The 72,089-nt window shown below is 40.4% G+C and overlaps 1 protein-coding gene across 2 annotated transcripts; it reads left to right on the top strand.

The window, feature by feature from the left end:
* The first annotated feature begins 34,351 nt into the window (after nucleotides 1-34,351).
* TMEM47 (transmembrane protein 47) lies at nucleotides 34,352-70,037 on the top strand. 2 transcript variants are annotated; one of them, XM_044442108.1, is made up of 4 exons: nucleotides 34,352-34,747; nucleotides 61,754-61,894; nucleotides 65,215-65,366; nucleotides 69,371-69,587. In XM_044442108.1, the coding sequence occupies exons 1-4, from the start codon at nucleotides 34,522-34,524 to the stop codon at nucleotides 69,431-69,433; spliced, it is 582 nt and encodes a 193-aa protein (XP_044298043.1). In that variant the 5' UTR covers nucleotides 34,352-34,521; the 3' UTR covers nucleotides 69,434-69,587. The 2 variants fall into 2 exon arrangements, with proteins under 2 accessions (XP_044298043.1, XP_044298044.1); XM_044442109.1 differs by lacking the exon at nucleotides 65,215-65,366 and having other exon boundaries at nucleotides 34,369-34,747; nucleotides 69,371-70,037.
* Nucleotides 70,038-72,089: the final 2,052 nt, after the last annotated feature.

Below are 72,089 nucleotides of genomic sequence, written 5' to 3'. Positions count from 1 at the left end.
GGGGCTTATAAACAAGTAATAACACCTTGAACATGGCTTGGTCGCTAACTGGAAACCAGTGTTAATTGGAAACCAGCTAATTGGAAACGAGAGCTGTCAGTACAGAAATCATGAGATTTCAGAACCATTCTCAAGGGTAGTTCCACATAAAATGTGTTATAATGGTCCAACCTTGAGGTTACCAGTGGCCAGGTTATCCCTGTTCATGAATGTTTGTTGCTGTTGTATTAGGATTAGCTAGTACCAGCTGGGTCTTGAGTGACAGTGCTGGATCCAAGATCATGCCCAGGCTACATATCTTTCCCCGTAGCAGGAATACAACAAAATCTGGTACCGGTAAATTACCCAGCATCCACCTAAGGAGCCATACCAGGATTCTGTGTGGGTCAGTTACCCTCATCCAGCTCACCACCTCACAGAAGCACTAGTTCAAGCCATGGATGGGCACATCTGACTGAGATGCAATGGAAAAATAGAACCAGGTGAAATGACACCTTGTCCCCATCTCCTAAAGAGCAATCACTTCCTATCAATGTGAAAAATCACATTAAATTAATTAAATTAATAAAAAATTGTTGCAGTTGGTCTTTGCTAGTTTTTAAAAAACCGAATATTCATATCACAAAATTAGCATCAGGTGTTCTTGTGTTTCTTTTCTCCACCATGCTGTTGTAAATCATACCCCCAAACATAGGAAAGCAATTGTTATTTAGATATACTCATGAAAATTTGTGCTTCTTTTAAAAAGCCCTCCATTTTCAATTATGTGAACATTGTAGTAATTAGCGAAATGGTTCCCTTTTCATTTTAAATGAAAGGGGAAGCCAGTGACTGAAAACTCCATGGGAACTTTTGTTTTTCCATCCATGCCTGCAAGGAGCTGCTGGATCAGGGCATGGCTTGGCAAAAAGGGAGGGGGGGGGATAATTTACATCTGTGCACAAAAATAAAATTGTCAGATAAATGACATGCTGAAATGAACAACTCCCTCATTTTCAGCATGATCAGCATAAGAAGTAGGCTTTGGAGAGGCTAAGGGCAACCGAGCATGCCAAGTTTCTGTCTGACATACTGAAGCAGAGTAAACGGCAGTCTTTCCTGAAGAGGTCTGCTTTTCAGACAGCGTTTTTAATTCTTCTTTCCCATACTTAGTTATGTTAATAGGGTCTATAATTATCAACTATGGGAAAGATTGATTAGTGCAATTAGTTACTGAAAGGTAATTTTCATCACCAAATACTATATGGTTTCCTTTCCTCCACTTGATTTGTACGCTTCCACTTGGTTACAGGGCAGATACAGTTTTGTCGCGAAATGCTGTTCTAGAACAAAATGCCTACCTAAATATAGTAATCGTTATGCATATATGTGCAATAATCTGTGTGCGTATTTATATGTGTAATTTAAAGGAGCTTTATGACTTCATCAGTCACCCCTATGCTAATCAGGAAAAATGCTTTAGGTATGATTAATAACAACTAATTTGCATCTGCAATTAAAAGTGTGACTTCTTATTTTTATCTATGGATTATTCTCTCAATGTTTGAATGATTTTGAATAATAATTACCTTTTAAAATCCAATTGGATTTCCATGAGGATTTTTTGTGTGCATGTCTGTGTATGCATGTGTGAATGCACATGCATGTGCGCACACGCACAGGCACTAATCCAAAGGAAGGTTGCACTAAGACAAAGGGGAGATTTCATGTGCATGCTAACGCGGTCCAACATAGCCGCATGATCCCTTGGTGGAGTCAGAATGTTAAGGGACTATATCACAGTGCTAAAAATCTGAAGAAGAGCAGCAGCGGTGGTGGCGCCAGTCAAAGGAGGGAAGATCTAAGAAGTGCCTTTTCTTGATCAGATGAAGATCCATGTCTAACAAAATCCAACAAGAATAATTTCACAAGAAAAGAGAGTGATATCTTTCCCTGTTATTTTTCCCAGTGGGATAGAAAAGGGCTTAGCATAATGTATCAAAGTTGTCAGGGAGACCCAGTTCAGACCTTGTGGTTCCTCAGGGTTTGTTTCAACATGGCTAGTCATGAATAAGGCGAAGTGAGCAAGCTGCCATGCTGGCTGCTGGCCCGCTGCCCACTCTTGCTGAGGTAAACAAACTTGCAGCAAGAAATTATGGATTGTTGGACATGAAACAACTCATAGTCATATTTCAACAACAAACTTAATTGTGACAGCCAAACCAGGTTATAGACTGAAAGTTGGACCTATATCTGGGACCCTTGGGAGCAAGTCCCTCCTTTGCCATGACTAAAATCTTTCTACATTGCAAAGTTCGAACAACTGTGACATGCCACATTAACTTTTCACAAGAGTAAACCTGATATAGGCTCTAATGTGCTTTGAAAACTGAAAGCATTGACCCTCTGCTCCATTCTCTGATTGTTTCATCTGGATTATTGTAAGGTGTTCAAGGGAAGGCATGCATAAATTGCAGCTTCAGCGGCAAGCATCTCTTTGAGTGTTTCGATCAGGCTAGTCTTTGAAAATTAATGGTTGAACATCTGGTGCAGTTATATCACTCTATCAGCAGTTGGCAGATAGAGATCTGTGATGGATGGGCCAGAAATCAATCTTCATAATTCATTCATGCAAAAATATTTATTTATGCTACTTTTCTTAGGTTTACAAAAAATATGAAACACTTTAAATTTACAATTGAATGTTAACTATAATAACCAGGATTAAAACTGAAGTGCAACAGCAGCAGCAACAGGATTCCAATGTCCTCCAGAAGAAGTAACTTTTACAGTCCTTCTGGAAAGCTATGAATAAAGTGGTTTCCCAGAGTTCCCTGTGGAAGTCATCCTGAGCTGTTGGGCATTTACATGTAGACAAATGTCGTTTGGATACTGTCCCTCATATAACAAGGATATGAAGAGCAGTAGAAGCTTGGATGGTGTATCTACTGGAAGGAAGCAAAGGTCATCTCTAAAATATATATTAGTCCCAGGTCATGCATGGCTAAAGATAAGTACCTTGAACTGGATCTATAAGTTTGTCCAGGGAGCTTGTGCAGTCATGAAAAACTTGTTAAGTATGTTCTTGCCCTCACCCCCTTACTTTTCATGTAAAGGTGAAAGCTTCACCAGTAACTACATTTAAATTATCTGCAAGAATAGCCTCATATAAAGTGCACTACAGTCATCAGTCCCCAATGTTCAAAAGAAAACTGTAGTGACCATTCTCTGTTCCAAGGAGGATGGGACCTGTGAAAAACAAACTGCTGGTGAAAGGTACTCTTTATTAATATCATTGCCTCTTTGTACAGGAACAATCTAGGATTCAGGGGAACACCAAAGCTCTGAACATCCACTGCCATTGGTTTGCCACTGTATTATGAAAGCATACATGCAAGCACAAACATTTAGCAGTGTTGCCAGTCATACATGAGGGGATACGGGGATGACCCATATTTGGATGACCAAATTCTACATTCTTTAACATTGTTCAAAAGATCAGTCAATTCCTTCATAGCTGCCTAGCAGAACCAGCAGTCTGATTATACTGAAATCATCATTTCAACAGATGCACAGAAGTCTTAAAATGTGATCAAGTATATATGTGAAACAGGGAGTCTTTACTTTTGTTTTAATCGTAAGCAATTTTTCAAAACAGAATTTTAAACTTTTGTAGGTTTACTTGGTGTCAGGACTAGCCTTGCTCTTTGGTGGGTTCTTTGATTGTGCAGACCAATTTGTTTTGATCTCATGCTAATGCTTCAGGGAAGTCTGAAACAACGTAAAACTTTACTTGGACTTAACTTTCAGTCTGAACTAAAAATTGTGCAAATAGAATTTGTCTGTGTGTGGCAGCCTATCTAAACCACAAATTGTACAGCTCAGTCCTTGCAGCAAAGAAAGGCTACAAGGCTTGAATTAAGTCTCCAAGTGATGTGTGCATTGGCTCTGAATGTTGTGTGGGTTGCAACCAAGTTCAGTCTACCTTTTGCAACAACAAAATAATTACAGTTCAAACCTCAATGCATTAAACCCGGAGTAAGTCACTCCGGGTTTAATGATATGCTTAAAATTCTGGCCTTAGTATTATGGAACAAATCACATTACTTGCTGTTAATTATTTGTTGAGATATTAGGTACGCAGCTCTGCATATGAAAAAGACTAGGAATGCATACTAAAAAAAGGGGGGGTTGTTGCAATTATAGTTCCTTGCAGTCAAAAATTTATTAGCAGGTCTCATTTTCTTGGGATATTTTGTGCTTCAGGAAAAGAAGAGCCTGAAAATAATTTTTGGATAGAGCAATACATCCACCAGTTTGGAGCTCCACCTTATAAACCAACCAGGAAATTTATTTATTTATTTATTTATAACATTTCTATACTGTTTGTACCTGAAGCTCTCTGGGTGGTTTACAATAGTAATCATAGAATCATACACTCAAGTCACCCATCCAGATTTTAATCTATGGCAGAATATCTTAAATAAGAGTTATTCATCTCTCATATATGAGTATTGCTTTTCCTTTACCTAATTGCTTCTCTAATTAAAGATTTTTAAAAATCTTTTTACTGAAATCTCAGAATGTTCACTTATTCCTAATTGTATGTCCATTCCTAAAGTAAACTAGTCAACTCACTTAACTTATTCTTTAAAAGCAAATATTTGCAGGCATCTCAGGTCAAGGACTGACTTCATAATTACTGTCTTTCACATTGTGGAGCAATGGCACGTGAAAAGTACACTTTGTGCTAATGTTCAACAATACTAAAAATAAAAAGGCAATATTGCCATTATGGATCAGTACACACTCTTACTTCCTTACCAAGTGGAGGACATTCTTAGTCATGGTCCTTGCGATTCCTTACCTAGAGATACTGAGAACTGCACACATGAAATTGACCAATGAGCTATTGGTCCACATATAATCTGCTCACTTCAAGCTTTTCTTTCTTAATTGATCCTGCATGGAAAGGGGTATCTATGCACAAAGATACCCATTGTGCATCAGAAGCAGTCTCAAACAGTATGGAGTCCAACCCACAACCTCATCCCCTATCCATGTGCACCACCAAGGGATCCTTGAATATTTGATAGAAAAGTAGGTATAAATGTTGGTGATCAACTGAAAAAGGTAGTATTACTGGTGAGGGCTGTATGGACTTCATGGCTCATCTCCTCCCAGTGGTTCCTGAGGAAACCACAAGCATTTTTAAAGGATTTTCAGCTTAAGATTGCTCAAACTTATCCTGCAACAGCAGGTATAACAAGCTATAGACAGTAAGGACACAACCCTATGCATATTTAAACAGATAAGACCTTCCAGCCACCCATATTACTGGGCAGCGTAGGAACTTTCTATCTGAATATGCATAGGATTGTATGCTATGGGCACAGTGCTCTTTTGCCCTCTTTGATGCACTTAAGCTCCCAAACTTGGAGGCTTACATGCATTGTATCCTCCAAACAGGGTATGGTGGCAGCCATCTCCATGCTGACATTCCTCGTGGCCCAATTTTTATCGAGTTGGCCATTTTCAGTGTAAATCCTTGGACCCAGCCTCTTGTATACCCCCTTTTTCTCCCCTCCAAGGTATCTTTACAACCTCAAAAAGCCAGCTGGCATGGTTCTTTCCCCAACAGGAGCAAGAAGCATAGGAGGGAGGCTTCAGAGTTCCTGTTCAGAGATCACAGGATTGCTGAGCTGGGGTTCCAATAATCCTATTGCTACCCAGGCAACACTGGGAGGTCATAGGACTGCAGTCTAAGTCAGTAATGCCACACACATTCACCTGAAGTAATTCATATTGAACATGGCAGCAATTGTTTCTGAGTGAACATGTTTAAGATGCATTATCAATCACTTACCCTTTAAGGACACCATGGGCCTTGTCCAGCATTGTACTGTTTCTGTCCCCATTCTGAAACTGCATTTTGGGTGGCCCTTGACTTGAAAAGTAGATTGAAATGTGACTATGTAAATGTCACAGTTGCCAACTGGTTTATGACTATAACATCACTGAGAGCTATACAACTCTCCTTTTCAAGGACTTTGCAATTTTATGACACTAACACCCTTGCCCACCTTGCACCGAAAGGACTTGTACAGACTTTTGTCTGCCCATACTTGACCACCTTGGCCACTAAAGACAAGTGCAAGCTTTGAATAGGACTTCTGCTTAATATTAACAGGCAAATTTTTATTCAGACTGAGGCAGCAACCTTGGAGAGTTGCATTATATGTGAATCTGGTCTCTACAACTTCTGGCCTACAGTTTATCACAATGAGACTGCAAATGGTGAGATCTAGTTTCTCCCAAAGGGCAGCAGGGAAAAATCATATGACCAGCAGTCTGACTGGCTGAAGCAGTCCTACATTGATCCAGAAATGAAGTTCTCCATTCCATTTGAGATTTTAAGCAATCTGCTAGCATGTTATATCTGATGACATTAATAACTTGTGTGCTTGTTATTTTACTTTTGTTGATCCTGCAAAGCCAGATTTTCATTTTTTATGAATCTTTATGAAATGAAGCTTGAAATATTTGACCTATTCCAAGCACTGTCAATGAAACTTGAAAACTTAATAAAAATCTATTGGCATTCAATGGACTTTCTGAATTTTGTGCCAAGCATGTGAATTTATCTGCTTGGAAACATTCTAGATATCTACAATTAACTGAGAACTTCCAAACATTGATAGAGGAATGATAACACATGTGTATGCATGTACACCCATGGAAGACAGAAGAAATAGAGGAGATTCACTGACTTAGTTTGCCTGTCATTTTTAGAGGTAAAACCACACTTGTAATACAACTGATAAATACAGTGACACTGATTGCCCTTTTTATATTATGTCCATCTCTAACCTTAAGAAATGAAGATTTGGTCTGCTTTAAAAATCTGTAATACACACTGAGGCAGAAAATAGAATCTAGATGGCCTCCTCTAGTCTGGAGATGGTCAAAATTTCATTGAAAAAAGAAATGCTTGAAACAGAACAACAAACTACAAACAACAAAGTTAGATTCCAAAGTGGAATCAAGAATTGAATTGTTCCTTACAGTAGGCAGGCAAAAGGAACACACTTCATTCAACAATGAGTTCAACACCCTCCTAAGTATCCCCATCAGAATTTTGGGGATGACCGAAAGGCTGTTGCCTGGTTGATACAGAATATAATCTCAGTTCTATAGATAAACCTATGACATGTTAAGTGTATGCAGAAACAGACAGCTATTTACTTTCCAGTCCTTCGAAATTAGAAGGGAAGGCTCAAGTGATGTAGCTTACCATGCTGGAAGAAAAGAACAATTTATGTTGCTGTCATTCTGGTACATGATCCTAGTTAAGAGCTCTTCCAGTCATGAACCTTCTGAATCCTAGGCAGCCATGTATGTTTGCATAGTTCTTATTTATACACAGTTACATTTGATATTTTCTGGAATAACAGTGTAGCACCAACGCACTGGCATTTGGATCAATAATGCTTTGGATCTGTAAATTTTCTAAGCACCTGCTATAGCAGGAAAGGCAACTTATGTGCTTTGAGATGTTATAGTTCCCATCATCCCACGCCATTGGCTATACTAGTTGGGAGGATGAGACTTGTAGGCTAAAACATTTGGAGGGCCAGGGGTTGCCTATCTGGCCTTATAAATCTTGCAACACTAGCCTAATCACCCTGCAATGTTGCTGGGTTAGGTTTCTTTCCTTGTCCTTTGGAGCACAGCTGTGACTAGACTTGGGATGAATCCAAGCAGAATCCATTCATAGACATCCTCTCATGCTCAGCCCACACTCTTCAAAGTGAATTGAACTGAATGGAAGTCCATGAAGGATTGCGGAATGAAAGCTGCACAATAGTGAACCATCTCCCATGCAGGTGCTAGTAGCACAAGGACTGCTGCAGGTGGCACAGAAGAGGGACCCTGTTAGATTACATGGGCCTCCTGCCCTGGACAACCCCATGTGACCAACCTTCTTCCAAATCAGGCACAGCAGCCCAACTGGCTGCTGCACATGGCGCAGAAGGGAGCCATTGCTAGCAGTCACAAGGGCTTCATTCCAGGTGAATCCTGCACAACCACCTGTAGCAACCCTGCTCTTTGTCATGTGTATCAGCCATTCCGATTGTTGCACCTGCTGCAGAAGAGAGGTGCTGCTTGTGCAGCACATGGGGCTTGATTCCTGGTAAGTGCTCTATGCATGATGGGCATATTCAACAAGAACCAAACTCAGGACTGTTGCAAAATGGACCACAGTCCAAGGGAGATGAGTCCTTGGAATCTCACAGATTCCCACCACAGAATGGATTCTTCACACATCCCTACTGTGACTCCCTATTACTGATGTTTAGGGGAAAGGGGAAGGAAAGGGGGACCGGAAATAGTCTGTTTAGTGAAACAGCAAAAGTCTACTCGCTGCTGCTGGGAACCCATTTGCTGCTGCTCAATAGTATTACAAAGGTTTGTAAGGGACATTCTTCCAATTTTGCAGGATCAGGGTGTTGCTTAAGATGTTACAACTCAGTTATTGCACCAACACCCATCAAATTAGTTCTAAAGCCTCACTGTTTTCAGAGCGACATGCAGTTCTATCCCATGTGTTCCCATTCAGTAGGGTTTATGCTTAAGTGTACATGCAGACTCTTCATTTTGCTGCTAGAGAGATGTGTACATCTGTATGTGAGACAGCATCACACACAGTGTCCAATAGCCTAGTTTTAAGTAATTTTAGATGAAATCAATTGCTTGTGTGCTCTTCTTAGAAAAATTATTGATGCATTTCTAAAACGAGGGAGCAGAAAACACAAATCCTCCACTAAACAATGGGGTTTAACCTTCTTTTCTTTTTGAAGTCCTGACTGCTTTATTAAATCTTTCCTATTCTGTCCTTTAGATGGAATACCTCAACTGCAATTCTATTCCCTGTTAGCATCAACGGGGAAGAAAAAGCTGACCCAGCACTTGCCTTCTTCCTAATTCTGAGCAATATATGGGGTGTAGGTGTCCAACATCATGGCTTCAAGGTTGCCTATGATCGTCAATGGCTAGTAGTCCTGACGGCTGTATGCTTTATCCAGTATCAAAGCCAGTTTCTGGATAACATGAGTGGAAACATGAGTTTTTATTTTCCATTGGAAGCTGCATGGTTACAGTGTCAACAGAGTGCTGGATCACGTGAGTCTTGCTCTGATTCAGCGTGGCTCTTGAGGTTGCACTCATCTATATAGAGCGCCTACTCCTGCTCCTGAAAATACATTTGCTCATTGTCTTATTATAATCTATGCTGCCATAGTCTTCTGATGTGGCATAAAAGAGCTGATTGCCCTGGCCTGATACACTTTCGTGTGCCAGCATGTTGGAAGCCTCCATATCCCAAGTCTCTGTACTCAGACATGTTGCTGCCTACCAGACTTGAATGCCTACTATCAATTGTTTGTTTCTTAATATATCCTGCTAGGTTAATGCTGTCATGTCATCGCTTTATATACAGAACTGCTGTCCTGTTGTACTAACATTCCCAGTGGTCTTTCCAGAAGATAAAGGATGTAAAGGGATATCCAAAGTGAAGAGAGCTAAAAGGGGGGTTAAGAAAGAACAGGAGATTAGAAGAACTGTTAGAGGTTAATGCAACTCACTGCCTAAAGAGATTTCTTGTCAGATAATCTTCAAGAAAGCCATAACTTTGGGAAATAAGCATAGCACAGATTTGCTGGACAACATAGATGCTCTAGTGTGCTAGTTGTGGGTGGGTGGGGGGCATTTATGGCAGTAAAGATATTCAATATAATACAAAATGTTTTGGATTTCATGCCAATAAGCAATTTCTAGCTGTCTTGGTTCAGGGCATTAGAGATTAATACATCTAATATAATTTGCATATAAGCAAGCCATTTTTCAACATGCACACAAAATTGCACCATCTGATTTATCTTGGATCTTGCAAGGTTACTGCAGTCATGTAAGACTCCTGTGCCTTAGAATGGAATTGAGGAGATGGGTAAGCTTTGCTTAACAGAAAGAAATACCTTCTGCAGGTCTATCTGGTGCATGCACATTACATTTTAGATGTCAAAATGTCTCTATGTAGGCAGAGCTATTAATCTTTGTTGGAGCATGTATTTATGCTGAGACAGAGAAGTGTTGACTGTAAAAAGGATGAGAATAAATTTTGCTTCAATAAAATAATTTCTGGTAGTCCATTTTGGTCCTTCCGTGTATTTGATCCTTTTCTGTGCACCCATAGCTGCTAATATATGACATGTATTATTTATTCCTTTTTTATTGCATCAATAAAATATTTGAGCTGGGAACAATCAAAAGATGGAAACACTTGCTTTTGTTCCAAAATATAGAATTAAACCCTTTAAAATAAGATTGTGCCAATAAAATCATAGCTGGTTTCTCAGGGAAGCCTTGTTTAGGGCTGATCCCGGAAACTGCTTAGCATGTGGTCTATCAATGGGCAGCCTTCCTCAACCTGGTGGCCTTCAGAGGCATTTGGACCAAAACTCCCAGAATTGCCATACAGAAGGGCCATTGTCTAATCTGATGCCTCAAAGAGGTACAGTCCTTGAGGCAAAATGAATGGCTTTGTCTATCCATTGCCAAACCTGAACACTGAAGTCCATTGTGTGTGCTCACATACCTGAATGTGTGTATATGCGAGTATCCCTGGGGCAAAGTGCAGCGTCTGGAGCCAGTAACTTAGAGTATATAATCCGAGACATAAACGTGTAAATCACCTTCTCTCTCTCTCTCCATGGGTATGTGACTGAGCATGTGTTCTGGAGGAAGCTCAGGGTCCTCAGCTCACTGTTGAAAGTGGTAGTTTATTTGGTCCTAATACCCTGCATCAAATCTCGCAACAGAGAGAGCCTGCAGTATCTCACTCTCACAGTTATCACCTGTCAAATTGGAGGTCAGACTTGTCCTTTGAAAAGCTCAGAAGCAGTAAGACAGGATGCAGCCACGGTGCCTCCATTGGTCCCTTTTGGGAAGCCTTCTTTGATGAAGAAAGGAAGAGATGAATGTGTATTAAAGAGCAGGCAGAATGGTGACGCTGGAGGGACACTGTCAGCCTATGCTCTCACTCTTTTTTATTTATTGGTTTAGTTGCTTATTTCTTTTGTCATTGTGTTTGTAATTTATTTGCTTTTATGTCCAGTTGTAATCAAGATTTCCCTTTTGTCTCTTTAATGGCCAGTTGCCCTAAGAGCCCTTGTTTTGTTCTTGGTGTTTTATTTTTGTCTTGATGGGGTGCGTAGGTGTGTGCAAAAGCAGGCTGGTGCTCTCTGAGTGTGTTGAACTATAGCTCCCATCATCCCCAGATGTTTTGGCCATGGCCATCCTGCATGGAGAAAAAGAAGCTTTAGTCCAACACTTCTAAGGACGCTAGGCTGGAAAGGCTATTTGAAAAGGCTACTTTGACAGGAGCCAAGTTTGGTACAAAGAGGGGGAAACAAATGCATTTCACATGAGTGAACCATGAAGACATCAGCTGATTACTTCTTTTCAATAATGCGTGATGTTTCTACTTAAGGTTTGCCTGGGCTCTTTATTTGCCTTCTTGCCTCGCTAACTTTAAACTTTTCCGATTGATGAGATGAGATGACCTCTTTCTGTTCATGAACCTAATGTGAGTCCAATCCAGATGCTTCTTTCTTGGTGAATCCCCTCGTACCCATTTTTATCAGCATAATTTGTGATTCCTTTGCTGTGGCCATATAAATTGTATCACTCAGCCTTTATGGTTTTTTGCACTCTGGAGTTACAACTTTCATTAGTGCATGATCTGGACATACGGAAGATGAGCTGACACACTGGTTCCCTTGTGTCTTCAACTGTCCTATTATCTCTTATTAATTCTTCTATAAGTTCTCTTACTTGCAGCATTCAGGAAGAGTGCTGAATGGCTGTTATAAAAATTTCAGCCACTTCCCCTTGTTACCAGCATGTCCTATTAAAGGTTGCTCTTAAATCTGACCCATCTAATATGATGTCTCGCTATAATGTCGCCAGCAAAAGCCTTCTCATCAGATTGGGTATAATCTCACTGTTTCATTTGAGTGAAAACGGTCAAATATGAGCAGCGCTATTACTTTTAACACATGGTTGTAGTGTTAATCTAGTGTTGGGAATCTGGAATTGTTTGCATCTTTGAAGAGTTTTGCCTCCTGTCATATGCATATAAAAACTTCTCAGAGGACTTGTGATAATGCGAAAAAGTATTGGATTAAAATACATAGATGGATGGAGGAAATATTACAAAAACCCTTTGCTTTTAAACCTGAAGTTTTCTTGTTAGGCATCATACCGGAAGACATTAACAGACAGGAAATGTATTTGATGTTACACCTAATCACAGCGGCGAGGATTGCATTTGCTCAATATATGAAAACTGAGGAGCTACCCACCGATGGATTGATTGTAAGAAAGATCTTGGATTGCACAGAAATGGATAGATTGACTTTATCATTGAAGGAGAAACAGGACACTGACTTCCATCAAACTTGGGATTCTTTCTATAGCTGGCTGGAGAAACGGGACTTGGCGTAAACTTAGAGATGTTTTCAAATTATTATAAACTGATTTGAATTTGACTATAGAATGTTAAAAAAACATGTAGTAGGGGGTTGACCCAGTAAATCCGATGTATGTGATGTTTGATGTTTTTTAGTATTAGTTTAAAATTTTAATAAAATTAAAAAAAAAACTTCTCAGAATACACGAGCCACAAAGCTGCTCTGAAACTCTGATGCTGAAATAGAACCACTTGTGCACTTTTGGATCTTTTGTGGTCATTGACAGCCTCATGAGCTTTCCCTAGTGTTATAACCCAGCTTCCATTCTTATTTCTCTCACCAGTTCTCTCACAGCACATTCTACACTATTATTCATTCCAGTGCTGGAGGTTTCAAGTTCAGTTTCATAAGAGCACAACACACAAAAGTTTTGAAAGAAAATATAACCACTGGCCACACTTTGCAATAACTGAAGTGATAGCATTGCATACTCCAATTGCTTTCAAACTTCCTTCCTTCAGGCAACATTTTTCCCACTGATTTGTCTGCCAATAACACCTATGCACCACAAAGGAATGCATGTTCTGGCGTGCATCTATTTTATTTTATTTTATTTTATTTTATTATCATGGAAAATTATGTTTCCCTTGATTATCCAGGCTGCAAGAGAGCAGTCTTTCTAGATTTCTTACAACTGCTTTTCGAACAATACTTTATACAGTTAGCTGGGTAAGTCTCTTTCAAGTGGCAGTATGCCTGTCTTCATTTATAAGTCCTTTATGCCACTTCTACAACATTTTGGGGTTTTAAAAAAATGAATATTAACATTTTGGTACCTTCTTTGAGCTGGGAACTGTATCACAGACTCAGAGAAGCGAAGAAACTTAAAAACAACTGCATTCCAATGTTTGCATTGATAGGAGAACTCAGAACTAGTTTGACTCATTTAAAAATGTTGATTGAACAAAGTCCTTCAACATCCCAAATATTTCAGCTAGCTTGTTTCTGTTTCCCGCTGAAGGAAGATGTGATTAAGAGCTAATTGGGTGCACAGCTAAGGGGCATGTGGGGGTGGCCACACCATGCATTTCTTATTTAATTAATAGAAATAAATGCCCATTAATTTAATTAGAAATGTTTGGTATGCCCATTGATATCTAGAGTAAATTAAGTGAAGATCATTATTTTCTCTTCTGTTTCTTAGTATAACTTTATTAAGAGTATGGCGATCTTGCAACATTCAGAGAGGTTTATATGACATGCACTCTTTGACAGACAACAGCATTAACCAGTATAGGCTTGAAAGTTCCAGACCTTACTATGAGCTATGCCCATAATGGACTGGAAATTGGTGCAGCCACAATATATTCTGAGTTGAACCAACTGAGTTTCTCAAGGGTTGTCACACCTCACATGTAAAGCTTTATGGCAGGTGTGAGCACAAGTTTACTTTTGCATGAGTCTCATTTTGTGAGAGCACAAAATAGCTTTCATCAGTGGTGATGCCACTCACAAAATGGCTACCATGATGAGCATGGATGGTCAGAAAACCATTTTTTCCCCTAGAAGGCAAACTGGTCGGGCTAAAAGCAAAGTAATGTACCCAACAACAAATGCAAGAAACCCACAGTATTCTGCACACACTCTTATAAGGTTCAGAGTTTACCTGGCCAGAAATGGCATATGAGATTGAGTGACATGCTTGAAAATGAAAACGGCAATGCAGACCAATGCTTTGCTTTGCAGCATGCCTCAGAAAGGAGAGGGGAGGGGAGGGGGAAATCTTTTAAAATAAAATAAACATCGGGGTGGCAGGGAGTCTGGTATGTGCCCAGAGACATGTCTGTAAACACAGTGGCCTACATGCTCCACACTGGAGACCTCAGCATTACAGAGATCTAAACAGAATGTATTATGTGGATAGCATCTATGTATGCACCATATATGGCATTTGTAGATAACATGCATGGGAACCTGTGCCCAGCCTGGCAAACTCTGGCCAGCTTAGGCTGATGTGCCAGCTGGAATAGAGGTGGGTGAGTTTCCCTTAGCTCACATGAACTGGATCTGAAAAAAATCTCAACCAATCTAGCAACTCTTCAAATCAAGCTCCAGCAAAAGGAAGGAGTCATTGTGCTGTGACTTTGAAAAGCTATAGCATTTTAAAAGCCTCTGATTCTGCAATTTTCTACAAGGTATCAGTGGCTTTTCCACAAGTCCTGCCAAGAAGCAGTCAACAGTTGTGCTAAACTTCCAGCAGTATCTCATCAAATTAACCTTTTGCAGAGGCCTTTTATGATTTAGGCTAGCTGTGTTTCTACTCTTCAGTATCTGTGTTGCAGCAGCAATTTTGGAAATACTTTAAAAAATTGAATACATTTTGGTTTATTTCAGCTTAGGAAAAGAGGAGTACACAAATCTGCCATGTCAAACTTTGATTCACATGATCTCACTAATATGACCATAGGATCATTCTGAGCCAATACAGAAATGCTACTTTATTTGACCCGCTAACTTTTCAGTCAGAGTAAACCATGCTATTGTTTTTAATTATGCAAAGCTAGACCATGTTTATATGCTTGGGAGAGATAATATATATATATGATCCACCCAAAGTAAAAACATGGCATAAATCTGTCCTGTTTGGCTAAATTATGCTTTACACATTGAAATTACACATCTCTATGGGAGGGAGGGGAGAATTCTTAGGCAAATAAAAAACCTTTAAAATGTTTTATTAGAAATGGACAAAAGCAGTTTTTCTTGAATGTTAATGAAACTTTCCATTTGTCTTTTGGTGGTATACATTCCAAAGATTAGCTGAGTGACTATTACTGTCATAAAGCTTATAACAGTTTGAAGAACAGGAACGAACATTGACTGGGAAGCCAGAAAAAATATGCTTATGCACATGTGTGTAATTCTGTTAGTTTTTAAAGATCAGATGGTTGAACATTATAATACTATCAAAAAGAAAAAAAAATCTTTCCTAAGCTAACTGGAAAGAACAGGGAAAAGGAAGGAAGGAAGGAATGGAGGAAGGGAGGGAGGGAGGGTATCTCTCTCAAACATGCCTTGTGTCCTTGATAAGAGGACACGTATTAAAAGCATTATGGTGCATAATTTACAATGAAGTTTGTGAAAGTACTCTTACAGCACAAGCTATGCATGTTAGAATCTAGACAGCCATAGGATTGCTCAGGGTCCCAGCTCCAATCTTGGAAACATTATGTGATGATGGGGAAAACCTGAGTTTGCCCTTGCAGCCAGTGTGAGCTGTAGCTTTAAAGAAGACTTATAGAAAAAGTAAGCAGCACAGGGACCATCCAAATTGACTCTTGCTGAGCTCAGCTGGCCATGAATCAAGTAAGTGGTATTAATGGTTCATCTCATGCCATGTGATCAGATGAATATCACAAGGTATAAAGATACGTTCAGAAAATTATATCTCCCTTTCTGGAATGGTAACTGTAATTTTGAACAAGCAATCCACAGCCTATCCTGAGGACCCCATAAAAAATCCTAAAGTTCTGATTAATCTAAATGAACTATTTATGTGAAATATTGTCAGCAAGTTTCAAATACATAGGTTATATATGGAGCAATATCAATTTTAATAACATTTAACCATTTTTACAGTGAAAAATTGCAAGGCTTGCAACTTCTTTTATGTCATGCTGAATCTAAATTTCACTTGTCCTGTCTGTTTCTAACATGGAGCCGTTCAATAACAAAGGCTCCTTATTTACTTTGTAGGACAATAATGGATTGATCTGCTTTTGCACTTTGGCCATCCTCCTATTTCTTTCTGTTAGAGTGGTGGGATCCCATGTTTTTGATTATTTTAGATACATCAATGGAACATTTACATGTGTTTGTCTTTTCAGAAGGTATTGCTGATACACTTGGTCCTGCCAACACTTGGTCTGCTTGGATATACTGCATCCAGATGAGGACTATATATGCAGCTACCATGATTGGAGCCAAGTGGAATGTTTCTAAACAAGTGCATTGTCTAATAACCAAATTGACCAGAGTCAAAGGTGGGGCTAGGAAAAATGAGTGTGTACATCATGTGTAATTTAACTCAGTGGGAAAAACATGATCTCTCTTGTCTTGTCTGCAGTCTCAAAAGCAAAAACATGATCATGAAGACTGTTGCCAGGTTGTATGATTTCATACTGCATGTGGACTATCAAATGCTTGAATGTTCTTTCATGTTAAAAACAAACAGCCCCCATCCGCCTAGTCCAGACTAGCTTGACAAATAAAGTCTAGGCTAGAAAGTTCTTCCTGATTGGCATGTTGGTTTTATTGCTTGGAGAATGGCAAGCATGTTAATGTCCAGTCCCCACCTGCACTTTCAAGTGGTATAGCCAAGTAACAGGCATATCCTGTCAAATGAAACTGCTGATTGAGCTACAAGTACTGTTTGTTGAGCTTCAAAGTACTTTGTCTCCATTAGCTGTGGAATTTGCTTTGAGGAAAAACATTGGAGGAGGATCACCATCTAGAAGGCAAGCAAAAACTACTGAGGAAATGAAATTATTACTTCTGGAAAAACAAGAAATAAATGTAAGAGCTCAAACAACCTAGAATGATTGCCAGAGGCAAGTTTTAATTCATTCACAGTAGCAAGGGTGTGGATATGATACTACTGTGCCCAATTCATCTCTTAAGGCACCTTTAAAACAGTTTGCATATTAGTGCGGCTTCACTGATGTGAAGGTTGTAATCCCATGATGTAAAAATAAACATTAATATTACTCATCTGACCAAGTTTTCCTTTATTCACTTCCCATGCTTCTGTCTACCGGTGCTTTTCAAGGCCATTCTGCATGGTGACGGCATGACGGAAGGCTATTCAGAGTTTGTGTTTTGGTCAATTGACTCACTTGCTTTCTCCCATTTGGATAATCCCAAATGACAAGGACAGTCCATGAGCCATCAATGGACAAACACCAATTCTCCTGGGACAGAGGGCAGATCTTGCTGACCACAAAGATGCAGATAATGAGGTTTTCAAATGGCTTTGGATGCCCAGAATGAGAAGGCTATCAGCTGGGAAATATCAGCATCACACCACAGGGAGACCTCAGTCTGTAAATGCTGGATAAGACATCCGATGTCCTGTTATCCAGTATTTAATTGTTCTTTGAGGTGACCGGTGTAAGGGTCCTCGCCCAACAAGGCACATTCACCCACATTTGCACACTGCAGTGCTCATCTGTTCCCCACTGAACTTGATAAATGCATGTGGACATTTACCCAGACCAAATAGTTGACAGCAAGAAAGCACAATTTGTTCTGGATTGGGAACAAAATGATTTCTCACCTTTCCAAATACATAAATAAAAACTTACCTAAATAAAACCTTGTTTCCTCTGCTTGCTACTTTCAGGAAGATTTGCAACAGGACAGAGCAACAAATACACAATTTCTTCCATAACCAAACAAATGTCAAAACAAACAGATTACCACAGAGACGTCTGTTTCTTGTGTGCGTCTGCATATGCTACCCAGTTCCAGGGTCAAAAATGAGCAGGAAAGATGCTGATGCTAACAACTGAATATAAACGTGTTGTAGCTTGTAGAAATAAAAACTCTTGTGGACTTTCTGTTATTCTCTCTTTCTTGATCTCCCTCCACCCCCTCCCTCCGTGTGTGTGTGTGTGTGTGTGTGTGTGTGTGTAAGAGAGAGAGAGAGAGAGAGAGAGACCAATGATGATGGAAAGAAGGTCATTGTCTTTCACTGGGGTTGAGAATTAAAGGAAATATTTTATTCCCTGTGGTTTCAGCAGTCATTAGGATAGAGCACAGTTGTGATGGGGGGCATCTTTGATGTTTTCTCAGTGTTCCTCCATTTCTTTCATAGGCAGACCCACTGGGTCCAAGGACTATGAGTAGAATGAAGGATTTTCATGATTTCCCCCTTCATCACATACATTTTTCTTTTATTTGGTGGCTGCTGTAACCTCTGAAAGCTACACTTCTAAAAAGTGCTCAGTCACACTGCTGGCATTTTCTTCTTTCCATTGGATAATAGGGGTTTTCTTGTACATGCTATGCCATACTGAGACTGCAGTTAATGAACTTCAGATTCTTTGACAGCCCTGTGCTGCTGCTCTATAAAATAGCAGTCCATTTAAAATAACAGGGGATGGGGCTCTCGAACTTACTAAAAGGAATATTTCACAGTTCCACCTCTCTGTCTGCTAAAGAGCAACGAAAATCAACACGACATTCAATCTGGATTGGAGACAGAGTGATTTCTCACTTCTCCCTATTCTTAAAACAAACATACAAAAGCAAAGAACACCCCCAAACTGAAGTAAAAACCTTCCCTTCCCTTCCCTTCCCTTCCCTTCCCTTCCCTTTCCCAGCACTGCTTGCTATAATATGCAAGCATTTGTAAGAAGACCAACCACCAAATGCTAGATTGTTTTTTTCCCTATAACTTATTGGATGCCATTCAGATATAGGTTTCTGGGATTACACTGTGATGTTGAGGACATCACTGACCATGCAAAAAGGAGACACATGCAACTTTAAAGTTGATCCAAGTTGTTGTGGCACAAGCTTTGGTGGACTAGAGTGCTCTCAGTAGACATGGCAATGTCCTCCTCCACAGACAAAGTCTGCCAGGAAAATACACTTGGTTCACATTCTCCAGCAGCATGTCCAAAAGAATGCACATTGCTGTGCTACAATTTTTCATAATAAATATAACAGCAGTTGGGGGAGGGGTTAAGAATTGACAATTGATGGGCAAGTACCTCACCCACTCCCCACCTATTATCCTGATATACATCTCTTCTACAGCCACTTTTCTCCCTGTGGGATTCAGATCACACTAGGCTCCAATATGTGCATTTGCCCAGCACAGGTACCTATCTCCTGGCAGCTCTTAGTTGTTGGATGCACAGGTGTGGAAAGGGAAAATTGCTTGCCGTGTTATACCAAGTTGGGTGTCACACGATTATGCTGCATCAGGCAGTAAAGGCATGACCAGGTCTTGGAGCTGCAAAGGTTCTTCTACACACTGCATAAGGGTATAAGAGGATTCTTCCATCATTACATCCCTTTTTATTGTACACTACAGAAAGTCTTTCCTTTCCAGCTGCCATTCAGTGATCATCATTACAAGTGCTTTTTCAGAGGGAATATTCTGATAGGGTTCAGAGGGATTCTGATAGGGTTCAGAGGGATTTGGTGTTAGTTTTCTCAGAATACAACACATATGCCTGTGTATGTCAGAAGCTTGATTGATGGGGGGTGCAGAGGAAATGCCAAAAGCACTGAAAACAGTAGGAGTGTGCTCAATAAGAATGAGTGATGCCTCCCCCTGAGATCGCTAGATGGAGAAGAAACACACGTAGGAGTAGATCTTTTATTCCTTTCATATGTTGAATTACAAGGGTTTGTCCATAAAATGAGTCTGTGTAATAGCTTAGGGATGAGTGAGAATTTCCTTTCAGTTGGTTTTGATAAGAATTTGACACAATTGGGATTTTTTTTCATATTCAGAATAGAAAGAACTTGAGATTACAAAAATGAATGGGGTAGAAACCAAATAGACAGATTTGTCCTTTCAGGCTAAAGACTTTGACATCTTGGCTTTGGTTTGGAATTCCTGTGCATTTGAGGAAGGTTGTGATCCTGAATTCAGTTGCCAACTCATCTGACATATTCCCCATTTTTAATAGTCACATGGCAAATAGGTACAACTTGGTCCTGGTCATGTAGTGATTTGGTTGATTCATGCAGGCTAATATTTCACTTCAGTTTGTTTTTATAAGAATTTACCAAAATTGGCAAATTTCTTTATATTCAAGAGAGGAACAACCTATTATTTTAAAAAGAATGAAATGTGGGAGGAAGCAAAACTGATAGAGTCATCTATCCCTAATTTCCATAGATGAGATTGGAGGTCTTGGGTTTCTGTTTATGTCTTGTGAGACTGTACCTTCCAATAAACACATTTTAATGAAGTACCATTTTCTCCCCAGATGGCACTAATTAAAATCATCATCAGACTAGAAGGGTTTGAATGCATTATCCTTACAGGCATAAGAGTAACTTCAAGTAAGCTTGCTGATTCTTAAACGCTGTGTCATATTGACCGCTGGCACAAATGAATTCAAGGTCCCAGATACAAGCTACCCCCTCCCCTTCTACAACAACATAACACAGAATCTTTTCTGCACTCACAGCAGCAACATCAAATCCTTCAGTAACAAATGGATTCCTGTTCTTGCTTGCTTCCAGGCACACATGAAGTCGGAAACTACAAGCAAAAATATACACTCTGTCTGCATTACAAACACTAACAGTTCAAGGAAAAGATTCTGGGACTCAATGTGAATAGAATTCTAACAGGCACAGAGGAGCAAAATGAAGTCAGTTGCTCAAGTGCACTGGCTTGGAGGGTTCCTGGTGACTCGCTTGACTGCACTGGGTAATATTATGCCAGCAGATAATGAAGAGTTCTCATAATCACAGCCTTCTTCTCTTTGCTCCAGGATAAAGACATAAACATTTGCTGCCCATCATCACTGTTTCTAAGATAACCATCATTTGTACAACATGTAACATCTCAATCAATTGCTGCCTTCCCCTGTGCTGTTTGCTACCCTCTTGTCTCCATTTGGCAGGGGCCAGAAAAGAATCCTTCATGCTTTGGATTCAACTGAAGCAGCTCCTGTGTATGTCCCCATGGAAGTTCAGCGGTAACTGAGGATTGCAAATACCTGACATTACCTATGCAGATCAGGAAAGGTCAAAGCTAAAATCACCAAAAGGATTTGATTGAAGGAAGGGCTCAGCACTCCAAACCTGCTTTTAGTACTAGGCTAGGATTTTGAATTGATTCATTTGCATTGCTTTCTTCTGTGAAGGATAATCACCTGGACTCTGTGGATACATCTGCTTCAGAAATTACTGCTCTTAATCTGTACTACTATATGAAAACTACAGGGCCAATAGGAACATTGCTTGAGATCCATATCTGGTAGCAACTTTTTTCCACATTTTTGCTCTACAGTAGGTGTAGGGGGCCTGATCCAGGCTGGACCCAAAGTGGGGGGAAGGCAGAACTCATAATGGCCTGTGCCTACTCTAAAGTTAACATGATGAAGAAAGATAGTTTTTTGATACAGATTTAAGGTAATGCCTGTTTTGGTCCACAGAACAGGATGTACACTACACAGATGGGAAATTAATGTGCTGGTTATATTCCATTTTATGTCAGCTCAATGTTTAAAGGGATGCACAATACAAGATTGGGCCCATATTATTCTCAGCTCAGCTAGGGAAGGTTTATTACTATGGTTATAACCCTCTCTAGAATAACCAGGGGAAGCATTAAACCTTTATGGTGCATTATCTTTGTAGTCTGGGATTATTGTTTATCACTGGGCCCAGGTATATACTTTATCATTTTATAATTCCATTCTCATTTTCTAATTATATTTTCATGTTCTAATTAATAATTATCACCAGGTGAAAGGAATGCCAAGATTAGCCTAACAGTTTGGGAGGCTTATGGATAAATGTCTTCTACATACTAATTGAAATTCTACCCAGCCTTAAGAACCCATACCCTTATTTCTCTTCCTTTCAACCTTCTATTTTAATATCAGCACAGGATAAATGGATGTTGACGATTAAAAACAAAAACAAAAACCATGAATATCACCCCCTAAAGTTATAAAGCCTAAAAGAAGGCTAAAAACCATACTTTCACTCTCAAGTGCAACTCTCCAACCTGAAATCCATGAAGCTACCCTGGCATTCTTGGTTTGCTATGGGAACCCAAGTGGCTCAGCGCTTTTAGTATTGAGCAGCTTCCTCATTTCCTTTTCATTATTATTCTGTGGTTTTGCTGTACCCCACATTCTGCTTTAATTCAGAGAATATCTCACAACAGCTTCTGGACTATGCATGGGATTGGCAACTGCTCTGGGTCATGTGTTCCCCTTATCCGCCCACCCATCACAGTGCATGGCCTAGAGGATTAGGAAACCTCTCTCAGCCTATTTCAGAGATGCTCAGGGATGGAGTGGGATTGTCTCATCCCGGTAGCGAGTGGCTCAAAGGTATGGAGGTGTAGCAGCAAAGGGGTGGAACCAAAAAACAAGCAATATATGTCGTGAAGATCTTGTATGGAGATTATCAGGCGAGGAAGAGATGTGTTCCTGCCAAAGAAATCTTATTGCCCTGACCTTCTGAAGTGTAAATGGCTGGCAGCTAGAAGAGCAGGAGCTGGTGGGGTAGATGGAGGGGCATCCCACCATACACCCTTCAAAAGATCTTTTGTTTCCCTCTGGACCTGGAGGTGCTTCACTGTTTTCCCTGACTAGTAGCCGAGACCATCACTCTAAGGAGTCCTGCTATATACATAATATGACAGCAGGAGTATGCTTCTTGTTTTATTTTAGATGGTGCACTACGAAGTCCATCTGCCTGACAGTTGTGGTGCTGAGTGGGTTGTTATGCTTTTTCAAGCTGTTGCTATATTTTCCCTGCTTCTTTCTCCTTCCTCTCTGTATCACAGACCCCTTTCCCTCCCCTCTCTCAAATAAACTTGCATTTTATGTCAGTGTGGTTTGTGGGTGAGTGGTGGGCTAAATCTGGTGTCTAGACCACAGGGCAGAGTCAGGGACCAGAGTGGGGACTGGCTCAAGGAAAGAGTGCTGGAGAGGACATCCTCTAGCCCTCTATTACACTATGAACAGTGCTAGCATAGCATAGCCTCAAGCTCGTATTGTCAGTAGCTAAGCCTTAGAGAAGGCCTTTCAGTCTTTTAGAACGTGTAACAAACTGCACAAAGACTGGTGAGTGGGGGGAAAGCATTTGGGGAAAGGGGCAGGCCAGATGTGACCATCTGGGGAATCACTGAAGGCTAGATTGGGACCATGGAGGATCAGATTGGGATCCCAGGAGGGCCGGCTCTGTCCCTTCTCCATCCCTGGCAAGCTATCAGGACACTGGTTAACACATTGCCAGAAAAAAGAAAGAAACTTGAAGCAATCACGTGACTCAGCTGATGTGAGTTAGGAGCACTTGAACACATATGCATGCATTTTAAAGTAAAATGCAAAAAAGGAATTATTACTGGGGTTGTATGATTGTACTAGGATTCTCTTTTACATTATGATTGCAATAATATAAAAGACGGAGATACTGCATGAATTAAATAATTGCACAGGAAGGGCTCTTCATGTAATTCCACGAACAAGGTTCCTCTTCAAATATTTTTAATCAATGCATATATGCAATGGTTAGTCCTCTTCCAACCCATGGGAGATGAAAAGGCATGGATTGAAAACATACACAGCAATTGGAACTGAATCTGAATTTTCTTTAACCAAAAAAGGATTAATGTGGGATTGCTAATGCTAGTTCACAAACATGCTTAGCAGGTAACTTGGAATGATACATTTTAGAGAGAAAGACAGACAAGATTTTTCTCGAATATCCCTACTACCACATTTGGCTTGGATATGAGACACCCAAATTCAAATCTTTGTATAGCTATAAAGCTCAGTTACTGACTTTGGATAAATCCCTGCCTAAGAGGATTACTGTGAAGCCAAGATACCATTTGAGATTGTCCTTACAAGTGTTACAAACAATGCAAAGATTTTATACGGGTCTCTGTTGTTTCAGCCGAAGAAACAACCTGTTCTCCTCCTTAGCATATCAACCTTCAAGGTTCACAGGCTGTCATACAGACAGGCTGCTAGTGCCCAGGCTCCTGTCTAATAGGATAGCATGGCTCCACTGCTATATTCATTACTGAGGGACCACATGAGAAAAGCCCTGCTAGATCAAACCACAGACTGATCTCTTCACCCAGTGGCCAGTCAGTTGCATATGGGAAGCCCAGGTTATGATATCCATTTTCTCCACCCCTCGCCTTTTCTAAGATAAATGACCCCATGTATCATCACCTGGCTCTGTACCTTTTCCATCTCTGCAGTGCTATGTTTTAGGTAAAATGATACTGAAAGAGACAACAGCAGGAAGGTACTCAATGTCTGTGAATTTTTAGCTCTAGTGCTGGTGTGGGTTTGAGGCAAAGTCACTCCATTTAGGAACATCACCTTGAACATCATCCCCCTTCTTAAGGATTGGAATAAATATTAAATGCTCAATATAAATATTGAACATTTCCTGTCCATGGCCCATTACTTTTTCCCCTATATTTGTTGCATATTCACATTAGTATTTGGACCAATTCAATCTCTGCAGTTCGTAATAGTTCCACCAACACTTTAACTATTCTGGGTACTTTATTTTTTCTAAGTGTTTTCAGAGCAACTTTCACTTTGCTTTCTAGTATTATAGGTGCTTCCTCACTGGATTCCACTTTGAAAATGCATGTCATCTTTTTAGCTCTTTTATATAGTTCTTATGTATATTGTTTCCACCTTCTCTTTAATTTCTCCTGGTGAGATAGTATGTTCTACTGTTTGTCCTTCCTATTCAGAACCTAGGTTTGAATTTCCTTTTGATTGCTAGGATCTTTGGATAGAGGTCTCTTGTTTTTTCTTCTTGTGTTGTTCTTTTCTGTTCTTTGTACTGATCACTGTAATCATTCTTCTTGTGCTATATGATACCGTAAAGTTACATTCAGGATTCTTACCCTATTTCTGTCACATTTTGCTTTTGTTTTTCACTTGTCCTTATCAATTGAGTGCTTCTTCTGTCATCCATCTAGGCTTTTTTCTTTCTTTTTTGTTACAGGAATTGTCTTTTTGCATCGTTACCTATCAATATATCTGGTTTCAGTGCACAGTTCTTCCGGCTCCTAGTTGTTTCAGTTCAGTAATACATTTTTCCCTGTATGTGGACATGAAATCCCACAGGAATATTATGAAAGTTATATTTTTCACCAAGCTTCTGTTAGTGATCTTTTCCATCTTTACTTTTATTTTTGATATTGAGAGTTCATGGTCACTATCATAATCTGCTCTTGGCCGTGTTTTGGCAGCAAGAATAATATTCTACATCTCTTGCTTCCAATTGGAAGGGTCTATTTGATCTATATTGGCTCTCTGTCCATGATACAGTTGTCTGATCAGTTGCCTGAAGTATGGATTTGCAATAAACAGATTGCTGGTTTCAGGGAATTCTATAAATCATTCTCTGACTTCATTTCAGACCCCTAGGTCAATTGATACTGTGTTGTTTCCTACTTCTGTGTTCCAGTCAGCTATGATTGCCAGCAGGTCTGTTTTGGTGTGTTATCAATTTCTCCTTTGGTGCCTGCAAAATTTCTTCTTCTTCTTCTTCTTCTTCTTCTTCTTCTTCTTCTTCTTCTTCTTCTTCTTCTTCTTCTTCTTCTTCAGCAGCAGCAGCAGCAGCAGCAGCAGCAGCAGCAGCAGGAGGAGGAGGAGGAGGAGGAGGAGGAGGAGGAGGAGGAGGAGGAGGTGTTACTGGTGCTTAGACATGAATGACAGTTATGTTGATAGGTTTTCCAAGAATTTTGATTGATACTATTTGGTTGGACTCTTCATCATAGCCCCTTAGTGCCTGTGCTACATGTTGCCTCAGTTTTAGATGCAGCCACTTTGTTTCTTCTAAGTTTGTCATTTGCGGAGCAAAACACATTGTGTTTGTCTTACTGAAAATGTCCCATTTTATTCTGCTCTAGTTTGCTCACACCAAGTACCACCATGCTTAACTGTCCAGTTTCTTGCTTTCCAGTTTGCCTTGATTCATTCACATTCCATGTTCCAATTGCATGCATTGTATAGCAGTGGACTTTCCTTTTGCTTCTAGGCATGTCAGCTGGTAGACTTCCTTTCAGCTTTGAACTAGACATCTCATTAGTAGCAGCACTATTCATATTTGCTTTTACCCAGTAGCTGCCTGAGCAACATCTGAGCTGGGAGTCCCATCTTCTGGCACTATCTCTTCCTTCATCTTGGATTGTTTCCTCACAGGATTTTCAAGGGAAGAAACATTCAGAAGTGGTTTACCATTATGTCCTCTGAGAAGTACTAACAAGAGTTAGCTTGAGCATCACTGCCATTGTCTGTGAAAGGACTTCTGCTACCAGCTACCACTGCTGCCCAGTTGCTGCTCTTCAGGAGTTCCTCTGCCCCGATCACCGTGAGAGGTATCCATTCCCCCCTGCATGTGTGACTGTTGCTCCTGAAGAAGGTAGATGCAGCACAGTTTGGTGTCTCAGCTTTGTGTTTCATTCTGACTTGTGTCACCCTTCTACGGGACCAGCCTAGTAAGAGCATCTGACATCCTGGCAGCATTACTCTTGCCTTCTCTGACACTTTCAAGCCCCTCACCATTTAGGTACAAATCCAAAAGCAGATACGTTTCTCCAAACCTTTCCTATAACTATACAAATTAGTAGCATGGATGTATGGAAATGAGGTATCATGCATTGTTTATTCAAGAAACAATATCATCACTATAGATGGCAAAATTATATTTGGCTAAAGGAAAAAGAAGCACCTGAGAATGTATAAGATATTTTCTCTCTGTAACGTACATCACATTTCTGGTGTGAATCATCCTATTTCATGCACATATGGATTTTATATGTACACAGATAATAATGGCTTGAAAAATGATTTGCAAGCATGAGTTGGGTTTGAAGTGATTTACATGAATTTAATGACTGATCTGCTGCATATCTTTCATTGCTATAAAGATTACAAAGTGCACGTTATCAATTTCTTTCTTTTTACTTTCCCTTGCAAAATATTGTCAACGTATCTTAGGCTGTGTTTGGGCAGTGTTTCAGATTATGATGATCTGCACATCCAACAATGCCTATCTGACCTTCACAAAAGTAACTTTAATTTATCATGCTGGGGTCATTTCTTTGCTCTAGTCCATCCTTTCCACAGATGAAATGTGCACAGAACTAGCTGTGCATGTAAAGGGAAAGGCACTGACAGTCCAGGAATCTGCTTTATCCACAGTCCATACATTTGGATTCTGTGCTCATCTATGCAACAGACAGGACTTCAGAAGTCTGTGATGCAATGGAACAATCATGTAAGCGGGACAGGAATCTAGAAAGGTTTGATGAGAGTTTATCTGCATGGGATGTTATGGTTTGGAGGAGGTGAACAGGCAATTAACATGGGCCATCTAGCAAGGTTGGCATTTAAAACAAAGCCTGAGGGCAAATGGGGAAATAAGGGGTAATTTTTGTAGCTAGTTCTTGCTCAGAGAGGAAGAGCTTTATGGGCAGAGTGTGGCTGGCTTTAAAGACAGGCAAGGTCATTGCCCTAGCTTCTTGAGAGCTTTCATATATTTTCTTGCCTTCTGGAAGACACAGACTTCTCTGCTGATCCTACCCGGGCCAAAAGCTTTGTGGTGCAGTGCTAAAAGAATTTGTTTTCAAGGAATGAGAACCCTTTCAATAGAATAGGATCTTCTAGCTGCTACAGAGCTGGGAGCCTTCTGAGCCAATGCAAAGACTGGCTGAGTATGCACTACAATTGGGGAAAACAAGTGAGGAGCCCCCACTCCCCCTGCCCCAAGATGCAGGTTACCATCTTGTCTGAACCAGGCAAAGTGCACAGTGGAGCACCATGACTACAGCAAGCCATGGGACGGGTCTGGGGTGTTTCAAAGCCACCATGGACCTCACCAGGGTCAGGTGACATGGCAACCCACATGCAATGACGGTGTGGCAAAAACCATACGTTTTTCGTTCAGTGACTTGCACTTGTCTGGAGGTGTGAGTAGAGCTGACCACCTGTATAGTAGTAAAATGCAGGTTATTTATACAGAAAAGGTAGCACAGAAGAACCTATGAATATTCCTCTTAAAAGAATCACATGAGGTGATCTGCCAATGTTTAGATGGTTGTAGACCTTCAAGGCCACAGGATACCATCCCACTCCGTCACTTTTGACCTTTCCTCATCACTAGCTTTGCAGTCAGTCTGCACTGGGAAAAGAGTGACGGGCCATCCACAGAAGCAGCAAATTCATAGAGAAAGAGGTAGAATGACATCCATGTTTGAGATTTTGGCTTGTCACTTTTGCTTTTTGATGACATTACACCAGTGTTACTCCTTCACCAAGAAGAATATCTTGAATTCTGGTTATGTTTGGATTTGAGCACTTCAGCTTGCTGTCAGTTTAGCCTGTCTCACAGGAACAACAGCAACAAATCCTACAGCACTTTAAAGGCAAACTAGTTTACTATGGCATAAGCTTAACAAAAAGGCTATCCTTCTTGAACTGCATGCTAGCTAGGGAAGATTGGAGTGGTAGTCCGACACATATGGATGGCACAAGAGGAAGACTGACCAGCAAATTTGTGAGCCACTGCAGTGCCACATGAAGTCGGTTGTTTTCTGTTGGAACAAAAATAAGTACTTACATCTTCAGAGTTGCTGGGACGATGAAGCAGCAAAAGCAAGCAAGCAAGCCCCTTCCCAATATCATTTTGATCATGTTGGAGGAAGGGATGGATAATATTGTGATCAATACAAATTCTTCTGCACACTTTATGGATGTGTAAATATGCTTCATGATGTGTTGCAATATGCCAGTGATGACCCATCCTGGTCTGAAGCATTCCAGGTTTGCCTAATATGTCAGCATGGGTCAGAAAGTATTCTCAGATCAAACAAGTTATTGCATGTCTGTGCCTTAGAAAATGAATTAGTAAGACATATTTCACTGCACACCCTGACCCAGAAACATAATTTCATGTCTCTCCTTTACAGGATTTTTTTCTTGAAAATAATTACATTTGAATCAAGACAAACAGCTGGAAACTGTTGGCTTCAAACACATTCCTTTGCCTCTTGTTTTCTTCAGTTCTCTTTAGATTTGCTCTTCCTTCCCCCACCCAGATTCATTATTGACCTAGAAATAATGGTTCATCAGAACTGAAGCAGTCTTTCTGAAAATCAGAAAAGTCACACAGTGTTGTTGTTCAAGCATGTATTTGGTAGTTTCTTTCACATAAGACTAAATAAGGGTTCAAGCTAAGCCAAGCCTTAACAGCTTGATTAGCAAGTGCATGGGTTGACTTTTACTTGTCCCACTTCCTTGAGATCAGAGGGGCTGTGAAGGTCAAATCACACTCTTAAAAGATGAGCCAGAATCCTTTATAAACAGCTTCCTGGGCCATGTATTTGAAGAAAGCATCTTTGCACAGCAAAGTGTTTATTGCTTACATGACATGGAATCTAGCATGCCTCTCAGCCAAGTTGGAATCACTCCCAAATAAGCACTGCAGATTTAATCATGCTCCTGAAAGTGTTTGGTTTCAGGTTTTGTCTGAACAAATTGATGGAGAAATGAACGGAGCCAAATTAAAGAGTGAAGTGGGGCTGAGTGCATAGGGAAAGGAACAAATGTGGGGGTGAACTGAAAATGAATTGATTTCAAAAGTGTGAAAATTGATTTACGTCTACTAGGGATTCAAAGGCCCCTGGGGCATATTAAAAAAAGGGGGGAGGGAGAGCAATGATGAAAAGGCCTGACAAGTATAACAAATGAGGATAGATTGATAGTGTCTAGAGCACAACACATGCAGAACGAAGTTGTCTGGACTCTGGTTGGGCTAAGCATTTTTTAATCCTAGAGTGAACGACGTTGCTGTGATGGTTTGGAGTGGTTTCTAAGGAGGATTGATGCTTCCTCTAACAAAATTACAGTAATGACTACAAGTGGACCTGTAACTGAATGTTGCAGTGCGGAGAGCTTGTGCTTTTGGATCCAGTCCAGTGTGCCCTGTTACAGCAAAAATCACTACAGCCCGCACTCACTTTTCTGCGCTTAGCTCCCACCAGTTTATCAGCATTTCATGGGCACTGAAAATGCTTAGTCTTCACTGGACTTTTAGGATCCCCTCTGTCCACAAGTTTTTTCCCTAAAGATTTTTTTTTAAAGCATCTGCTCTCATAGAAGTTTCCAAAGGTGCTTACACCGGATGGAATAAGTGGGACCTACAAAAAACCTTGCATTGAGCAGTGCCCTCACTCATAGTTCCAGTAACTGAGCCTCCAGCAATATATATTTTTTTTCTAGATTGCCCCTTCATTCAAAATGTATTCCACATGATATGCAAACAGAAACCATACTTTTTAGTTATTTATTTATATAGTGCCCACCACCCAAAGTTCTCTTGGTGGTTCACAGAATCACAAACTACAAGATAATCAAACACAACATTAAAAATGAAAAAATGAACTATTAAAATGATGTCTATAGAACAACCAATCAAACTAAAACACTAGACATATTAAAACCAGTTGAAGCATGTGTCTTACCACATGCCACTGAGTATTATTAATGGCCTGGAAATGGAGGGCAGATTTAACCTGGCATTGAAAAGATGACGGTGTGGCAACCAAATGGGCCTCCATGGGGAGATCAGCCCCTAATTGTGAGGGGCACCACTGGGAAGGCTGCCTCCCTAGTTGCCACCTTTTGAACCTCCTATGGAGATAGCATTCACAAGGAGCTCCGAGAAGCTGAGCAAAGAGTCTGGGTACAAGACAAAAGCAACATGGGGTTGCTAAGTTTCATTTAGATTGTATTGACTTTATGTTATAATCTGCCCAATAATAAATATTCTCTAAGTGGAGTACACTGTTAAAAGAACAAACTCATACACACTTAAGAAGAGAGAAGGGACTCACTACTTAACTTCTTTTGGTAGAGTTACAGTTACAGTTTTTCTTTAACCCAGTCAAACCCCAAATATTTGCATGCCCATTTCTGATACAGGAGAGGAGAACGTGACTGTGCCTAAGCTCACCATCCTTTTTATGCAATTCCAGTGAAGCTAGTATCAAGTTAGTGGAATACATTTGGTAATGTCATATTCTAAGCTTTTTAACTGCTCATTGTGTTCTGTTATGACCAGAACCTTTCCAGCAAGTGTAAATGTCCAGACAACCACATCAGTTGTTTTTCAGTTCTGTATTCACTGGCCCTTGTTTGGTTGAAACAGTGCCTTTTCATTTGATATGTTCGCACATCCTTGGATAGGTTTTTGTGGTTGTTCCTGACCAATATTCTTTCAAATATGCCACCACTGGTTCTACATACATGGTTCTTCCTGTTCCACACCACAATTTTTTCCTACCTTATACATTTTCAGTTTCCCTTCTGAGTCCTTGCTGATGCTTACTTTAGTTATATTGAGATGTCTCCAGATGCAGGCTTTCCATTCAAATTTACATTAAGCTTTCGCTAACTTACTAGGATACAGTTTAGTGGATGATAAGACAGAAGCAATGTCTTAAATCCAACATGGCTGGCTGGAAGAGACTATGAATCCTGGATCCTTTTTCTGACTAAACATACTTAGAATTGCACCTTTATTTGGCGATCATCCACCACAATCCCCAAGCCTTTAGGTAAGCCCTAAACTTTAACCTATTCTGCTTTTTTATTACAGTTCCAGTTGCCATTTTTTCCTGATTCATAACTCATACTTCCTTAGAAATCAATCATACTCAATTACATCCCTGGCTCTCCATTTTCCAGTTCTTCCTGCCAACACTTTTTCTCCTGCTAACCTGAAGATTATGCCAAGTTTTCATAGAATCTATAATAATAGAGTTGGAAGGGGCCAGAGAGCCATCAGGTTCAAGCCCCTGTTCAGTGTAGGACTCCAAGTTAACCATCCCCCTCAGATGGCTGTTCAGTTGCATTTTGAATGCCTCTAATGCAAGACAGCCCACAATGTTCCTAGGTCAGTGGTTCCATTCCCATACTGCTCTAACGGTCAGAAACTTCTTTCTGATTTTTAGCTGGCATCTGTTTTCCTGCAACGTGAGTCTGTTATTCCATGTTCTATACTCGGGGCAGGTTACAACAATAAATTAAAATAATTATAATCTTAAATTAAAATAATATATAAAAGTTAGATTAAAAATACAAAATACAATATAAAGTCAACTTCACATTGTTGACTCACATTCTGCTTGCAATCTACAACAATTCCAAGAAGCTTCTCACCTGTAAATTGTTTGTGGCGCTATTCTGCCTACTAGTGGATGGTATATACTCTGGAACATCAGACATGGAAGAAATGATTATCTGGCTAGGAATCGATGTAGGCTAGAAGAGTTTGCAGTTGAATATTTCTCAGGCAACAATTTTTAGCATGTAACACAGAATTGTAGCATAGCAGTATCCTGCTCAGGATAAATGTCATTGTCATTTCGATAATGGCTGTCTCCTCAAAAGGCATGCATTAATTATGGCAAGATCAGAAGCCATAACAGCTTTACAGCAGAGCTGTCAAATTCCAGCTCATGGGGCAAATCTGGCCAGCCTGCAGTTCCACTCCTACCCCTGAAGATTCCCCAGATGGCGAACTCCTTTCCTTTGGCTCCAGCCCTTTCCCGGATCTGCTGACAATGTGGTGGCGTTGCAGCTTATGTGACTTTCCCTCAAAGGCTAAATTGCCTCTTAGTTACTGGCAATAAGAACTGCTAACCTAAAGGATTCTGCCTTCAACCTCATTCACAACGTGAATATGGAACTTCTCCAAAAATTAAACTGACCCATGGGCTAAAAGGTCTGAACTGACATCCTTATTCTAGAGATATTTATTTTCCTTGCTTTGACTACAGCCTCAGATGCCCCCATCATTCCAGTATTATAATTTTCATTCTTTTAGAATCTTATTGCTATTATTATTCTCATTTGTAAAATGGAGTCCCATGTCTACTCAGTCTGTCTTTACATAGAACTATTATTACAATTATTGTTACATTCCACTTATATCCAACCCTTTTTTCCTCTTGCAAGGAAGCCAAGGCACCTTATATAGTTCTATTTTATCCTCACAACAGTCCTGTGAGGTAGGTTGGCCTGAGAGTGAGTGACTGGCCCAAAGTCACTCACTGACGAACACGGTCATGTAGGGAATAGAATGCAGGTCTCCCAGGTCCCACTCCAACTCTTTCTCCACCACAACACACTGGCTCTCTACCAACTCTAATTTTGCTCTAGATGTTGTACACATTTTATTATGATTCCTCTGTTAAAAAAAAAGGCACCTCAATCCCTGAACAGCAATTCAATTTAGGGGCGTTCCTCTCCAAATCATCCCACGCTCGATGATGAGATGCCAGTATCACTTTATACAGCTGCATAGTCTACTATTATTACTTCTTGTTTCTTTCGCACAGAGAAGGCCCCAGAAGCTCTGCAGAAAGTGCACGGCACACGGTCCCAGCCCAGAAAGTTTACAGCACCGTCTGCAAAAACCTGGCCAATAAAAAGCAATAAATAAAACGGGGGTGGAAGGCAGACCCAGACGCTGATTTTCTCTTGTCTTTCCGTGTTTGTTCTGGACCTCCCCAGCCCCATAGAAGATTTCCTGCCAAAGGGAAGAGAGGAGAAGACCCGGGAGGGGACAACGCTGGGCAGGGGGAGGGAACAAGACGTGGTGGGGAAAGAAGCGGCAGGTCGCAAAGAGCCTTTTCCCCGAAGGGAGGGAAGGCTGAGCCCAGGCTTGTTTCTTCCCGCGGGCAAAGGCATCCCACCCGAAGTGCCTCCCCTCGAGTCGCTTGCCAGAAGGGCGGCGGCGCTCAGCCCGCCCCTCCAGCCCGCCACCCCGCTGAATTCTCTCGCCCTGTCCGGACGGAGCGCAGCGGGGAGCAAAAGCAGCCGCGGCGCCCCCGGCCGCCAGCGTTGCTGTAGCCGCCGCTGGGGGCAGCCGAAGCCTCGCCGCCCGCTCTCCTTCCCCCGAGGAAGCCCTGGGAGTGACGTGCGCGGCTCGACGCCCACCCCGCCCCGCGAGCGGCGCTCCTCCCGCCCCTTCCCCAGACGGGGAGGGCAGGTGGGAGGAGTGATTCGCTGGGCAGAGCCGGGCTGCGAGACCCGAGAAGTGGCGACTGCAGGGAGCTGCCGCCGCCGCCGCCGCACCGGGTCTGCTGGGACTAGAGGATTGGGCGCGCTCTCCGTCCGCCCGGCTCCGTCGGGATTCCTGACCGAAAAGCGCCGGGCTTGTAGAGGCGGCGGCCACTGCTAACCCGCTGTCGCCCATGGCTTCAGCCGGCAGCGGCATGGAGGAGGTGCGCGTCTCGGTGCTGACCCCGCTCAAGCTGGTGGGGCTGGTGTGCATCTTCCTGGCGTTGTGTCTGGATCTGGGCGCCGTGCTGAGCCCGGCCTGGGTGACGGCCGATCACCAGTCTTACCTGTCCCTCTGGGAGTCCTGCAGCAAACTCAGCAACCCGGAGACCTGGCGCTGCAAAACTACCTTGAACAGCGGTGAGCGAGGCGACCTTCCCTGCCCGCGCCCTCCAAGCCCAGCCGGCCTCCCCTCCCCTCTCCTCCCCTCCCCTCTGACCCCACCCATTGCAGCAGCTCCCCCGAGCATCCCTTTCCGTGGTGCCCTTCCCCACCCCCGCGCCGCCCCTCCGCGCACAGCAGCTCCTCACCGCCTCCCCGCACGCCCCCCGTCCTCCCCTGGCAAGCCTGCGCTCTCCCTGCCTCGCCGCGTTTTCCTCGGGGGCAGCCCGCTTCCCCGTCGCCCCTCTTGCACCCCTTTCCTCCCCAGGATGCGCAGCCCGTCTGCTTCCCCTCGCAGCGAGCACTCGACCTGCCCTCCCATCAGCTGCTGAGTGCCCGGCCGTGGCACACGCCTCAGGGCATCGCGAATCACCTGCGTGGCACCTCTTGCGAACGCGCCCTGCCACCCGTTCTCACTCATGCATCCCACCTGACTTCGCAGCCCAGCACGCCCTTCTTCCTGCATCCTAACCGGAGTCTCCCAAAGCCAGCAGTTTTCCAGGCTGTTAGTAACGCTGTTACCCTGCCCAGAGCCCACCTCGTCCCAGAGCCTCATCGAGTCTTTGGTAGTCCGGGAATGGAAAGGCTGTACCCTCCTATAATTATCACAATCAACCCCACTTGCGGGTGCCCCTGGTCCTCCTTTCGTAGCACCCTACCAGTTGAGACCCTAGTCTGGTCCTCTGCAGTCAGGTCCTCTCCCTTCCCCTTCAACTCCTGCTGAATTTCATGCTTTATGTCTGCAGGGTTAGTTCCCCAGCTGTACCTCCCCATCTTGCAGCCCCCAAGTCAGCAGAAAAGCAAATAATGTCTCTTTGAAATGAGGCAGTTTCAATATTGCATGCACACCATTGTATGCTCTTTTTGTGTGCCTTGGAAACTAGTATATAGCAGAGATGGGAAAACAAGATTAGCTCTTGCAAAGCATTTGCATGGGGTGATTGCTTGATTTTTTTGAATTTATGCATTTACTCCACGAATAAGCTTGAAACATGCCTGTTTAAGCGTGGAACTGGCTCTGGGAAATCTGGATGTGGTTTGCAGTTCATGATTACTATTTATGCACTGTGCCCTGCTGACACTCCCCAAGCTGTTGCTGTCAGAAAAAGTTGTGGCTTTCAGATCAATGAATCTGCAGGCAACACAAGAAGAAACATTCTTGTTTCATAGTATTCTGACACCTTTTCGACTCCGTTAGCTTGATGCTCCCCTCCACTGTCCCTGAGGAGGATTTTCCCTAGACAGTCTCCTGTGTTGGGTTTCTTTCTACTCCTGCTCATCACACACTTCATTGGTTTTATTGGTCTTTTTCCGGTAACATTTTGTTTCAGTTCATGAATGAGAAAAATAACAACTCACCACTCCAAACTTAGAATTGTCCTCTTAAAGTGATTAAGGTGATTGCAAAATCAGTTTCCACTCAACAATGAGTGATTTGCTTAGTCTGCAGCATTGCCTGGTCTGAAATTGTTGATTATTGTTATTACTATTGTTATTACTATTACAAACCGTGTTATTATTTTTCACTCAGCAACAGCTTCTGTAATCTTGTCTGGAAACGTTTACAAGTTAAACTGTAACCCCCACTCACTAACCCTTAAATCAGCTTTTGAATAATATATTATCCTTGGAGATTTTTCCCCTTTGCTTTTTTTTTCTTTCTGCATTTTTTCAGAAATTATGCAAGAAAATGTTGGCTTTCTATTGGCTTGGCTCCCTGTTGTATTTTGTGTGTGTGTGGGGGGGGGGCAGGGGAGTTCCTTGCCCTTGTTTTTCTGAAAATCCTTTTTCATTTTTTTTGGATGTTTTGTTTCTAAACTAGCACAGAAGCTCTTTCCTTCCTCTTGTTCTCACTTCATCTAGTGTAACTTGGTTTCTAGTGAGGTGTTTCTTCTTTCTTTTTTCCTTTTCTTTTCAAAGAATTGCTTCTTTGTGCAGTTACCAGGGACTCTAAACAAACTTTGTGGGAGAGCGTTATTTTTCTCTTCCCCCACCCTGAAATTTATGTAGGAATGTCAGCTCTTATGTGTCTCCTTAGTAACAGGGATCTTTGCTCCCTTTCTCTGTCTCCTAAAATAATATCCCCTTGATTGCGTAATTCAGATGGATTGGGTGGGAATGAGGGATAGGTGGCCAGCTGAGATTCAGTTATATCCAGGTTCTTTGTTTGCACTTTATTTCTTCACCTTCAGAAGAATGTGGGAATTAAGACTGGATAGTCCTTACAGCAGTCTTAGAGGATTGCTAAGTGCTTCCTAATTGTTTCTGGCAGTCATCTCTCTTTTCAGATTCTTTTCAAGAATTAAAGGTGAAAAGTATGGGTTGGATGTAGTTTGTAGGCTGGACATTGCATTTTCAAATGATAAATGAATTGAGAAAAATATGTGTGTGTTGCAGCATCTTCCTGAATGCTACTTTGGGGAATTTCAAGACCCCATTAAGGCACAGAGTGAGGTTTGTTTCATCTTTATTAAAAGGTAGTTTCTCAGGTTTTACAAGATGCCAGGAATGAATGCTGAGGCCATTTGAATAAGGCCTTTCCTTTCAGTGCATTTTGCAGGGGAGCCAGGCTTTGAAATAGGGAAACCTGTACTACTCACACACACACACGCACACAAGCCTTCTTAGACACATAAGTTGTACTTGAATCAAATCCTCTGCATGCACTGGAAAAAGGTATTTATGTCTTGGAAACAGTGGATTGCGCTGATTTGATGTTAGTCCTTTATTGAAAACAATCTGCCCTGGTTTTTATTCCATGAAACTGAATGTCTGTATTCTGTGTGCGCCTTCTTTCCAGACACACCTTATAAGGTGTACAACACCTGAATATGCTAGAAATAAGCAGAAAGGTTCTTGTGGGAAGATTTTTTAATTATGGCACCAGAGTGAGGAGCAATGTAAGTGGAAAAATGAAGGAACCGTAAGTGCAAGGCATCTTTTCTCACTGTCCTAAAGCATTTCGCACGGCAGTTCTTGAAGGACAGCACCTCAAGTGGCACTATCAAGGGCAGACACACACTGGTGCCTGTAAAGCATAGCCAAAGTTTAATTAAGAGCCTTTGTCTTAATTAGACTTTAGGCCCTGCCTGCTCTCAGAGAGGGCAAACCCTGTTGTATTTGCAGCAAAGAATGTCCCCTGAGCATTTAGACCAAATGTACCAGAAAATATTATCTTTGTCCAGTTTACTAATGGCCAGCATATCCCTTGTTAACAAACAGTATGCTTACAATACAACTCTCCTTACAATGCTTGCTAACAGAGCATCAACATGTTCCTGTCAACAATAGGTAGCACTAAAGAAGGAGAGAAGGTTATGCATATGTTTTAAATATTTTAAAGAGAGGGTCACATTAAAATTGTCAGAGAATAAGCTTCTTCTTGTTGCCAGTTGTTGCCCATCTTGATGGATCTTGTGGTAAATAATTAAAGATATAAACATATCCTGATATGCCATGTTAAAAGAAAACCAAAAAAGAAGATTTCTATTAAGATCACAGACTCTTATTTTAGAAGAGCTCTCTTGATTTCTGTGGAGCTACATAGCGGTAAAACTTTGAAGAATCAAAGCTTGGAGGGCTGATTTGGATGGAGACTAGGCCCTTAACAGAGCAATCCACACACACACACACACACACACACACACACACACATATATGGGGCAGGGGGAGGTAAGCTTTATTGAGCTCAGTGGGAGTTATTCTGAGGTAAGTAGGTAGAGGACTTCAGCCAAAAAGTAGTAATATGGTACTTTCTAACAGCAGAACTATGCCCCTTTGCATGTATATTTCTCATGGCATTTAACATGTAAAACCTGTAGTCTGCTTCCATGACACAATGCTACATAATGGTCTCAGGACCCATAATGTGGAATCATAATGCTTTTGAATTATACTTAGTATACTGTATTAGAGTTTAACCTTGTAAACTTTGTGGTATCGGCAAAACTAAGTGGCAATTTGAGATGGTCTCTTTCCAGGGAATGTGTATCTTGGCTTAACACGTGAAGAGATACTTATGTCTTGGGAGCAATTCTATGATGTGCTGAATGATCAAAATAATGATACACAAAGAAAAAAAAACAATATACATAAAACTGTCTGCTTTATAGGACATTATTTTTTCTTGGGAACCAGAAAAATGTTTATGTAGGATTATGGTCCTAGAAAATGTATTTGGAGACTTGTATGGATAAATATTTAGTATCTACTTAGCTACATAAATACAAACCAATCTATCTACTTTTATATGTAGTGTTTCCATGCAAGTGAGACACATAACTCTTTGTATTCACATTGTGTTTAAAAGTTAGGAATTCAGAATTCAGCCTTCATGTATTCTTGTTGTTTTAAAGATAAATGACAGTGACAGCTTTTGGGATTTTTTGTTATGTGGCACATGAGACTGAACCTTACATATATACTAAATACATTGATTAGGTAATTTTTATTAATCAAGGTAGCAGGGTTTTTGTTTTTGTTTTAAATGGTCAGAGTTCACAGGTAGATTTCGTATGAGAACAGTTGTTCTAAAGTAGAATTGACAGCTCAAAAGTAGCTCCCTTCTGGGAATATGTAGATCATGGCTTTAACTGCCTTGATAGTGATGGATATTTGCAAATAGCTCAGCAAGACTGGTAGTCACAACACACTGTTCTTTCCTGGCTTACTGGAAATGTCATAAACAGCACAAATTGTATTTTGTTAAGATTGAAATATAGCAGCTAAGTAGGTTGGAAAAAATAATAACATAAAAAAGCTTTACAGGCACAGTATCTAATATGCTGTCTAAAAAGCATGCTTATATCTCACTCTTAGATACTAGCATGGGATGGACTATTTAATGGGCTTTCTTTTAAAGATTTCCAGAACATACCCTCTTTTCTCAAAGGATAAAATGTGATATATAGGTTAAAACCCTTTCAAACTCTCTTGTAAGTTGTAGAAAGAAAACCAGCCTATGCATTTCTCCAGCTGCAGGGTGGTTGCTCACCCTTTTCAGTCAAGCAAGGGAGATCTACATGGGGCTTCTCTGAATTACTCTGTCTCTTCCTCTGCAGGTAAGCCAAATTATGAATGAGTCTGACCTGTAGCCACGCTTTCAAATAGACGACATTTGAGAAAAGTGTGCTCAGGCACAATTTTTGCAAAACAATCCACTGCTCCCCATGGTTCCAGTCCAGAGATCCTTCTAAGCATCGATGTGGGGGAACCCAGTAAGTATACTGGGTTCCCCCACATTAAATAAGTGGCAAATTCATAGGCAAAAGTGTGAGAGCAAATAATTGCAGTTCATGAAGATCTTTGTATTGAGGTTACAGTGAGAGAAAGTTGATCAGGATTGTGCAGAGTCAGGTGTAAGCTGATAAGTCTAAAAGACACCTAAGGAGGGTTTGCAAGAGGGTCCAGGCCCTGTCCCTCTCAACATATTTGGGTATTGAGTGAACTTCCTTTCCTACCTATTAGGAACAATTTCTATGGCTGTTTTTATCTCTAGAAGAAGAACAATAGAGACAGTCTGCTAGAAACCATGCAAGTATCTTGGGTTCCACAAGAATTCTGTTAGACAAGGAAGTTTGCCCATTGGCCTTCAACATACTGGGACCAGGTTATCTGAAGGGCCTCCTTGCCCCACATGTAAATAAGGTAAATAAGTTGGACCCAGACCCTAAGGTCATCCACTAAGGCCCCTCTCCAGGAGTCCCCTCCAAAGGAAGTACAGAGGGTAGCTACCAGAAGGGCCTTTTCGGTTGTGGCATCCTGTCTATGGAATGAGCTCCCCAAAGAGGTGTTCCTGATGCCTACTCTCTATTCTTTGTGGCCCCAGATGAAAAACCTTTTAATTTGCCCAGTATTTTAATAGTTAATTTTTAAACTTCAGTTCCTAGTACTATATTTTATCCTGTAGTGCTGCTATACCTCTGTGCTAATTTGGTTGCAACTGCTGTGGTCTTATTATTTGTTGTCTTATTGTTTTTATGTCTTTCTTCTTTTTGTTGTTTTTAACTTTCATTGACTACCCAGAGAGCTTCAGCTCATGTGCAGCATGAAATAAATAAATAAAGCATAAGCACAAGTGCTAGCAAAGATACAGAGCAATCGACGTGGTGTTGATTATGACCGAGTACAAGGGCAGGCAACCTGGTGCTGTCCATTTGATTTGGATTGCAGTGTTTATCAGTTCCAGTCAGCCTGGACAATAGTCAGGGAACATGGGCAATGGGATCCAAAACATTTGGGAAGCAAGTGTTGCTGGACTTTCTGTGAGCCATCCCGAGGCTATATAGCAAGGAGACGGCATACAAAAACTTTAAATAAATAAATAAAAATACATGACTACTTGCCCCAGTCAAGAAACGCGTGAACATGGAGGGGTGAAATGATGAAGAGCAGCCCATGAAACTTAATAATAACTATCTGCCATATTTTGCACATTAGGAACCATGGTTGTCTGCAAAGTTAACATGATTATGAGATCACCTAGGTCAGAAAACATTTTTGTTTGTTCCTTTAATGAAAGGGAGTGGAAAAGACTTTTGGGAAATCTGGTAAATAAGTTGGAAAAGATAGGGAAAGAGAGCAGAGCTTCAAGATCTCATTTGAGAAGGACATGGGGAAAACCACCACATATAAACACATAAATAAAACCCTTACTTGCTATCCTTTTCTATTGTTCAACATTGGGGAAAGTACCTGGCTGTCTATCTTACCTGAATTATAATTAACCCTGAATTACCCACCTGTACTTAAACTTTAGTTACATGGAAATACATATAGGGATACCCTTAATATATTTCAGATCCTGAGCGTAGGTTCAATGGTTTTTTTGTGGGGTGGGGGGAGATTTCAACAGGGGACATATCTCTTTGCACCTGTTCTAGATCTTCTTGAAAGTTTGTGCTTAGATCATAATTATCACTGCTTACATTAAATATACAAACAAATGAAACCTGCTTCACTGATTGTTCTTAAAGAATGGAAGAAATTTTCCTTGAAGTGTATCCTGAACTAATTTATCTTCTTGTAACTGCTTTTGTGTATTGCTGCATTTAAAATTTTAATGCTTGCTACTCCTTTAAATATTTTTTAATTGGGCTTCTGAAGTTTAAAAGATGCTTTTACTGCTAGTGATAATATAAGTAGTCTTAATATTTTATGAGGCTTATATTTAGAACCAAGTGGACTGTAACCTCGACTCCTAGTCTGTGTATTTGTGGCAAAAGATGATGTGGTAGCATTCATGTTCCAATTCAGTGGAAGGTGGAGTCTGTAAGGTTGTATTATTTTATGCAAAATTTCTTCTGTCAGTAATATAAGTAGTAGTAACTATTGGATCATTGTCAAAAAGAGACAGGAACAGGTGGCATTCCACAGAAGTTCCTTCATTTCAGGGATGTCAACGATTCATTAATGAGTATAATGGAGAAAAGGAGAATATAAACAGCAAAGGCCCATTCCGGCCAAAGATAGCACTTTTAAATTTCATTGATTTCAGTAGGAGAGGAAGTTACATGGTTAACCAGGGAGAGAAAGATGTTCTTACCATTGTTCACACTGTGCTCCAAATTTACACGCTACAAAGCTAGAAGAAACTGCAAATGAAACAGAGCATAAGAGAGAAGCTTAAAATCACACCGAGAAAGAACAACTCAGTTCAAACACAGAAAGAGCCACTCTCCTTGCCCTTTTCCTTGTTACTACATCAAAAGTCTTCCGCTCACACACAGTGTGTATGTGTGAGAGAACTTTTCCTTCTGACTTAATGCGGGATGACTTCCAAGAGGATATCCTGATCTTAAGGTAGTTCTTTCAGGACCCATATGCCCATGTGGGGGATCATCCTGCCCCAAACTGGATTCTGTCACAAAGGCTGATTCAAAGCGGGTTGCAAATGGGAGATGGTGATGATTTGCTACCACAGCATTGGGCTCCTCTCCTCATTACTTGCCTGAAGAGGGTTTTGTGCACAGAAGTGGTAGCAGGGCTGTACTGCTAGCCCAGAGCCCAGTGCTATGCGGCTCCTCCAACCCCCATGTGATGCATATGGATCCCTGATGAAGACAGTCATGCCTATCCCCATAAAAGCCAGCATGTGTGCCTTCCCTGGGCATGTCCAGGGCAGATAAGGGGCGGAGAGCTGCAGGGCATCAGCAGCAGAGCAGGTGGTGTGCCCTTCTGTTCCTCTAGCCATCTTTCTGAGATAATGTGTGACATGTCCAGGCATCAGGAGGAGCCTAAATGGTCATTGTCTCTGTATATGTGTTGCCTTGTGACACTGGGACGAAACAGGCATCACTTTAAATCCTTATCTAGCAGCTACACATTTTTGTTACTCTGTAATAGCATGGATGGGAACCAATCCAACTCCTAAAAGCCTCCTACTACCACAGTGGGGTCCTACTCTGTGTTTATTCTAGGGTAAAAATAGCAAAAGTCATAGTTACCAGATACAGATAGAAACAGGAAGGGAGTGAGAAAAAGAATATACTGCAAGTAAGTATGGTCAACCTAAAATGATGTGGGTGATCTTTCACTATTCATTCTCTCTCTATCTCAAAAAAAAAAAAAAAAAAAAAGTTAAAAGCAAGCCTGATACCTGTATGCTTCTTTCCTCATGCACAACCCTTCCCCCATCTTTTGCCAGCATCTTGGCCCCTATTGCTTTTAAAATAAAGAAACAAACACAAAATACCCAGTTCACAGATCTCCTGCATCATATCTCATTTGTTCCTAAGGCACAAGTTATGTTGTATCAGTCCCAGAGGCTCAGCCAGAAACCTGTGGGCTCTTTAACTCACCAAAATTTTAAGGGAGGATCTAAGAAAGGCTTTAGTGAGAAGCAACAAGGAATATGAAATAGTTTGGATGCTGTTGGCATGTAAAGTTGTCAGTGGACCAGCCCCCCCCCTTTCCCCACTAACCCCCCCCATAACCAGTGTAGTGGTTAAGAGCATGGGACTGGGACTCAGACGATCTGGGTTCTAGTCTCTGCTCAGCCATGGAGCCAACTGGGTGAGTCTGGGCCAGTCACAGACTCTCAGCTCAACCTACCTCACAGGATTGTTGTTGTTGTGGGAATAAGATGGAGGAGGAGATGTAAGCTGCCTTGAGCCCTTTGTAGGAAAAAGGCAGGATATAAATTGAAAAATAAATAAATAACTTAAACCTGAGTGGGACGGAATAAATTGGTGACCTACAACAGCAGGGGCTTGGATCAGGTGGCCTTTCAACGCTACTATGATTCTATGATACACCTTCCAGCCTGGCAGACCCTTAACTTGTCAAATATGCTTTCAAACAGCAGGTTAACCTGTAAGAACCAACAGATAAAAGTTTTCAGGTCGAAATGATTGTTAAAGACAAACCAAGAAGGCTGATTCAAAAGGTGGGAGTTGTAGCAACACACCAGGAAATGTATAAAAGAATTGTTTTTCTGTCTAAACATGCATAGGATTACACCCTAGCATTGGTGAAGGCTTGACTTTGTCCGCACATCCTAACTGAAAGGATTGCTTATATTGGAACAGATGGGCTAGGAAATATAGGAAAATATAGAAAATTCACTTTCTGCCCCAAGAAGCATATAATCTAAAATGTAGCTATAACTTTGTTTCACTGCAATTCTCCTTTCCATGCATTATTGTAAGGCTTCCCTGATTTCTGAATTGAGAGTGAATGCTCAGAGTTCACTTAATATACTGAACATTGTAACTGTCTCCTGTATGTAGCACAGGGAATTCTTAAGTGTACATTGCACTTATTTTCCAAATAATAAATTATAGACTACATAATTTCATGTAATGCTTTGCTTATCTTGTACTTGGATAAGTGCTTAGCAAACTGGATTGATATGATAACAGCTTTTCATTAAACAAACATTTAATTAAACATTTTTATGTAAATTAACTGCCTGCTCCCCACAAGGAAAGCAGACCAACCCAACCCAAACCAAAGAAAGCCCCTTTTGCTTTTGTATTTTATGTTCAGTGGCGATTAAAGTGAGGGACATCTAACCTGCAGAAAGAAATAAGAAAAGAAATTAGAGATAATCGGCCTGTAAAAGCTTAATTGTTGACTGTAACCACCCACTCAAAAGCAAGGCCAATAAAACTAAAACTGCAAATTTATGCACACTTACTTGGAAATAAGCCTTGTTGTACTCAGTGGATACGCCTTCTGAGTAAACATGGAAATTATTGGGCAGTAAATTTATTTTTAGATCTAATTCAGTTAACTGCCACAACCCATTGCAGGATTTCCAGGTGTCAAAGGATTTATATATATCCACAAACAGAAAAGGGTTAGCTGATAGAAGTTTGTACACACAATTTTTTAGTGCACATAATCGGCCTTCCAATGCATCATTTTCCTTAACTCTGCTTTATAGAAATTTTATACATCCATAGAAATCAGGCAAATGCAGATAAAGAGACCCCCACACCCTATAAAGAAGCAGGCATGACTGTCTTTAGATAAACAAGGCAGACCTTACACAGGGACTAAAGAAGAAGCACATGATGAATATATTGTGGGAAAAGGTTTCACAGGTGCATCATTTAAAAAGACCTCTCTCAGTTTCCCAACCTCCACAATCATGACCTGATTATGCTTGGGGAAAATGTGAAAGCCAGTGAAGTTCTTGTACTTGAGTAACAGGTTTGTAGTGTTCTTTTCCAGTTAACAACCTGGCCATCATTTGAGGGAAAAGATAGAAGACCAAAAGGGTTAATTTTATTGAAAAGGCATTATGCAAAATTGGGCCAATGGAAATACCCATCCTTCTCTCCTTGGCCATTATGGCATCTTGACACACAGTAGCCACAGATCATGGCAACTTAGAGTCCTTTATTCCAGTGGGGACCAGCGAAAACAGGAAAACCACCTCGGGGACTGCTGAGGCAGAACAAAAAGCACCATACATATAGTACAGTATTCTGTGTATTAGTTTCCAAACACAATGCTGAAAAAATGAAAATTCTCCAAAACAATCAGAAACTGAGCAACAAAAACTGCCAGAGAAGAACAAAATACCAAAATTGGTGCAGCATGGCTCTCAGCTGGCTCCCAGTGACCAGTCTTTCCCCTCCCAGTGCACCCTCTGCGAATATGATGGCAACCAAGGAAGAGATGCTGGAGCACAGCCAGCCCCATGGTGGTCCATGGCAAGCGGGATGTGGCCCCCCCACAGACCAGCAGGAATCCTCCTGAAGTCCGACACCAGTCCCTGGCTTTTATCTAATTGACTGCTCTTTGGTTTGGAAGAGAGAATGTGGAAATTATCTAGCGGAAATATTTTCAGCTCACTGCTACAGCGAGTCTTAAAGCCTCCAACCTGAGTAACAGCCTTAGAGCCACTTATGCCTTTCTGGTAGCCTGAGCCTCCCTCTGTGTTCATTCGAGTTCTCGTTTCAGTTTCACTCCAAACCCTCAGTGTGCCGTATCTCCACCAGTTCAAGTGAGTACACCTAAGTTTTCCTGGCAATGCAAAGCATTTGCAACTCATCCGCAGAGATCACACAAACATTCCTATCATTTAGAAATAAAATGATCAAATTCCAAGAGGGAGAAATTTGGTTTTTATTCTGGATTTTATTGTTAGCTACCCCGAGTGACATTTTGGAATGAAACATTAGGATATAAAATAGAGACAGAAAGAGGAAGGATTGCATCAGATTAATTCAGACAAATGAAATCAGAATAAGGAAAACAACTGCAATGTTCACCATTTGCCAACATTGCTATTAGCTTATCGCATGCCTCATCAATTTTTGCTGGTGCCTACTCCATGTGTTCCTTGCAGCATGCTGGACAAATCAAAAGAACAGGGAAATAATTGGCTGATGAAAACAGTGTTGATAAATTGTCATGCCCAAAATAAATGACAAGTGCCAGAAGGGAGAGGAAATCATTAGTTTTGGACATAACATAGGCAAAAGCGAAACATTCCCTGTCTCCAAACTGAACTGTGTATACTTGAAGAGACACATCAGGCTAAAACTATGACATTTTCTTCTTGGTTCTAAAACACAAAATACCGTGGATGTGTACCACAGATGCTTATAAACAGCCAACACACCTGAACAAATGGATAAAATCAATATTGAAAAAATCAGAATAATAATAATGTTATTACATTATATTTCCATATTATAACAGGAAAGCACACAGATGTGACTACTCAAAGAAGTGAGATTTAGAGCACAATCATCTCCGCTCCCAAATGCTGGTGGCTGGAATGGATCTGGATTGTGTGTTGGTGGCCCTCTGTCTTCAGACTTTGTCCACTCTGGGCAGGAAGATGGTGCTGGCACCAGTTGGTTCACACATAGTAGCAAATGGAACAGCACAAAACAGGAAAATTCATGGGGTGTGTGTGGGGAGGAGGCAGATTTGGAGCTACTGGATCCAGAACTGCTGCATTCTCCAGGCTAGCCCAATCTAGATTGGTCACCTGTTTTAGACCTGAAACTGACATAGCTATTGCTAATCTCCTTGTCTCAGTGGCTGTAAACTGGAAGCACACAGATCCACCAGGCTGAAAAGTGCAACAAAACTGTCCCCACAAACTTTTGCCCTGGCCAACATGAGCTAGCAAGGCTAGGAATAAAGTGGTAGACGTGCCACTTCACTCCTTTCTGGCTTCATTCCTTTAGGCTTGCTGCTTAATATATAATCTATAACCACTAAAAAGCCACTGCCCAACACACATGGAAAGAATGAATATGCCTTGTCATTGCGGTGGTGGCATCACCAACGTATAGAAGGGAGGCAACAAAGTATTTTGCGCTGATATGAATTATCCATAATTGCAAGGTGGAAAACCAAAAACAAAACCCTGCATTTGAAAGAGGAAAAGTGTGTTACTTAAGAGCACAGCCAGAAGATAATCCAAAAAAACAGGAAGTAAGAAGATACACAAGAGAGCAGAATGCTGAAGAGCCATACACTTCGCAAACTATGCTGGTTATGCTTACAGAAATGAACCCAGAGCTGCAAAGCTGGTGGAAGAAATATGCACATCCGTAACAAAGGACACAGCCAACAGAACACATTTGAAGCAATTAATTAACTTGCATATTGTTAAAAGGCAATCAGATATGCAGTTCAGAACCGTAGCTTTTTATAACCAAATGCTGTGGGTCCCCCCATTAGAACCCAAAGGCAAAAGCAAAGTAGATAAACTGGGTGCTAAAACAGATTACCCGGACAAGCAGATATTCTTGGCTCAAGTAACCAGCCATTTCCTGAGATCAGAACTTGGGTCATGTTACTCAGAACTAAACTAAATAAAATACAGAAAACCAAGTAAGATTCAGAAAACTTATTGAAGATGATGCTAGAACAGATTTGGTGGGGGGAACTAAATGTACTTTAAATGTAAAAAAGGTGAAACCATTATGAAAATATCCAAAATATGAAATTGCTGTAGGGATGGTAATCAAAGGCACGGGCCATCTTGATTGTAGATCTTAAGATTCAAAAGATGACATGGCTTTGGATCCAGGAAACCTCTGGTTCAGAGGTGCTGAACTTCAGGCCCAGAGACCAGCTCAGGTGCTCCTGCAGTGCCGTCTCAGCCCTTTGATACCCAGTCTCCTAAGGACACTGCTATTTGTGAAAGGGAGAGGAGGGCATTTGGCTTTGGGGAGTTGAGGGAAACAACTCAGAAGGTTTCAAAGGGGCCGGGGCAGCAGGAGGTGATGCACATATAGGCAAACAGCTGATTAATCCAGAGATCAGATTTAACAGAGATCATCATGGCCCATATATTTTTCTTTCAGCAAGTGCCCATGAACAACAAGGTGGTGGAATAGAAATGCAGGGCTCCGGCCCTAGTGGGCCATTGCCTAACATCATCTTTATAAGCAGAAAGCTTTGGATTGCTAATAGGTCAATTGTTCCAGCGATACAAGAAAGGTGAACATGTAAAAACAACAACAGTGACAACTCTGCAATAAACAAGGAAGTGAAATGCCATTGCCAAGTAGGTGTAACCAGTGCAGAAACATGCGGGAAAAGATCTCGTGGGATAAAGGAAAAACAAACAATATCAAAATGGAATGTAAATAATACAGCATAATGCCTAACCAATGAAGAGATGCAAGGTGGTGGCAGAAATGTGCCACGAAAGGTCCACAACAGTAGCAGACAATAGGAAGGCTGGAGTCTCTCTCTCTCTCTCTCTCTGTGTGTGAGGGAAGCACACCAAGCAAAAAATGTGCCCTTACATTGTGCACTGCACCAAGACCCAGAAGGCTGAAAGAACCAAAGCAAGAAAAGCAAGTCATAACCACTGAAGAGAGCTGGTAAAGGCAGGAGAGGACAGAGTGCACAAGCTTATTTGGGTCCTCAAGTGATTTTTGTCCCTTCAGTCCTCATACTGGCCAAACCAGAGGAAAGAAACCTTTCTTGTGCTGTCGAAAGTAAAAGGATCCCCAAAATAGCAATTGTGCTTTGCTCCACAATCAGGATCACTTCTCAACAGTGAAGGGAATGCATTCTGCACTACTCTAAGCTTACAAACACACAATTGTATTGGCTAGATGAATTTATTCCTTATTTAAACATTCTCCTGATTTTGGGTCAAATCCACAAATAAATGCATTTTACTGTAGTATTGCAGGAGAATGTCTCCTCTGCCTAACCAAAAGAATTGTCCAGATTTCAGGTCATTAACATAGTCCTGTAGTATTTCTTGCACACTAATGTAGTTTTATTGCCAACCTTCATTTAATTGAGAAATGCTTGGCTATGTCTAAGCTGTCGTTGAAAAAAATCAGTTGGTAGAGGGAAGCAGCAGGACAAAAGAAAAAGATTTCCGGAAATGTGGGAATTTGGTGTATGAATAATTGTGGTAGTGCATTGAATGGGGGAGAAACTTCAGCGTGCTGTTTAAAATCTAATACTCTGACACCAGTGAGCAGTGAAAGTATTTTCCTTAGATTAAACTGATTTGTGGAAGTTCCAGACAGCATGAAATTCCTTGGATAGCCTCTTTGTTTCCTTTAAGGCAGTGTAATTATGAAAAATAGGGCATCACCATGGAGGAAACACAGACTGTGCTTACCCTGAGTACTCCTTTATTCTGAGGAAAGGGAATGCACAACATTGGTGATGGCATTTGGTGCATTCAGGCCTGGCCCTACTATTAGAGGGAGGCAGATGCCTTGGAGCCAAACTACGTGCTTTACCAAGTTCTTATGTACTTCAGGGTTACCTATCAGCATTCATGGAGACTTTCTCTACATTGTGAACTGTCTGGACTGATGGGCGGCACATTTCAGGAAGCAAACAATATTTGAGTGTAGTGTGGAAGTTTGATCCTCCTTTTCCAGTGTGTAATGGTCACTATCTGAACCGGAGCCAGGCATGCTTACACTTAAAGGATTTTTTTTAGAAACCCTCTGTATTATGCAATTTGCTTAATCTATAATTTGGCTCTCAGGTGTTGATGATGGGTATCATAGTGTTGTTTCACTTAGCAGTTCCAAGGAGTAATAAATTGCCTCAGGTGCTTAACTAACTTAGTGTGTCTTAGTAGTCTTCACCTTGGCTTACCTGGGACAGGGGAAGGAACAGCATTTGCTTCTCTGCATCAGGTATCAAACTACCTTATCTGGCTCTGGGGGCATGTAGTGCACGGACATTCCATCATCCTTTGCAAACATCAACGTAAGGAGTTGCATTTCATTTGAAGCAGCCTGATACATTTTGCTGGTTTTTAAAATTGAAATGTAGGCACTGTAGATGGGAGATGCAATTATAAATATAAGATGTCAAGCGATGAAGATTGAAACATTACATAATAAAATTTGGAAGGGTAGAAAATGCATCACAGTAGTTGTGTGTGTGTGTGCGCGCATGCGCACACACTTGCATGCTCTTGGCTAGAAACATTTTTTTACTGCCACATCATAAAATGAAACTGTTTCACAGATTAATTGTAGTATTGATACAATTAATGTTCTTTGTACAGTCATAAGGACATGTGCCATCTAGTGCAATGGAGAACCAGTGGTGAGTGCTATGGTCAGAAATGTGTGTGCGGATACACACACACAAACGACTGAAGCACGGTAGAACTGGGGTGTGACTGACAGACAAACAGAACCCATGTAAGTCAGAAGAGGGTTCTTTCCCCTAGATATATCAATATTTTTATCCACTTACCTGTCCCAGAGTTAGAAAAGTTATTAACAATGCTATCCTATATACAGTGGTACCTTGACTCACAAACTTAATCCGTTCCAGGACTCTGGTTGTGACCCAAATTGGTCGTGAGCCAAGTTAAATTTCCCCATATGGTTCAATGTAAATAAGGTTAATCCGTTCTGTAACCATTTTTTAAATCAGAAAAATGTGAAGCAAAGTGACAACAACAAAGATCACAGTCATCTCCCCGCAGCACCCCAACCACAAGCGTGGCCATCTCCCCACCCCCCAGCACGACCGAGATCGTGCCTGTCATCCCTGCAGGCGGCCATCATCCTGGCGCACTGGGGGGTGGGAGGGAGAGACGGGCACAAACAGCACGCTGGGGGAGGGAGAGATGAGCGCGATCTCGGCCATCTCCCTCCCCCACCCCCAGCACAATCGCAGCCATCTCCCCACACGGGGGTGGGGTGTGGAGATGGCTGCGATCGTGCTGGTTGTGATTGCAGAACTGAACTGCGATTGTGGCCATCTCCCTACCCCCCCCGAGTGGGCAGATGGCCACGATCACAGTTGCTTTCTTGCAGGGAAGGTGTGCCTGATCAGAGTCACGCTGCTGCAGGAAGGACAGGCGGAATCTTGGCTATCTCCGCCGCAGCTCTGCTTTGCTGCTCCTGGCTTTCCTGCAGCAGCACACTTCTGAACACACATGCCTTCCCTGCACAAAAGCAACTGCGATCGTGGCCGTCTCCCCACTGAGGGGGGTGGGGAGATGGGTGTGATCTTGCTCGCCACCCAAAGCGGTGTTCGCTACCCAAGTCAAAATTTTTCAGAAATTTTTGTTCAGAACCCAATTTGTTCATGAACCAAGGCATTTGTGAGCCAAGGTACCACTGTATTATGTTCAATCTGTCATATTTTTAGGTAAGTGGGTATCAAATTGGATTCTATGTATTGTTTACTCCAGGAAATGGTACTTTTGCCTTTGTTTTGGTGCCTTTGCTAAAACAATCCACAGAAAAAGCACTGAGATAAAAACCCATCTCAAAGGAGTTCCTTCATGTGCTAATGCTGAGGACACATGGTTCTCCAGTTTGAGGGGAAAGTCTTCCTAGATAGCTTTGTGTGTCCGCTCAGACATTCACAATCAACATGTGGACATCAGCAATTACTGTGTGAAGGGGGCTGGTGTTTTATACACATCAGAACTGACCATCTGAACTGGCATTTCCTATTCATACATAACAAAAGTTAGTGGTTTCATCTGCTTCATGGCACAAAACCAGATGTATGTATTGTTCTCAAAGTGATTACTTTCATAAATGCTTAGACGATCATTAGTGCCTTTGGAAATAGTTTTGAAGCTTCAGTTTGAGAAAAATACAATCATCTGAGTGTTGACTGCAATTAGGTGAATGGAAGATTATCTTGTCAAAGCAAAAACCTGAGTGGTTCCCAGTCCATTTCCAAACAACATGGAGATTTCCAGGTGATGGGCAGTATTGCAACCAGAAAGCCTTGTTGCAGTGAGGCCTTGGTTTATCTGGCACTATGATGTCGGGTTCACCCACAGGACGTGGGTCATGTGCAGATTCCAACCACACAGGGATCATCAAGTGTGAGGCTATTGCACTGGAGACCAAGGTCAAGATCATCCAAACTATTGCGTTCCTAATTGCAGTGTATGGATCTGAACGCTGGACAGTGAAAAAAGATGACAGAAAGAAAACAATGTGTTTGAAACATGGTGCTAGAGGAGAGCTTTGCAAATATCCTGGGCTGAAGAAAAGACAAACAAGTGGGTCCTAGATCGTATCAAGCCAGACCTTTCCCGATGGGCAAAACTGATGAAACTGAAGCTGTCATACTTGAGACACATCATACTTGAGAAGGCAATACTCCCTAGAGAAGACAATTCTGTTAGGGAAAGTTGAAGGCAAAAGACAAAGGGAAAGACCAAAAATGAGATGGATTGAACCCATAAAAGAAGCCGCAGCCTTGAACTTGGAAGAGTTGAATGGAGCTGTGGGGGATAGGACATTTTGAAAGGCTTTCATTTCAAGTCAGAGATGACTTGATGGCACATAACACACACACACACACACACACACACACACAGAGAGAGAGAGAGAGAGAGAGAGAGAGTCCATAGCATAGATACTTTGCACAATTAAATGAACATGATAAACAGTGGTGCCTCATACTTTGCACAACCCTAAGTTTGAATGTTTCGGAGTTTGAAAGCTAAAAGCGAGATAAAATCATTCCAAAGTTCAAACACTGCTTCTATGTTCAAGCTGCACATGCAGTGAAAAAAATGCGGTCGCTGCAGAAATGTCATCTGTTGAGCGCCCAAGTTTTGGATCGTGCTCAGTGCCTTTTTAGTGTGTGCCTTTTTTGATTGTTTTCAATGTACTGGATATTGATTAGGTCTGAGAATAGATTGATTCACTTTCCATTATTTCTAATAGGAAAAATTGATTCAGACTTAAACAATTCAGAGTTCGAACGGCCTCCAAAAACAAATTAAGTTTGAAGTATGAGGCACCACTGTCTTCTTACGTACCAGTGCTCTGCCTTTCAGGTTGACAAAAGAGGGAGGGAGCACATGGAGAGATGTGGAGACAAATCACCTGACTTGCATGAGAGCCAATGTCCAGTGACTGGATATCTGAAATCAGTTGGCACAGGACTTGTGAGTGGTGGTCATATTGTTTGCATTTCAAATGCAGTTCTATACATTAGCTCCTGTGTGAACCAAGAAACCCTTTCCTGATGATCTTTCATAACTAACCAGAGACACACATCTGCCCATTGCAGCATTTTTGCAGCATTGCTTGGGTTTTGTTTTGTTTTTTTAGATAAAAAATTTGGCTATCTGAAAAAAAAGTTTAAATACACATGTGTCGTGAAAGAATTTGCACCCATATTTAGGAGAGGTTGCCCCACAGCTTAAGCTTTTGCTAAATTTCATTAGCTTGAAGAGTCTTTAAAACTCCTGCATTAAAATATTCTAAATTAGCTGGGGGATTTTAACCCACTACACTCATTAAAATGGCACTGAAAAATCTCAGCTCTAGATTATTTGGTGTCTTGTTCTCAACCTAATTTTGTGTCATCAATTATATAACCTAATGCCCTATTTTTAGCTAACTCCTGTTTCAAACATAAGAATGTGTGATTAGATGCCATGCAAATTACAAAACTTGTAAACAGCCCGCTATAACCACTAGTGATACATTTAAAAATGCACTGTAACCACCAAAGAACATTTTTCGACACTAGCCTTTACTGAATGGCATTCACCTTGAACAGCAGGGAGTCAGCTGCCAAAGCAGAAATGGGTAAGAGCAGCTGTTTAAATCTCTAAGTTGTTGCTAGGTGTTCTAGAAAGCATTCTTTTAGCCTTTTCAGTATTCATGTATATTGTACTACTGAGAACAGACTTATAAATAGTGAGTATCCACAAAAATGAATGATGGTTCTAAACACTGGAGCTAAGGAGGACAAATTGTGCAGAAAGCTTATTGTGCCACAAACCTACTGAACATCATCGTGCCTTTTGGGGTATAAAATTATCAGAAAAACAGGCCTAAATAATAATGCATGGCTTATAAGAATTTTTGTATAATATACACATGTCAAAATCTGAGGCCTCAGAGCTTTAAGAGGTCCTAGTCCAGACTGCAACCCCATTGTTATGAGGGGGATGAGGGAGAAGAAGCTAAATTGTGCATAGTGCTTTAGAATTTTTAATGGAAACATATTTACCTGTACTAGCTAGTTATTGCCGTAGCTTGTGACATACCCTGGAGCTTGATAGAAGCCATAATAGACTAAAGCTCACAGCTGTTTGAACACTGGGTTGCCCTTCTCTAAAACAAAGAGAGCCTGCTTATACATTTACACTAGCACATTTTGAGAGGCATTTGTGAGAATCAAAAATGATTAAGCCACCTAGATCCTTTGTTAGTCAAATGCAAATGTGCAACCCCTCATTCCCACCCTGATTTTCAGAGGATAGTACGTGAATTTCCAAAAAAGTACTGAAAAAAAAAAAAAACCCTTTTAAAATGAGTCGGTCTTTTTATAAAATGTTTGGAGTCATGTTGGTTCATTAGAATACTTTTAAAAATCTAAACATCAATACAATTATTCTTTTTTAGGAACAAAAAGTTACAGAAGCATGATTTGTGGGATTCTCCTTCAGGCTACATATCATACATTAAACAACAATAAAAGAAAGGGGAGGGGAGTTGGATATGAAAGAACCAGTGTGGTCCATGGTATAATTTTTAGAAATGTAGAACATGTAATTTTACTATTAAAACAGAAGTGTTTCCTTCATGATTCATGAAATTATATGTATGGTTAGGATCCTAGTATATGCATGGGAAAGGACCAGTGTTACAAGTTTGTACTGGTTGTCCCATATTACAGTTGGGTGATAAATAATATCCTTGCATACAGCTATAAAAATCTTATGTCCAGGACTGACAAATACTGCTAGAAGATTCTTGAAGAAAAACACACACTGTGCAAAACAATCCTGTGCAAGTTTACTCAAGAATAAGACATATTACGTCCAAATGACCCTACTCCAACTGAATGGGAATCAGATAGCTTTGAAGATTCCAAAATGGTTAAGACAGGGACCATAAGAACACATGGGCAAGCATATGCATCATAGAAAGTCTGCAGTCTTTCAAAAATTGGTATGTTGAATTCTAGCATCTGCAGCATCTGCCATTTTTAAAGTGCAGATACAAAACGAAACTTGATGTGACTTTAAATGTGACTTTTCATTCAGTATGTATATGTTTGTTAATGCAAATATCCATCCTTGCACAGCTGATAATTACTGGGATCACAGCAAGTAGGAAGTGAGTTTAACACTTTACTCCCTTGTCGTGTACCTAATAAAAATTACTCTTGAGAAGTTGTGATCTGCATTGGAAAGTAGCCCCCATTTGCACAAGCAGAAACTTCTCAGAAGATCTGTTTTCATTCTAATCTTCCTTGTTAACTTCCCTCCTCATCTGATAATTAACAGTTCCTGCTAAAGCTGCTATTTGCATTCTTCTTAACATGGTAAGTGCAAGGATGTCACATTTCATTTGGCCCTTGGTCGAGTACTTGCATTGCTTTTCCAAATAAAGAATTTGTGAAGTGGTTCTACACCTTCACTGTATACCATTTTTTCTAGTTATTATCATTATTTTAAACATTTTTTTGGTAGGGACAAATATTTGTACTGTGCTGGATACTTTCCCTCTTGGATGAGCATATTAATGTGGTGAGAAGGTTTGGGAGTGCCAGAGATGCTGAGAGCAATGCTGCCAGCTGGCCAGACTCTTCTACTATGCTGGTTTCCTAGTAGGGTCACCCAAGACAAAATGATCAAAGCTGTGACACCGGAATAAGATGCATGCATCCTCTCCAGGAGTAACAATCACAGTGTGGCCAGAGAAACTCTTGAAAGGCAGCTATTGGACAGCAGTAATAGTTGGATGTGATACATGGCAGAATATCTTTCACAGACAGTAATAGAGAGAAGTTCAAGTTAACTCTGGTTAATATTGTGCAGAAGAAAGCACTGTTAAACAATTTCTGATTATTTCTTACCTTGTAAACCCTATGGTAAAATAATCCAAAATGAAGCAAGCCATTCCAAGCCGCAGAGACTGTCAGTCTAAGTCCTAAAAGGATATACAATAAATATAGAAAACAGAAATGGCCCATGGACTGGAAATGTTAATATACATCCCAATCCCCAAGAAATGAGGTGAAAAGAGTGCAGTAACTGTAGCATCCTTGCACTAATTTCCCATGCAAGCAAAGTGATGCTCAAAGAGTTACAAGAAAGAGTTTGACCATATATGGAGTAAGAAATGCCTGAGGTTCAAGTTGGATTCTGAAAAAGAGGAGGCGATCAAGCTCATATCACAAATCCATGTTGGCTACTGGAAGGCACTAAAGAATTTCAGAAGAAGACTAGTTTATGCTTTATAGAGTAGAGCAAAGCCTTTCACTGTGTGGATCAAGAGAAGCTATCCTGGAAGAAATTGATGCTTCTTAGCACTTAATTGTCCTGCTGTGTAACCTATGTTGTAGACAAGAAGCTGCTGTTTGGAAAGAATATGGAGAAACAGGATGGATTTCCTATAGGAAGAAGTATGTTTTATCTTACTATTTCTTTAGTCTTTATGCAGAACATACCATATCTTCAGAGGAAGGAGTGAAAATTGGCAGGAGATAGATCAATAATAGAAGATATGCAAGTAATAGCATGTTATTAGCAGAAAGCAACAATGAATTAAAATGACTCCCGATGTGAAAGAAGAAAGTGCAAATGCAGGACTGCAGCTGAACATGAAGAAAACAAACATCAGGACTACAGAATAGTTACCCAATTCTCATGTCAGCAATGAAGAATTTGAAATCGTGAAAGATTTTGCATCTCATGGCTCAGTCATTAAGGCACCTGGGAACTGAAATTTAAAGAAGATTCAGACTTCAGAGGGCAGCAATAAAGTAACTGGAAAAGGTAATCAAGTTTAAGGATGCTTAACTGGAGACCAAAGCTAAAATAATCCACATTAGTTTATTCTCAATCACTGCACATGGATGAAAAGCTGGACAATAAAGAATGCTGACTGGAAGAAAATGTGTTTGAAACATGGTGCTGGAGGAGAGTTTTGCAAATATCCTGGACCAACCGAAGGGTGAACAAATAGGTGCTAGATCAAATTAATCCAGAACTTCTCTGGAAGCAAAAACTGATGCTGTTGTGTTTTGGCCGCAAGACAGGACTCATTGAAGAAGACAATAATGGAGTCAAGGTGGTGTAGTGGTTAAGAGCATGGGACTGGGACTCAGACGATCTGGGTTCGAGTCCCCACTCAGCCATGGAGCCAACTGGGTGACTTTGGGCCAGTCACAGACTCTCAGCCCAACCTACCTCACAGGGTTGTTGTTGTGGGAATGAGATGGAGGAGGAGAATGATGTAAGCTGCCTCAAGCCCTCTGTGGGAAAAAGGCGGGATATAAATCGAAAAATAAAAATAAATAAATAATTCTAGGAAAATTTGAAGGTGGAAGAAGAGGAAAACCAAATATTAGATGGATTGACTTCACAAAGGAGGACACTTCTAAACAACCTTTAGTTTAGAAGAGCTGAGCAGGATTGTGAAAGTCAGGGCATTTTGGAGAGCATTTATTTACAGGGTTGGCATAAGTCAGAGATGACTTGATAGCACATAACATCAAGCAGACTGCCTACTTATCAAATATAGCTAGCAGAGAAATGCACATCTTATCCATACATTATTCTAACAACTTTTTGTTATTACATTGCAATTATTATTTCACCTTACAGGTGTTATTAGTATTATTACATAGCATTTATACCACACTTTTTCTCCCCTTGCAAGGGACCCAAGTGGCTTACAAGGTTTGCCTCCTCTCTATCTTACCCGCAGAACAAGGATTCTGTGAGGCAGGTTAGACTGAAATTCTGTGATTGGCCCAAAGTTATCCAGTGAACTTTATAGCGGAATGGGACTGGAATCCAGGTGCCTTGGGTTCCAAGTCCAACACTGGAACCACTGTGCTGCCTCAGTTTTCAAGGTGATTCTACAGAAAAGGTTTCTAGTACTACCAGTTAGCAGACACTGTGGATCTTTTCTGGGTTTCTCTGATTAACAGATTTGTAGCAGCAAGGAAAAAGAAGGAAGAAGCAGTGCAAAACCATGACAGGATTCAGAGTGGCAAACCAAGGTACTTGGAGTCCTTGTCAATTTCAGTACATGAACCAGGGCAATGGTGAGATAAGAGTCTCACTGGAGAGAACCCCAGGTGTATAGACTTAAGTGTCATTTTACCTGCATTTCTAGAATAAAGATTACAAAACATTTTTAAGAGTTAGGAACAGAAATGTGATAATTGGGTTCTTTATTGGTTTTTTCTGTATGTGCTTATACATTTTTATACCCTAAAAAGAAAAAAAATGCTATTAAAAGTTGTTAAATATTAAACATGCTTCCATGGCGCTAATGGAGCAAATTCTCAGCTCACACGCTCCCCCTCCCCCCCGTTCTTTCCTTTGTGTGCTCTGCTTCATTCCTTCCTGGCATACACTTGACATGTGAATACCAAGACTCAGACTGTGAGGATCAGGCAGGCAGATTTAGACCCCCTTAAACTCCATCTTCATGGCCAAAGTGCTGAAACTGAGTGAAATTTTGTTTCATAAAGTAGTTACACATGAACTATGGAATTGGAGCTTGAACAGTTTTCTTTGAAATATATATTCAGAAGTATAATTCTCCTTGGTGTCCTCATGTTTCATTCATCACCCAAATGTAGCTGAGGATTATCAAGCTGTTAATAGCTCCAGCTAATTAACTGTTGAAAACCAAGGGTGTTGATTTGCAAATAGCATTTCTTGTTGATTTTCCCAATCTACTTTTGTCAGATCAAGTTTTAATAAATTCTTTAAAGTAAGCCTACATAGACCTACCTTCCTGAGATTACCCCGTTTGAGCAAGATGTGGTATACTTACAAGGAAACATGCTTAAGCTTGTGCTGTAAACCAACGATGGTTAATGCGATTCACTTATACATACTTTAGGATAATTCTTAGTAGTCATTAAGTGACTAATAAGATAAATAATGAGCATCTTTGCATTATACAAAATCTTATAGATTTTGCTTTAGTGACTAGGATAAAACACACAATAGCCAGCTTCTCACGGCAACCAATTGTGGATATCTAAGCACAGTGGGTCGTCGTATCATCTGAATTTAAACTTCTTCCCACAAGAAAGCATCTCTGGGACAAAAGGTCACCCTGACACCCTATGTGCTATTCTACAGGTTGATCAACCATGCCATCCAAACCTGGCAGTACAATTTCATAGTGGGTTGCACAGGTTGGCTAGTGAACTCCCTAGCAAACCATCAGAAAACCCTACCACTCATCTTGTTCATGATGTTACCAAAGACAGCCTCTCAACTAATGCCATTACATTTGGTGACCATTTTGGAGTGACCATCACTGGTTTGCCACCCTTTCTGCTTTTAAAGAATAATCCAGAAAATTGCATAATCGTGTTCATAATTTCCCTCTACTTCTTTCTATTTTTGATGGGTGTTTGCAGGTGTGAAGGGTACACTTCTGGTTGCACCCTATAAGTAGTCTAGCCTTGTCCACCACTTTGTAAGTTTCAGCTATCAAGCTAAAATGGAGCTTCAGTAACAGCTTGTTAAGAAGAGGCTGACAAGGTGAGATGGTATATAGGCTGCTTTGAGCACAGTTGCCAGCTAATTGTCAACTGGAAAAATAAAGGGAGAAAGCAGTGAAAGCATGTGTGCCAAATGGGGGTGGTGACAGTATCACCTTCTTAGCAATATAATGCTCTGTTAAACAGACAGTTCTCAGTGTCCTCTACCATTTTAACACTTCTGAGAGTTTACAGCTCCTGCAGAAAGGGGAGATATTAATGCCCTCCACATTTTCAGAGCATTCACTGCTGCAGATACTATGGATCCCTGACACGTCTTAAGAACAAACAAGCAAGAAAACCCTGAGGAGCCAAATGAATGGACTGAGTGAATGGTACCCCAGTGTGTGTGTATGTGTGTTTTGATGGAGGGGATACACACTGCTGGCCCTCAAGAATATCTGCACATTTCATTTGTTTGTTCAGATTAGGAAATAGATGCTATTGGAACAAATGGAGGAGAAATTTGCACACTTACAGTAATGGAAAAACCAGGTATGTTAATTTGCACTCCATTTACTTTCCAGCCACTAAATAGGTGTATAGTCAGTCTCCAATTATTTTCTAGCTCAGATTATTTTAATGTACATATAATTCCTCTCCATTTGCTTGACAGACATTATATTTGCATCTCATTCCTAGTGCAAGAAAATGTGCCTTTGTCAGGAACCCTCAGTATTCATAGCAGTAAGTGCCCCACAAAGGAAAGGAAAAATTAGCATCTTCCCTTTCTGGAACAGCTGGAGACCTGGAGAAGTGTTGAAAAGGTACTGAGAAGTCAGTTCATCACTCAAAAGTCATGGGTAAAAGGAAGATATTGTCACTGCCCAATTTTGGTGCAACTGCTTTTTCCACATTTCCTCTTTCACTTTTCACATGGCAGCTGGGCAATTGACCTGGTAACCACGTGCAAATTAGTCTGCACACCATGTCAATTTCCATGTACTTACCTACTGCACTTTGCTCTTCTTGACAGCTGAAACTTACAAGTCAGCTGACAAGACATGACACTTATATTGGTCAAGCCACGAGTATGCAGTTGCAATCCTGTGACAGAATGTCTTTTTTTTTTTTTAAGATGTGATGAACATGGTGACACAGTTTTCATTTTTCTTTGAAGCTCCTAAAATATTAAGGAATAATAGAAAATAAAAAAGTATAATGTTTGGAGTGGGGAAGATAAAAGAAAGGGACTGCCATGAAGGTCATTAGGTGGAAGACCAAGGGAAAAGAAAGGGGTAAAGGGGTGAGTTTAATTTTCTGTTGGATTTACCTCAGGTTGTTCCACCAGCAACCCATACCGTATGGTTGTTCACAGCTTCACATGTCATGCAGATGCAATCATTGACAGCACCAAAAGTACATTTTGTGTTGATCCTGTGAAATTCTGTGACAGTCTGAATGAGTTTGTATTTTCTAGTTATAAACACAAGTCACACATTTACTGGATATCCAATTCATCCTTTGCATTCTGTATATACATAATTTTGTCATAATTACAATCCAGATTCAAGTATGTTTTATTCTCCCCACCCCCTCTTTCTACAGACTGGCAGATTGCTACGCTTTCTATGCTGTTGGGTGGTGCTGCCATAATTCTTATAGCTTTCTTGGTTGGATTAATTTCTATCTGTGTGGGATCACGGAGGCGGTTCTACAGACCAGTTGCTGTCATGCTATTTGCAGCAGGTAAATAAACTGCTTCTCTGAAGTATATTTAATAACTTCAGCTTTATCTTCATGTAGAAAATAAATGAGAATTGTACACAGTAATGTAAAGGTAGCTAATTTTTATGTTGTCCATGACTGTATCACAAGTTGATGATCAGACGGAATAGTCAACCTTCGTGCACATGGACAATAAATTCTAGGGTGTTTTAGTCTCAACATAGAGTTTTCCATCAGGTTATTCACAGGTGATCGTATGCTTTCAATGGATGCTTATCTCCACCTGTCATGCATTCAGAGCATTATCATGCTACATGATGTAAAAATTATCATTTATTTCAGGGCTGAAAATTCAAAAGCATTGAGGGTTCATTTCTTACCTGTTTCCCCCCTTTTCTTGAAGCCCTTGGACTGCATAATGTTATAACTAAGTTCCTGTATATTTTAAAGGGTTTACCAAGTATAGGATTTACTATACAATCCTGATTGCTAATATGTGTGTGTCTCTGGGTGTGTAATATGATATTAAAGGGATTAAAAATGATGGGGTCCAGATGTATTCATGTTTAGAGCATACATATTGAAATCAAGCAGTGTTCCGTTTGTGATGACCCATGTGTCTACTTTAAATACTGATCCCACCCAATAGCAATCAACACGATCAAATTCTTCTATAGAGAATCATCCCAGCCTCCTGGCATGTATTTGCAGAGACTAGAAGATGGAGAGGAAGGCAGAGACAAGGCCAAGCCTCCTTGCAGCTCATTTTCTCTCTTTACAATGAGCTTTTCTGCACATGGCTGTTAATCGCCTCTCTCTACTTTTGGTTTCATCAGAGAACTGAGATCTGGGACTAAATTAAGTGCAATTTCTTTCCCTCTTTTCTGCTATATAGCTTCTAAGTGGTACTGTGGTATAGTAGAACAACCAAGCTACAGAAGAGGAAGAAACATTTTCTTCATCTTTTGCAAATGATACGACATTTTCCCTTCCCTAAGCAAAATGATCAAAAGTGCTGCTGAAGAGCAGGAGAAAAGTCGAGAGTCACGAAGTTGTCTAAATAGCCTGCATGCCTCCATAGGCAGGGAACGGCGAGTTCACGACAAATGTCTTGTATAGAAGAATTTAGCTTCAAGTATGAGTGAGATTGTGTATCCAAACAGAATTGTCAACTATTTGTCAACCAAGTCCAACTACAAGAGCAATAAACCCCAAGTTGTTGTTATAAGCTTGAAAGAGTAATGCACTTCCAGCAATCAGTGACTGTTTACACTGAGAGTACTGCAGTTGTGAAATACATTATGGACAAATTATAATTGTCTGAATTCCTGTTCTTTATAGGACTACAGAGGCTGTCCTTCAAATTTAACTACTTCTGATGGCATTATAGTTGTATTCATGTCTTTCCTTCCTTTCCCTTTTTGATAAGTTTAATGGTATTCTTTTCAAATTCACGATAGCAATATATTCTTTAAGTATTAGCTCTTAAAACCATACATGTGAAAATAAATAGGATTAAACTGAAAGGTTTTTATATCTTCCCTAGGCTTCAAGGAAGAATAAATTCTACTCTGTCAGGTTTGCTTTTTGTTATTAATTTCAACAGCCTTCACAATGTAAAGGCTTTATTTTATTTTTTTTCCAAGCATCAAAGGAAGGATTTTATGTGAAGAAATATTTTAAGAACCTGCATAGATAGATCAAGCTAACAGACACACTATAATGCAATGCATAATGGTCTCTGTGAAATCATCACTGTTTATGCATTCTACTGTTTTTCAGGCTGGCCAATAATAAATAGATTTTTTCTAAAGTTTTCCAAGCATAGCTTCCTTTCATTCTGTCAATCATATCTGAGCAGAAACTGAAATAGTAAGCGTGTCTGATAGTCCATAATGGGGAGAGTGACAGAACAATCTACTCTGCTGGATGGATTTAAAAAATCCATTAACAAGGTCCTGAAAAGTTAGGTCCTTAGTAGTTCCAGAACTGAAATAATTATAAGGGGAAGTATCCTACTGCCCCCTACTGTTTTCACCATCTGTGTTAACTGTTGCAGCTTAGCAGAGAAAGGTGTTTGGTTACATAAGTTGTTGGAAGAAATCTGTCACCTCATGAAGTTTCAAAGAATACAGCAAAATTAGTTTGTGACAGAGAATTTGAGCTTCGTACAGGTTTGCTGGCAGATCACAGAAAAATGCTTTATTTAAATGGATAGCTCATTTAAATCAAGTTTTTGGTGAGGGACTTTGTCAAAAGCCTTTTAGAAATCCGTTAAACCCTTCCTACCAGATTGCCCCTGTCCGTGTGCTAAAGCTTAAGAGCTTTCTGGTGCCTGGCTGTATGGTTCAAGATTGTCCAATTCTCTGAGCCTCAAAAACAATCCATAGGATGCTTTTGCATGGCTTTGCAATTGATTAGGGATGAAGACTTGGAAAAGAAAAGGAAAAAGAGAAATTGCTTGGAAGCTTACTGGGAAATGCAGGTGGTTCTTTAGTATATAAAAAAGTGAAGATAAAAGTAAAGCTGAAAGGAAATGTTTTCTGACACCACATAGGTTTTAGGGGGTTTGAAGACTCCTTGAGATTTCCATGAGATCAGGGTTGAGTGAAAAGAGTCACTGGTTAATGTTGGAAAGGCTCAGTCTTGATATGAAGGTGCACTTGCTTCAAAAGGGCAAGCAATTGGATAACCACACCCAGCAAGTTATATTTATATTTTTTTTCTATGACTTGGTTTGCATTCTAAAATGAGTTAAAGCAGGCAAGCTCCTCTCCCACTCCACATTATTCAGGAGCACCCCGATTATCCAGAAGGTAGTGGTGTTACTTGGCTGCCTGTTCAATGATTTGAGCATATTTTTAACTTATTTTTATTTGTGATGTGTGTTGCCAGTGTTATTTATACATTTATTGTATTTGTGTGCTGCCCCATAGTCTGAAGGCTTGTTATGGCAGAATAGCAGAATTATGGACAAATAATAATCTTACTTTACTGATGGCAAAACCTGCTCTCACCTACCTGGAAGTAAAAGACTTTGAACTCAGTGAAGCTTGTTTCTGAGGAAAAGGTCCACAAATCCAGGTATAAGAATCGTGAGAAAGTCTGCAATGGAAGCTATTAGTGCACAAACTGACTTCCTTGTATACCAGTCACATATGAAAGGAAGAAGACTCATTCTGTCAATACTGCTATCTTCACAAAAGTCACCTGAAGAAAGAGCTGCAATGCTTAGATTTTTGCTGCACAAAAGCACTTTCCCAAAGAGAACAGTTGATTATTTTTTTCCTGGAATTCATTATGAACATTATTCTGCTCTTACCTTTTTTTTTCTTTCTCAGGAATAGCAACTAATAGATTCAAATATTTCTGCTTTGAGATGTCTCAGTGTTGCAGTAGTATATTAGAGAAAATCAATTTGGCTGCCAATTGCCTTAAAACACATACAGTGATTAGCTCCTTTGAACATTCGTATTCCATGTGTTTGGATAAGGTAATGAACCAATACTTAAAAATAAACCATGGTATAAATGTGTGAGCATGAACAAACACTTGCAACAAATTAACACTTTCAAATTCAGTCAAAATAATAGCTCTGTAGCATAAGCATGTACGAATTTTCATTCTGTTTCCCTGTAGTTTGCTTCTAATAACATTCTGGGTGTTTTGTTCTGTTAAAACTCCAAAGAGAATAGCAACAACACAAGAGCCACAGAGAGTAGAAAGATTGCAGCTGGCCAGACAACACAGTCAATGATATTTTAATATAGACCTAGATGCACTGTAGCTTATTTGAGGGCATCTGGAAACTCTATGAAGATCTAATTGTTGACCAGCTGTAGTCCACAGGAGAAAGTCGTCAACCCTTTCACAATATTCTTCTCTGTTGACATGCTACATTTCAAACATGGATTTCCCATACAGGTTTAACTATACAATCAAACAATCCTTATAGATCTCCCAAAGTACAACAAAACAAAACGAAAAACTTAAACTACATGTAAACCTGCCAACTGGCTCCTATTGGTCATGGGTTCATTCAGATAGTTTACACTGTGTGGTTCTAAAATTATAAAGTTGCTTCACAGGAAAAGGTCAGACTGATCAAATAGTCAAAGAAATGTATAAAACAGAATGACTTGCAACATTTACTAAACAGAAATACATTTCTAGTTCTATCAGGACCTTCCGAAAGCGTACTCTGCACACAAACACAAGTGTGTGCTTGGTATCCGCCACAGCAACAAAGAAACTTCCACAAAACACTTTAAGAATTTGTAGACCCATAATGATCTTCTACAAAGATGGTGAAGATGGATTCTGTTGCTGGTACTACATGTTGGGTCTGTAGTCTGTAAAATCAGGAAAAATTCTCAGTAATTAAATCCCAGGGCAAAGGTCTCTCTTCTATGGAGTCCCTCCTACTACTGGCTGAACTGACTGAACATTTGGCATACTACAATTGATGACATAAAAGCAGCCTAATCAGGATTATATACATTCCTAGCCTTCCTAGGGTTGCCCACAAAAGATAATTAGCTTCATATAAATTATATTATGCTTCCAAATGCTTTAGAAGACTTGTAAGTTTCCAGTCTGAGGGCCCAGCCATCTGCCTTTTACCCATCCATTTCCCTTCCAGTCATTCTGCCATGTCTATCCTCCAAAGTTGTTCCCAGGCCTTTTGCCTTCACCCACCTCTGTCTCTGGATGGCCTTAGGCTCTGACACATTGTTGTAAAGACAGACATCTTCTGGAATTTGAACAGCATTCCTTTTCAGCAATGGTTAGATTTTCTTGACTTTCTGTACCTCAAAGCCCTTCGTACCTCTGTGACAGGCCATAATTCGACAGGTTGTAGAGCTGGTGGTGGTACATCCTCTTCCTGGAGGACCTCAGCAATGGCAGCTGATAATAGGAGTGAGTGGATTTCTTAGCTGAAGCTTTGTATAAGCGCAAAGCAGGGATTTTCCCTCCACTCCCGGTCGCTATATGCTAGCCGCTTGACTTTTTTCTTGCTTCGGTAGGCACAAGGAGGGTCTATTTTCTAAGTCCTAATTCATAACTCCAATGATGGTAATGTCAGGAGAACAGCATGTCTGAGCAGATGTTAGATGCTCCTTATCTGGAACCACTCTTGGGCCTGCTACATTACATTGTTTCCTATGCATCATATACAGCAATCTGAAAACCTTGCCTTATGGGCAGTTACATAGCCATGACAATGTACATTACTAGCAGCCATACCTTTAATTTGCTGATCGCTAATTAAATCAAAGCTCTTAACAATCTCAGTACGCACAACACAAAACAATATTTTATCATTATGAATAATTAGGAAGATTTTCTATGCTGTATAGAAGATAGGAATACAGGTTTGTCAGGAATGCCAGATATAAATTATGATTAGACATTGTTATATGTATTTGATTTACAGTTCCATAAGAATTTTGTTACAATCATTGTTAATTAATATTCCTTATTACAATGAACCATACAAGATGAAAGAGCTTTTCTTGGATTACATTTCCTCATTACCCCTTTTTCTTATCCCATTATGAAGTATTTACAGAAACTATTAGCTTATTCACCTCTTTTCTTCTGTTAGTGTCAAGAAAGTCTGATTTGTACAAAAAGAACAAAAAAATAAAAAGAATAATAGAGTGGGAGCAGAGTCTGCTGTTGATTCTTTAGAACTCTGAAACTGCATGCTGATACCCCAGATTATATTTATACATTTACCATATCTCCTGTGACTATATATGGCACATTAGAAGACTCTAACCTGGAAGCTACCAAAGAATAGACTAAATAAAGCATAGATTAAATATTCTTTGCATGAATCACACATTTTTCCAGGCACTCTGTGTATACTTTATTGAAATAAATGAAATAATATGCCACATACTCCTGCTAATCTTGTTATTCCAATAGGACATCCATTAGAGACTAAACTAAGGTTTAGAAATATGACAAGCTATACCACCTTGTAAATCATATCCATTTATATGAACGTTTGATAATTTTGGAATGGTTCTTCCATTACAACCTCACAGTGCACAAATAACTTTTTTAGGAAGGAAATGCTACCTCCCTTCTCAAAGTGGTGGTAACTGTTGTGGTTTTTATAGCTGTTTGTATCTTCTTCTCTCTTTATTTAAACTGTTTTAATGTTTTACCCCAATCCAGGTTGAAGGTACCTCCCAAATTTGCAGCCTTATACCTTCTATATCAAAGATCTCCAACCTTTTTGGGTCAGGGGGCATGTATGGAATTTTGTGAAAGTGGTCATTCTCCAGAATGAATACTATGGGTTTGTGCAGCTTATGCAAAAATAAATTGATGCAACTGCCAATTGGTAGATAATGACAGTGACAGAATATTATTTTCCTTGAAAGCAAACTTGTGGAGCTAAAAGAAAAGTAGCTTGTTCAAGAACCTACATATTGATTGATTTGGTTTATGCCTGATCTTTCTACCCCCTGGCCAAAAAAAAAAGTCTCTCAAGAAATGAGGCTTGGCAGAAATGAGGTTTCAGCTCCAAAAGACAAACCTACCCCCTGCGTTCCAAATAAAGATGGTGCGGAAGGGTCACTTGTACTATGACAGACTACCTGTTTGTTCTGTTTTGTTTTAAGAATTTACTTTATAAACCATATTAAGAAATAAAAAGGCACCAATTTGCAGACACACAGGTATCTCTGGAACATATGGAATATCTGTGTTCTAGGCATTTCAGATATATTTGCAAAATTCAGGCATTTTTTCAGGAAAATTAGTACCTTTCAGATGTGCAGAGGGTACATTTGACCAAAACGGAAAGCATTTCTTGATGCATTGGGACCATGAGGGCAGCGACATTTCTCCTAAGCAATGGCATGAGGATTGATCTCACTGGGAACTTTTCAGAAAGAAGGATGAGTCAGGCTGTGCCAGTTTTTATGAGTGACCCTTTCAACCCCCGGAGCAGTGGGCTTTCTTTTTTTGTCAAAAGGAAGAAATTCAGCCTCTGCTGCTTCATCTGTACTCTAAACCTTCTGCCTGAAAAAAATCCAAACATTTTGGCCAGTCTCCAAAGATTATTCTGACCATTTTCCCCTGTGATCCACTGCCTGTTGTGGATGAAAATGCCTGGGCTGAAGTTTGCATCACCTTAGTTTTATAGCTGTTTCATGGCATGCAGTATGGTTGTCCAATTATTTTTTAAAATTGTTAGCATTTTGTTATAGCATAATTTGTAGGCTTCCTTGGAAGTATTGAGCAAAAGTGAGGCAAATGTTTTAAATACATGAATAAGTAGCATGTTATTAAGCAGGACTGAAGGATTTTTTTTTAATGTCATGATTGCTCAAATATATGAATTCCCAGATAAGCCAGAATGGGTTATCTGTTATATATACAGAAAGTTCCCCTAAAAGTGACTTATCAATTATTTAACTTATTCAAAAATGGATGAAATCTCATATTTGACCTAATTCTGTTATGTTTTTTCCTTAGTGGTTCTTCAAGTGTGCAGTCTTGTCCTCTACCCAATCAAGTTCATCGAAACAGTCAATTTGAGAATATATCATGAGTTCAACTGGGGCTATGGCCTAGCTTGGGGTGCAACTATATTTTCATTTGGGGGTGCCATACTTTATTGCCTGAACCCTAAGAACTATGAAGACTATTATTAAAAGAAACCACTTTTAAAAAAAGGAAAGGAATAACAAAAGGATTGCTCTGTCTTTTCTAACTCAGTGTTTTTAGAACTTTTGTAGAGTGTCAAACAGTCTGGCTGTATTGGTTTATCAGCCTTTACCTTTTGGCTACAACTACTGCAAGTACCTTTTTAACATCGCATTAAAAGAATTGCAAAAATTACATCTGCTGATCGTAGGCAAGAGATACAGGATGCTGATACCTTTCCTTTGATAAGCAAAGATCAGCACCATTGGAGGACTCAGATGGCACTAGCCATCCTGAAAAAATTAGCTGGAATTAAAATGCGGCACCTGCATTTGCTGTAGCTTGCAAGGGAGTTGCTGGCACAAGGATCATGTAGAAACATCTTTGTATTACACATGATTCAAATGTTCTAGTGGGTCGCCAATACGTGCTAATGTGTTGTACTCTTGGGACCTTTGGGACTCTTACTGAAATAAAAATCTACGTTACTCGATGCTGAGAAAAGTGAAGATAAACAATGCACACATTCAACAGTTCCTTGAAAACACAACTCTGTCCATTTGGCAGTCGACATGTTTCAGCCAGCCGTGGTATTTCAGGAAGTCAAACCTTGGAATGCATTTTTCCAATTATATGGTTGGACACTGTGTCTCAGCTGGAACCCAAGTGCTAGAAACAACACAAGTAGAATGGCACTGGATCTGTTGGTTTCCTCAAGAGAGAAAAAGAATACATGTATGAGCTGCATTTGTCCCAAGTATATTTTGATTTCCAAACACTGCGGTAATGTTTTCATATGCAACATTTCCAAGTATTTTTATAGAAGACATTTATTGGTATTGCTATGAAGCAAAAAGTACACATGAGATCCCAAGCTTAATAATAGTGGGGTGCAATAGTGAAAGCTCCTAAGTGTATCTAAATGTTCAAGAGCCGTTGGGGTGGATTTGAAATATTTAAACGAATCCATTCTTTTAATGAATTATTTCTCATCTCACTTGATTTAAAGCTTGAGGTGCCAGCAATTCAGGGTGGGATGTTTCCATCGTTGCCGTGCCACTATCAAGTTAAAGCATGCTGATGAATCAGACAACAGGATGAACTTTAGACTGCTGAGATAGAAATGAGCAGCAGTAAGCCTCAGTCTGCACACTGCCACCATGCTCTCCTTGCTCTGCTATGGCTGCAAGGCAGACATCGGAAGTTTTCCATTTGTTATAGATATTAATAGCAGCTTGTCATTCTGACTGCACTTGACATGCTGTGGTTGCCCTTAACTAAGGCTTAACTGAAGCAAGTGACTTCATCAGTGTGAAGCTGGATGGCTGAAAGACACCATAGCTTAGGTTAACTGCTCTTAGGTTTTAGATGCTATGCTGACCTGCAGTTAATCAGAAACAGAAACAAAAGCTTTCAGATTCCCCCCTGTGGCCCTGGGAGGTGTGGGGAATGAGCCTGAGGTGTGTTCCTATCGAGATAAATCAAGGTTTATCGTGATGTCCAAAGACAGCCATCACATCAGAGCCACAAGGATGGTAATGCAATTAGATATAAAGTGAATATAGCTTTTAACTGTTATTTTTTTAAACTGAAGCACCAATAGAAATTAATATAATTTTGAGATAGAGTAGATGAAATCATTTCTGTATGGCAAGCTATTGGTCTGACAAGCTCTTGGGCAGATCCTTTGTCACCTGTGTGATCTTGGCTCAAAAGGTGGATTCCAATGGAGAACAAGGCTAGAGAGAAATTGGAAGAGAATCTCACTTGTAACTTGCACCACTACAGTAAGGAATGCACACTCTGCCACATTAACACACACACGTACACAATTGTGCTCATATGACAAATAGCTGTTTGATTTTTTTTTTTTTTTTGAAGCTGTGGAATGTATCTTTTCCATAGGAGAGTACCAGGTACTTAATTACAAAAATTATAAATTATTAGTGTAGTAAACAAATTAATCTATTTTTCCTGCAAATGTAATAGATTGGCTGAAAGTCGATTTGCAGTTTTCATCACTTGTTTAATTTATTGCTTGCTTGAATTTTGAAAAAAGTATGTAAAATCTTTAAGATCCAAGTTAATTTGGGGGTGGAAATTTTAAATTGATTTACAAAACATAAACTTATTTTTGTTTAAAATTAGCTTATTTGAGTATATTTCAATTTCTGCTGAAGATATTTTTATACAGTATATACAGTTCTAATATACAAATTTAGTAACAATTATTTTTGTTATGTGAAAATTAAAATATATCCTAGCATGGGTATACTTTAAGAGCACAGTCTTCAGAGTTATAGAAATGCTGCTGTGTGTTGTTCCTCCGTAATATTTCTAGGGAGCTTAATACTGAAGTTTCAAGGTTAGAAGCATTTAGTTATTGCAAACCACAGAGAGGGAACGGGAACCTGCCAGCACAAAAATGTTGTTCACATCCTTATTTGCAAACAAAATGTGTTTGTTTTTAAAACAAGGATCCATAATCTGATCTTGGCACAAAAACACTTTCTAGGGTCCTCGCAGTCCTGTGTGTGCATGCAAAGGA

Source organism: Varanus komodoensis, unplaced genomic scaffold (genome assembly GCF_004798865.1).
Source record: "Varanus komodoensis strain SLA01 unplaced genomic scaffold, ASM479886v1 scaffold4, whole genome shotgun sequence".
NCBI lineage: Eukaryota > Metazoa > Chordata > Lepidosauria > Squamata > Varanidae > Varanus > Varanus komodoensis.
This window is presented reverse-complemented; position numbering and strand designations above follow the sequence as displayed.

What these genes read in the sequence shown, in the direction of transcription:
- TMEM47 (XM_044442108.1), top strand. Translation starts at nt 34,522, where the DNA reads ATGGCTTCAGCCGGCAGCGGCATGGAGGAGGTGCGCGTCTCGGTGCTG. An exon ending in CAAAACTACCTTGAACAGCG is followed by an intron (nt 34,748 to 61,753) that starts GTGAGCGAGGCG and finishes CTCTTTCTACAG; the next exon opens with ACTGGCAGATTGCTACGCTT. An exon ending in TGTCATGCTATTTGCAGCAG is followed by an intron (nt 61,895 to 65,214) that starts GTAAATAAACTG and finishes TTTCTTTCTCAG; the next exon opens with GAATAGCAACTAATAGATTC.